Below are 71475 nucleotides of genomic sequence, written 5' to 3' on the forward strand. Positions count from 1 at the left end.
ATTACACCTTTCAAATATTTCAGCAGCAATTATGCTCATCTCTGGGCTCCGGTCAATGGTCTAATGAAATTATCAATATCCTTCGTTGAGGCCGCCGTTTCCCGGGTGAGTCATCGCTCTCTAAAGGCTCTCTCCCTGTGTGTGTGTGTGTGTGTGTGTGTGTAATCACCTACTGATGTAAATACAATATTTTCAATATAACCACTTAACGCTTAAATCCAGCCGAAACACACACTCCACACAGACAGCCCTTGTGCCAGGGGGTAGAAAACAGAAGAATTTTATCTGACTGGCCTGAGGCGAGGGTTGCCTGAAGAGTACAGATACAACCAGATTTTGGATAGTTTTGGGCTATATTAGGGGCATTGAAAACTCTACTTTCCTGTGGCTAAACCAAAGACTAGACCTTTCCGTCACTTTTCCTATTGATATCTCATTGGGTAACCCTCGTTCCTGGTTACGACTACAACGAGCCGCCCTTGTGAGGCGGTGGCGGCACCCAAGTGGCACGACCACCACAACAGTATCAATGCACAAACTGTACCCGTCACCAGTGCTGTCACCGTCACCGTCACACCGTTACACCGTCAATCGGTAAACTGTGTCTATTGAACGGCACACAGTCGGAGAGAGTCAGAGGGGGGGTCTGGCCGAGCGAGCAACCCCCAAAAAGTGCGGCCCGGCCACAATGAGGGTTCAAGATGCCGCGAGTGAACTGTCATATTTGCCGGGGGACCTGAGCCAGAGACCACTGACTGAATGACTGACTGAATGACTGACTGAATGACGAGACGAGAGCTGAGCCTGAAGAGCTCAGGGCTCAGGACTCAGGGCTGATGGTGGTTGCTGTTGACTTACCAACTGACCATCTGTCTCGGCATCTAGCCTCGGTTCCACCCTTTGTAAAGGGTATCGCGGCTTCGACTCGCCGGGCCCGGGCCCGCCTTTGAGTCGGCATTCAAATGACAGTAACTGTACTGTGCACAAGTGGCATACGCTTCGCCACAGAGCCACAGCCACAGCTTTGTACAAGTGATTGTTACTTTTCGGTTAGATTTCATTCCAACCCGACGAGTACTTGCTGTTTTTTTTTTTTTTTTTTCTGTTTGCAGACTTGAAAAATTTGCATAACTCGTAGCGACAGAGAAACACTTGAGAAATTCCTTTAGAATCTCTCCCCTTCGTGTCTCATTTTGTGTGTTTTTTGCGTTTTTTGCGTTTTTCGGTTTTGAGTCGAGTGTGTCGGCATTTCCCATAGCGAAGGCTGCGCTTAATTGTTTGGAAAGAATTCTTAAGCCCAGGCCATAGAAGGGGTTGCACATCAGGCGACCCTCCGGCGCCCGAGATGTTAGTTGGAAGAGCCTACCCGTCAGGGGAAGACCTCCTTGCTGCGGTCTCTTATTCATAATCATTCGGGCTCCCCCCATCACCTGATGTCCGCCGTCCGCCGTCCGCCGTCCGCCGTCCGGCCGGGGCCTGCTTAGCCCCTGTCGATGGCTAAGCAAAGCCACTAACTAACCGCAAAATCCCTTTTGTTCAAATGCCCTTGCTCTTGTCGACAATGATAGACGTACTAATTGGCAGAGTTCTCTTCGGTCTCCCAGTGGAGTTCTCCGATCTGGGCTCAATAAAGAAATCATTGATGTGGGTATGGGAGGGAGGGAGGGAGTACGGGGAAGTGCAACCACTGTCCACTGTTGCTGCCACTGCCAGTGCCACATCAATAGGCCGCTGGATGCATCAACACTTCAATGAGTGCGACGAGTATGGTCCAGCACAATGCGGCAGAGCACTTCGTCTTGCCACTGCCACTGTGGCACAGCCACTGCCACCACAATTATTTCCATTTGATTGTGCAAAGAAGAGTGCGTGGAGGAGCGCTGGGTTCTTTCTTCCTTATGGCCTCATTGTTTGGGGTGGCCGGGACCCCGGACCCCGGACCATCCTTTATGTGTGGTCATTGCTTGCCTGTGTTTATGGCTCTATATGCTTGAGTGCATTCGGATATGGCCTGGCTGATGATGCTGCTGATGCTGATGGTTGCCACTGAAGGAGCTTTCTTTTAGGGCCACGGCCCAAGGCAGAAATTTACATTTTCCGATGACTTAAAGAGACCTAATTGGAGCTGGAATGAAGTACACTCGTTAGAGCCATAGGAAAGTAGCATAGAAAGCGAACAATTGAATGCCCCTGCACACAGAGAGATACATCCAGCAATCCACTGGACAGATGGGAGGCTCCAAAGCACACAAGAAGCTCGAGAGCTGGGCCTCAAGGAGCCTCAGAAGATGTCCAGCATGCCTTCAGATAGCAGGTGGTCCTCCATTTATCGTTGCTCTATCGAACATGCTCCTTCCTGCTCAAAGTACAGTGCCACGCCAGGTGCTACGTCGCCAAAAAAGCTGAACCATGCGCCATTGACGTGGAACCGACCAAACAGAGTCCCAGCCGTTGTGAGATCTGAGCTTGTTTCATCCAAAACTCCGCTGAACACATCCCAGAACTGTACTGTAAGCTTTCTATCGACCATAAGACTAAGAACGTCTTCCATTGTGGCTGTTTTCGATCCAACATCCGTTAGAATTCAGTACAATTTGCTAGATGTTAAGCCAATCCGTTGGATATGCTGCTGGCGAAATGATCTTGTACTTTGCTAGCTCCTTTGGGAGGTTTTTCCCGGGGTTCAAGCTTGATATGTGGCCAGAACTTACCCAATCCGTCGAAAAATAGATGTGTGCACAAGTTTCCATCAGCTGCCCTTTAGATACCATCAATAATCAATCCATTTATCAGCTTAAACTGCTTACAAGTGGCTAAGACAGGCCTTGGCTTGCAGCCGCTGTCGACATCTTCGGCCTCAAGGCAATCCATAATGTTCTACCTAGAATCGTACATCAGAAGCTTATCATCTATACAATGGAATGCTTCAGTAATATTCGTATCTCTGATTGTGTTTTACCCACATTTACGTTTAATGCTGCCAAAAGTGTTGGCTACTCACGCCAGTCGATTCTTCGAGCTTCTTCTTTGGTTGGAGAAATGATCACATGTTTAGCATTGAATTCCGCGAGCCCTGGAGATACTGTCGGCCGACGCGCCCCTGCAACTGCCCCAAACGCCTGTCCACAGGTGTCCACAGGTGTCTTCTTTTTGGTTCACAACAACTTAAAATTGTAGTCTCTTATGCCAATTGTGTGTACATTTGATCTGCTTCTTTATTTACCGGCTTCTGTCTTCTTCTTCATCACTTAATGTAAACACTTAAATATCGACAGACTTAGGGAACTATCGATATGTAATTAATTCAATATCGTTACCACTTATTCTAAATATTTTCGTTTCTTCGTCTCACATTCGAGTGGGAGCATTATTTCGAATATTCCGCTCATCCAAGAGTACTGATTGGTGCCAAGGACAGCGAATGTGCCCATTGTCAGGCGCTCGAAGGCAAATAAGAGACAGAGGGTATGAGAAAACACCACCAAAACCATTGAACCAGAGGCCAGGCTGTGCATAAAGTCCACTGGAACATCCAAATCTTATCGAGGAACAAAAATTAGGCACAATAATCACTCACAATTATTTTTTAATGGCTTTAATATATTTCCACAATATTTACTAATATCATAATATTTTTATTAAACATCCAAACATTTTTTTCGAGTGAGTACTGAGCACAGTTTGTGTTTTTCGTAAGGAATTGGCTGTTTAGATGCTTAATAAATATATTATTATATTACTAAATATTAAAGATATATTTTAAAGCCTTTAAGAAATCTTTTGAAAATTCCCAACGTTCCCCCAATAAGCGGAATGCGGAATAAAGCACCAATAAGGGAACTTTTGTACTTCGTTTCGTTTCCACTGTTTCCAAACAAAATAAAAAATCCCCAGTACCAGTAATATTTTCTTATTGGTTTCATTCCATCAATGAAAATTAGACTAAAAAACAAAAAAAAGAACCCAACTTAGGGGAAATGAAACGCCCTTTGAGGTGCATAATTACTACCTTTTTAGCCAAATACCGCCAATACTTTTGCCTGCCACGGTGTGTGTTTGCATTTCTGCCCAATTAAACACGCTCTCGAGAATCGCATAGAATCCAATTAAATAAAATTGTCGCCAGCACACTCTTGGCTATGATAATAGCCTGTCTCTAAACTTGAATGGCCATACTTGGCCGGGTCTCAGACCCACTAACCCCTTCGGGTGCCATGCCCACCCGCATCCCGGGGCTGTCCCGACATTGGCGGAATTACGGCAAATAGTTTCGTGGATGGATGGTCACGGGCTTACCTTCAGACGTGCTTCCACCTGGTGCTTAGTCACCTTTAACCCCCTCTGCGGCATTCCACCAACGCGGTCCTTGGGAATTCCGCGGCGCAACGACAAAAACATTTTAACGGTCACTTTTGGTCAATTAAAAACAAGTTTTCTAAGAAAACAATCAGGATAAATGGGGAATAGAGGCCAATGTGGCCCTTGGTTATACGGAAATGGGAAATGTTAAATATATATGCCATAAATATTATTATATAATAATAATTAAAGCCCGAATAAAGCTTAGAAAAACGTTATTTTAACGAAATATACTAGATTTTAAGGTTTAAGGCCTAAAAACCACTTTACACTATTTTTTTTTTTAGGTTTTTCTAAGCATTTTTTTTTTTTTTTTTTTTAATCCTATATTCAAAAATTAAAGTCAGCTAAAAATCAGGCTGCCTGAAAGCTCCACAATATTGGCTAAAACCGTTTTAGAATATGTTTTATAAACTAATAAAATAAATACTGGGTATAAAATTAATACATTTTAAGACCCGTCTAATAGGGGATTTTTCTAGGCGGCTGCCCTGCTTTCCCTCGACTTTTTCTATATTAAATATAATATTCCAGCATGTTTCGCTGCCTTTCCAGTATTAATCGGCTATTTATTTTGTTGATTAGCTGAAAAATTGTCCAACGATTGAAAAAAATACATGAATTTTGATTGTTTCGCTGAGAATATCATCTCTGATTCATTCTCATATCATTCTGATTTACGCCATAAATTTCCATCCAAAAGCCCCTTAATTTCTATTCGCAATTAATTTTGAGACCACACAAGACAAATCGGATTGGGTTTCACGAATACCCTTAGGCCAAAGCTAAGATAGCAAGCCTCCAAAAAGGGCGGCCATTTGCTTTTCTGTGAATCGGCGTGGCGTCACTGGCAGTCTGGCTTCTAGTTCGAAATAAAATGTCCGACAAGTTGAGTATTCTAGACGTATCCGTGGAGCTGATCAGCGAGATATTCGAGCACCTTGAGTCGGCGGAGGACCGTCTCGAAGTGGTCGCGGTCCATCCGAAGTTCGCCAAAGGCTTTGCCCGATTCGCGGCCACCGCCCACCGCACGCTCAAGTGCGGCCAACTGCCGCTTTCGTACTGCTCGAAGGTGCTGCAGCTGGCGGGGGACTCGGTGAAGAGCCTGTCGCTGCAGGACCCGGCCAATGTGGTGGCTCTGATGAAGCTGGCCTCCGATCACTGCCCCAATCTGGAGGAGATCTCAATTCCCGTGCGCACCGAGTACTGGGCCGTCATCCAGCCGCTTCTCTTGTCGATGCAAAAGCTGAAACGCATCGATCTGCGCAATGATTTTCGTCCGCTCGAGGTGATCGGTACTTTGCTGGAGTTTCCCCAGCTTGAGTTCCTGCTTCTGGTTGGATTCCGCAACGATAATCGTGAGTTTTTGCAGGTTATGTTCACAGCATTGCGGTTTTTTTTACGTTGCCCGTGGCTTTCCAGTGAGTCGCATCGATGAGCTGCAGGGCCTGACGTCCTTGCATGTCATCAACAATGAGCCGATCGATGTGTACTTGTTCTTCGCCCCCTTGAAGAACCTAACGGAGCTCGAAGTGAAGGTCGCCTACATGAATTGTCCGGTCCAGATTGCCGGCGACGAGTATTGGCCGAAAGTCAAGGAGCTGACCTTGACATTTGGCATTTTTCGCTCGGAAATGCCGTATCTGCCGAGCCTGTGGCATCTTTCCATCAGTCACGTGATGCCGGATAGGAAAATATCCCAATTGTTCGCCAGCTCGGTGTCCCAGTACGCCCACACCTTGGGCTCCATGGGCATGGTCTACGAGACTCAGACCGCGGGCACCGCCGACGCCAAGATCATTTCGGAGCTGAAGTCCCTGCGTGTCCTGTACATGCCGTATGTGAATAACGCCTTCATTGGCGCCCTCAAGTCGGACTCGCTGGAGCGGCTGTTCATCCGCGACTCGTGGAATCTGACCAATTCGGGGATCCTCCGTTTGCTGCGCGGCTGCAAGAACTTGCGTCTCATCGACTTCGGCGGCTGCAAGCGCATCACAAAGCACCTGGTGGAGCCGGCCCTCAAGATACTCAAGAAGAACGGCGTCCGGCCCGATAATCCAGTGGAGCTGAGAGTGAACGCCGAGTTCGGAGATCACGTAAGTGCCGGGCACCTTGGCAAACGGCATGAATTAAGCAAAATGCTTAATATTTCTTGTAGATCTCTCACATGGACCTTACATTAATGGTCATCAGCAGGGGCACAGCTGATGGGAAGCCTGACTGGATCGGAGACAACTTGCCGAGGACATCCGAGGACAACTGATCTCAAGTTCCTCAAGAAATACTCTCAAATAAATGGAGCACTGTCGCCTATAGATCGTCTTTTTGTGCGGCTTTCCCCCTTGGGCATCTCTCAGCTGCCAATTGGCTTTCTGACCCTTTTTGGCACCTCTTTCCGGGGCCTGTCGAAGATTACGTGGCTCGCATCTCTCATTATCTGCCGGCTCCGTCGCCTTTCACCTTCGCCCGCCTGACAATTGCCAATCACAGCAGGCCAAAACTCCACTCCATTCGTGCCACACAAAAATCCACAAGAATTACCATTTTGACCGCAGACAAATTAGTGTTATTAACACTTTTTTTCCTCCTTCTTCTTGTTGTTGTTGTTGTTGTGGCTCTCTGTCTCCATTTTTGTTGTGTTTATGGTTTGCAGAAACATTTTTCACGCTTTTGGCCACGCGCAGACACACCCAGACCTGGTAACAGAGCTGGTAACAGAGCTGGTCCCCGACCTGACCGCAGGTTTTAATATTGCAAAATGCCGAGGCTCCTCTCCTCTGGCGCTGTTTGTTCGGTTTTCGGGGCCTCGCCTGGCCTGGCCGGGCTCCTGTGAAAACAAACAACAATAATACCCACATTATGTCTGTGGTGGAGAGGGGGGGGGACCTCTGCCCTCCCCCTCTGCACCACTCATGTCATCAGCTTCGTAATTCGTGAACAAAAAAATCCATTAAGAATGCATTGCGATTTTTATTCAACATTTTTTCATGGCATTGTGGCAAGGTGTTGACTGCGTTTCACTTCTGAACTTGCCCCAAGAGGGTGGACCGAGGAGTTTTGAAGGGGATTTTCGTTTTGATTTTGGCAAAGAAACTCAAAGGAGTTTCTGTTCGGTGAAGGACCCCAAAATTTCAGAGAATAAAGTTCTCTGCCAACAATTTCCAAGTTTCAAGCTCCCAAGTATCTAGTGTCCAATAAAGAAGCTTCAATGAATCATGAAATAATGGAAATAAAGTGACATCGTCTCCAGTTTGGGATTCAAAATATCCACTTTCTGGGACCTCTCGAAGCTGCTTTCACTGCGAAAATCTATTCCTAGTGTAAAAAGAAGCCTCTTCCGATTCTTCCAAGTGGATCCGTACCCCCGAAAACCCTCCGCTGAAACAAATTTCAGGCGCTCCTCAAGGAAATTCCTCTCGTAACTCTGGTAGATCCCATTCGCGATGGCAGCACCTTTCCCCGCCTTTCTTTGACGGCACTCCATGCCACTGCCTGTCCTTCCATTTGCAGTCATCTTCCATTTCTGGGGTAATCCCGACCTCTGGGGATACCCTGCCACTCGCTGCAGTCCCCCAATTGTGGGGTATATTCTTCAGGCAGCCCTCGCCTGCCCCAGCCCCTGCCCCTGCCCCTGCCCCTCTTTCCCTGCCAAATACTCCTTCCTTGATGCATTAACCAGTAGCCGCTGCTGCTGTTCGAGTGATTTCTTTTCGGCAGCCAGCAAATTGCTCGTAATGATGCTGCACTGCATATTGCCGCATTGCTTGGCAAATTATCAAGCAAATTAGCTTAATAAGTTTATTTTAAAGAGCGGAATGCCCTCCGTGTTACGTACATGAATATGAATCAGTCCAGACCTTCGCCGGTGCTGCCTCCTGTTTGCTTTTCCCATCAAAAAATGAGCAGGCAACCAGGAACTGATCTTCGTAGAGGATTCTATGGCAGGGGTCTTGGGCTGTTCAATTTGCTTGAAATCGGTTTAAGGACATTAGCCGCCAGTCGCTTATCAATTCCCGTCTATAGAATTTCCATTTGAGGTCCATAAATCAAGGGGACGATGATATATGAACGTCACAGTTATTAACCGAAGGGACAGCCGTCTATGCCATATGCAAGTGGGTCAAGGGACCTGCCAAACCACTCGGCCAAGTGCCGCAATCCCCCCTTGACCAGAGGAAGGGTTACGCACGTCCCCCCGGTGTCCAGTCCCCTGGTCCCTGTCCCCTGGTCCCTGGCCCCTGGTCTGCGGTCATATTTCATTTCTTTGTCCAACTCGTTTTCGGTTTTTCGGTTTTTCGGGCGATTCTGGTCTTTGGGTCGACTTGCGGTTCGCCGGTACAAAAACAATGCCGAGAACCCGTCGTCTTCAAGTGCCATCCGATGGACATTTACATTTACATTTACATTTACATTTTTATTACAAACAAATTCGTTGCGGTTACAAATGCGTCAATGCAAATAACAATTTTTCTTTAAACAAAAAAAAAAGAGAGACTGGAAGGCTGTGGGGTGGTTGCCCTGGTGTCCTTCGTCCTGTCAGGGCCAGTACAAATTACTCACGGTCAATAAATCATGCCGCTTGTCAAAATAAATGCATAAATTTCCGAATAGTGAAAGCAGAAAGCAGAAAGACGAAAGCAGAAAGAGTTTATCCCGGGCTCTCTATCAATTGAATTGGTTAGCCAGTTCCCGGGGGAATTGGATTTGTTAAGGGCTTAAGCAGTTGGTCAAGTCAAGTCGATTGGGCTCTGGGCACGAGATATCCTTGCTCCAAGGAGCTGCAGGAAGAATCCCCATCAGGGAGGGGCGGGGGGTGGTGGCTTTGCCAAATGATGGTCAAATGGTCAATGCTTAGGCGTTTATAATTTTTCGATTTATAGTCACATTTATTTACCGTTCGCCCCCGATGTCCCAGGGAATCGGTCTGGCAAATGATTGATTGGCCGAGCAGTGAAGGAAGCCACCGCTCGCCCCCAAGGAGGCTCAGATCCAGCTGCAAACAGGACACGCACAGGCCACAGCAAATTTGTAACAATAAAGCGCTGGCTCTGGGCCACAGAAGGGTTGACGGGGGGAGCCAAGCCGGGGGGGAAGCCCCCTAAACGGGTTGCAGAATCGACGGCGGCCGGAGGAGGAGCGGCGTATAAATGATTGATACCAGGCCCAGAGTCACACAAAAATTACTCAATTAGTTAGGCATTAGCCCCGGCCCCGGTCCCCCCCCTTCCCCGCCACAGAGACCAGCGTAAGTCCAGTGGCCCCGCCGACAATTAGGGGAAAACCACAGAACCTCATTATAAACAATTTTCTTTATCATCGCCGAGAGCTGAGCCCGAAATGCATTACGAGGGAGAGACGGGGAGAGAGGAACGCCTTGAGAGCCCATAACATTAGAACCTTCTTAGACACTTTAGACCAAAGAAATTGCTGCAAATCACGGCAAGTAAATTAGACAAAATTGAGGCCCGGCCCGGCCCAGCCCGGCCTGGGAGATCTATTCGGTAAATTGAGAAAAGTACACCCCGGCCCGGAGTCTCGGAGCACCGGAGTCCCGCGGCACGATTAACCGCAGACAGCGGCAGTCGGGGGGAAGGCAGACGCAGACGCAGACACTCGATGTCGCCGACGTCTTCTCGATTCTGGGTTCGGTTTTCCATGGCAATTAACTGGCGCTACAACGCCATGGGTTTTGGGGCAGGCGCCGGGGAAGGGCAAGGGCAAGGGGTTCCAACTATCGGCCAACTACCTGATGGCCAAACGGTTCTCCGACCCATTGAAAAGCTGCTCGAGGAACAGATACATTAGCATTAACCTCTTCGTGCAATTAGTGTGAAATGAAAAGCACTTGAAGTGTTTCGGGGGCGCATCCTATTGTCATCATTTTCGGATATTGTTTGTCAAGGACCATCCCCCCCCCGCCCCCCCACCGCCGAGTGCCGGGCCAACAGATTGGCCTTGCCGCTGGCGCCGCCTCCTCTCCATCAGAACGGAAAACTTTGCCATTGACAGCCGAAAAACACTTGAGACAGACACAAAAAGCGGCAATTAGCAAAAGCAAACACGAGGCAGCCCCGGCGAAGGTCTGGACTGATTCATATTCATGTACGTAACACGGAGGGCATTCCGCTCTTTAAAATAAACTTATTAAGCTAATTTGCTTGATAATTTGCCAAGCAATGCGGCAATATGCAGTGCAGCATCATTACGAGCAATTTGCTGGCTGCCGAAAAGAAATCACTCGAACAGCAGCAGCGGCTACTGGTTAATGCATCAAGGAAGGAGTATTTGGCAGGGAAAGAGGGGCAGGGGCAGGGGCAGGGGCTGGGGCAGGCGAGGGCCGCCTGAAGAATATACCCCACAATTGGGGGACTGCAGCGAGTGGCAGGGTATCCCCAGAGGTCGGGCATACCCCAGAAATGGAAGATTATTGCAAATGGAAGGACAGGCAGTGGCATGGAAAGGCGGGGAAAGGTGCTGCCATCGCGGATCGGATCTACCAGAGTTACGAGAGGAATTTCCTTGAGGAGCGCCTGAAATTTGTGTCAGCGGAGGGTTTTCGGGGGTACGGATCCACTTGGAAGAATCGGAAGAGGCTTCTTTTTGCACTAGGAATAGATTTTCGAAGTAAGCCCGCAGTGAAAGCAGCTTCGAGAGGTACCTATTTCTAGGACCGGGAGTGTGTGAGTAAATACTATGGAAGAACATCCCTGATAGCGACAGCCCTCGAGTTCCCTGGAGATCTGTTGCATCTGCCCCGAAGAAAGCCCTGAAAACGCTGCTGGGGAGCATTTTCCACCCCAAATGGAGAGGCAAAGAAAAAAGCAATTCAAAGATCACCTTCTTCTGCCGTCTGCCCCGACGGCGCCTGAGGGGGGGGGGGGGGGGGGGGGGGGGGGGGGGGGGGTGCCCCTTTGTGCCGCCCCTGCACCAGCCTGCCACATGCTGAAGGTGACGCCTTTTTATTGCCCCATTTGTCGTTAAAAATAGAGCCAGAAAAAAGTGTGCATCTCCCCTCCAGGGGGGCAGAAGGTCCCCCTCCCCACCCACCCCGAGATGAGGTGTGAAAGCGAATGAATTATTCGAGAATTTCTATCTAGATTTGTAAATGAAATATGTTAATAATTAATTAGCTGGTGTTTGGTGGGGGGAAGGGGGATGACAGCGCAGGATCCACAAATAAATCGTTGGAGAAATAATCCCCAAAAGGAAATCTAAAACAAAAAAACAAAAAAAAGGAGGAATTTCAAGTGAAAACAAATCAAGGCTAATGCCAGATTTATTTATATGCCTTCTAATGGGCAAACCGCACCCATTTAATTGCAACAACAACGAACAAAAAAACAAAAAAAAATGGGCAATAAATTAAGAACCGCCCACGAAAACTATCAAAGACCACTTAATAAACAAATTTTCACATAGAAATGCTGAAACAATGAGGAGAAAAAGGGAGAGAGAGACGAGGAGTGGATATAAAATACAGTCGGTGAAATTTATGTGCAGGAGTGGACCGAGGACTCGTCAGAGGGGGGGAGTGGTGGCACGGTGGCACACACATAAGAACCCAAGATAAACTGCCTTGGGAACAGGCCCAAAAGGTGGCCGGCCTTGGGGGTAATAATTATATTTTTATGGGACATTTATTGCCCTCTCCACCCACCAAGAGGAAGGGAAACATTTTAATCAAATCATTGAGAGAATGGAAGACGAAACTTTGCATTCATTCACCGACCGAAACTAATTTATAATCTCCTTGGAACAAAACAAAGAATGTTTATTGAACAACCATCGGCCAGGCCACATTCCTTCCGCAGCTCGAATCAAATGTAATTCAATATAGCGCCGAGCATCAATCGCATCCGCCAGGCAGCCGGCCGGCCGGGCCAATAACGAGACAGTCACTTCGGGACAGGCCCTAAACCCACAGAGCCAGAGTAAATAAATAAATCGGGCCGCTAATTAAAGGCGAAAGAAAGGCCCCACCAGACGCTGTCGGCGGCATAGGTGTTTGAAGCACTAACCGAAAAATAAGAGCACATCAGAGCACCCTGCGACTACAGCCGGAGAGCGAGTGCGTGCCGAGGAGGAGGCAACGAAAATAAAGGAAAGAATTCAATTGAAAGAAAGCGACACACAGAAATGACACGACACAACAGGAAGGGCACCCACAGACGGGGAGGGGGCTAAGGGCAAGGCGGGTAATGGAATCTCGGATGCCCTTTCCCGATGGTTGGAATATTTGGTAGAAACTTGAGGGCTCACGGAATCGGTAAGGATTGAATGGCATGAAGCTCAAATTCGTCATACTTTTTTTTTCATAAAAATTTAAATAGTTTAATAAAAATACGAATTTATTTTTAAATCGTGAAATATTTATCAAATTGTACAATTATATTTTTTTAAATATTAATTTCTATTAGAGTAAATTAAGTAAGTTCGTGAATATTTATTAATACTTTTATTATATGTATGTTGATTACACTTATATATTATGATTAAAAATTTAAATAGTTAAAAAAAAATACTACTATATTTTGAAATATTTATCAACTTGGAAAACTATATTTTTTAAATTTAATTTCTATTAAATTAAGTTGATTTTTTTTTCTTGAGTTAATTTGTCTTGTTTTTATTTGTGCTGTTTTTCTTTTTCCGTTTTTTTTTATTTGTCTTTTTTTTTTTGTGTATTGGTTTTTTTATTTGTCTTGTTTTTTATTTTATTTAGTCTTAAAAACTTGTATATTTAATAAAATCGAATTATTTGATTGAAAAAGAATATTAATAATAATATATTTGGTCTAAATAATTTATTTTTGAAACATTTTTTGTACAAAATAATTTATAAAAAAATATGAAAATATTATTTGATTTATTATATAAGTTGTAATATTTTTTGTATCTATAATGGCATCAATTTTTATCCCAAATTTAATTCAAATATTTATTAGGTTGAATCCTTTGCTAATCCTTTTTATATGGAGTACAATTTTCATAGGAAATTATTTGTTCGATCCAAAGGGAGCCCAATATTCCACTGAACTCTCTTGTGTTTCAGGGCATGCCCCAAACAGTGGAGCTAGCACGGAGCATAGCAGAGCATAGAACCGAATCGGACGGGACCCCCTGGTGCGTTTTTATATAGAAAAAGTATTTCTTTGATGTACATCTGTATGCTGTGGCTCCGTGCGCCGTCAGTCAGCCAGCTCGGGTGGATAGGGGGGTTTTTCTTCTTTCTTTTTTTTTTGTTTTCGGATGCATTGGATGTTGCATGTTTCAGTTACACGCCACATTGAAGGCGGTGGCTGGGACTGGGCGGAGCCCCTGGGAGACGGCAAGTGTTAAACTGCATTTGTTTGACTTTTCCAAATGATGGCAGTGGGGGGTGTGGGGGTGGTGCGACTTTGACTAGAAATTACATCCGACTCTCCCACCGAGCGAGTGCGAGGCAGACACAATCAGGTGCTGACAGGAGCAGCAACGACAAGCGACGAGCAACGAGCGACGACGACGACCTTCTCGAGTGGATATTACCTTACACACAAGCCTCTGACAGTCGGAATATGCTCAGGAGGCATCACTGACATCTGACAGATGCAATCGGAACAGCGGAGCACATCTCTCTCTCTCTCTCTCTCTCTCGTCATATGCTGCTCGTCTGCAAAATTGCATTATGTCAAAGCATTTTTGTGGCTATCTGCGCGAACACAAAGAAATCCGTAACCCCTTGAAATGAATTGCCTCGAATAAGCATTGACAGCCTTGTCAATATGTAAATTGTTCTGTTTGTCGTTGTCGCTGACGCTGACGCAGTTATACGCACGATTTGGCAAAGAATCTCTTTCTCGGCGGAGGTTGGAGGGGGTCTGGGGCTGGGGCTGGGGCTGGGGCTGGGGGCTGGTGCTTGGGTCGTCTGTCATCTGTCGCCGAAGCTCAAGTTCAAGTGGATCTGTTGTTGTCTCTCTTTGATTGGCTTTTTATTTTCCGTTGGTTGTAATGTCTTTTATGAGATTGTCTTGTTGCCCGAGCGGCACTTTAAGCCTTTCAATGGGAATTTATGGGCGCCAAAAACTTTATGGCAAACATTTTTTGGCACTTGAAAATATCCACAAATCTCGCGGCAGAGCTCCAAAGAATGTCAATGCCAAAGCCAATGTCAAATGCATTTGGGCTTTACAAAAATCATCAATTAAAGTGGCTTTTTCGGTGGCTAATTGAGGCATTGATGGGAAATTGCTTCATAATTCAATGGAACATGGCATAAAAAGGGGGAAATATTAAAAAAAAAAAAAAATACGGCAATAGAGAGTGAGAGGGGGAACTGCAAAAATACATTAAATTTAAATTTAATTTAATAATAAAATGATAATAATAATGATATATTAATAAGAATAATATATTAAAAATAATAATAATAATTCAATAAATTTAAATATTTAAAATAAATAAAGGAAAAGAAAAAATTTAAATACATATTTCAAATAAATATATTTAATATTTTCATCCATACATTAAATATATTTATTATTTCAAAATAAATACAGTAAATTCTAATAATAAATAATATAAAAAATAATTATAATTTAAACATATTCCAAATAAATATATTTAATATTTTCATCATTAGATTAATATTTAGATTCCACAGAATTATTTATATTTTATTATTAATATTTAAATATTTAATATTTTCATCTATACATTAAATATATTTATTATTTATAAATAAATGCAGTAAATTCTAATTATAAATTATTTAACAAATTAATATATACATATATAATTCAAAATAAATATATATTATATCAAAAATAAAAATATGTAATATTTTAAATACATATTTTGATTATTTTGATATTTAGATTAATATTTCGATTATATTTTTTTAATATTTAATAATTTCATCTTTAGATTAAATATATTTATTATTTCAACATAGTTCAAGTAAATTCTATTTAATTTTCCAATTTTTGTATTTAAACCCCGAATAATTAATTCAAAAATGTAATTTAATACAAAATGAAATTCATTTATGCCAGGAATGAGGTCCTTGAGAGCCCCTAAAGACCACTTTTGACCATATCATTGGTCGGTAAAATGCTTGTATCACTGAAGCGATGGAGATGGCTGTACCCGCCAGCCATGACAGGAATCAATGAGAAGAACAACCACATTATCCACACACATATCTTCCGCTAGGCTTAACCCTTTGATCCACAAGAATGGAGAGTCCTCCCGTCCGGCTGAAGAAGCTCATGAATAGTGAGATCATGTCTCACAAAAATTAATCAAAGCAAATTGCGCATAAAAAGCAACCAAACAAGAACTGACGAACTGAAGGATTAATCATCCTAATGCCTGAGAGCTAAACAAAAACTTGAAATTCGTCTTGGCACTTCACACACACATGGACCCACGAAAAAGATACAAGATACAAGATACAAGCTATACTCAGTGGCAGACAGAGCGTCGCCGCCCTTTGGCCGGGTTGGTCAAGGTGTTGACTGAACACCTTTTTGTTTTGTTTTTTTTTTGGGCTGAGAAATGAGACTGTGACGGAGGATGATGGGGAGTGGAGGATGGGGAGGGGGGAAGGGGCTACAAAATGGCAATTAATTGAAACATGAATTATTAACGCCACCCATTGTCCATTGTCTGTGCGATGACCAAGGTAAATTTTCAACGGATGCTGCAGACCCGACTTGACTGACGGATTGACGGATTGACGGACTCCCCGACCGGCGACTGTCTTCGTCTGAGTGATGTGCCTGAAATCTTTTGATGCTTCGGTCTTCGGTGGCTTTTGTTTAGTGCCTCATAAAACATCATTAATCTTGCTGAATTGAATTTTTGGGTGTTTTCCCCCCCTTTTTAAGTAAAAGCGCAGCACCGAGCACCGAATGCACGGTGAAAACTTGTACAAGTTTCAAGTTTTTCGTTTTACATGATTAATTAATAAATTATTCATTGCAGAATGCAAGATGGAAGATGGATCGTGAGAAATAATGGCCTTTTTAGGGAAAACTTTAGCCAAAAAGTTGAGATCTTCCGCGGCCATAGGACTCTCAGATCACCCTACCAATCCATGACCCCCCCCCTCCCCGCCGGAAACAGACATCGTCATAAATCATACGCTCCATGTGGATCCTGATCGGTACATTATGGCCTGTCGGGGGCAGGAATCAATGCGGATTGTCTGGCTGCTGATTGGAATTAGTAAAGTCACAAGACCATGGCTGACACTTAATTATGGGCTGCAGGCGGCGAAGCGTGCCCCACGGACCAGAGCCCCCCCCCCCCCCCCCCCTCCAGCCATAAATCTCGACAAAAGTGTGCGGCCCCCAAATCAATGGCAACTCCTAAAGGTCGTTCCTGGGGCGTTCATGTCACTGAAAAATTGCTCTAAATGTTGGCACAACTATTCAAATTAATTGATTTAATGCCCAGTTGTCTCCCCTCTCGCGGGATTATTAATGAAGATTTGAGAGAAGTTTCCAATTAGACAAGATGCAGAGAGTTCCTCCCCCTCCCCCCCCATCGCACCATTTTCTTTTGACATTAAAATTTCAATTTTTCATGCGACAAATTTAGAAACCAAGAATCCCGGAACATTTGGAACATTCCACTGCCACTGCCACTGCCACTCCCACTGAATATTGTGGATTTTAATAATCTACCTGATGCACTCCCTCACGTTTTATTTAACGACACACCTGCCGCAGTCAAGAGTTAAAGGAATTTCATTTTCATTGCAATTTTCTTTGCTGGCAATTAAGTTAAAGCGCATTAAAGCAAATTTATGACAGCTTAATTTCATATATTAAGATTTTACGACTGCGATACTGGGTGGATGGGTGGACGCTCCGCCCGCTCATAAAACTATCTCCCCCACTCGGTGGAGGGACGGTTGCGGATTAGCCGGCGGATAATCAACGCCGCATCCTGCCCCCCCCGCACACGCCAATTCAGTCATTCAATCAGCGCCGACAGGTGGGGGAGGCAGTCATCGGTTGGGCTGGGGGCCAAGTCATCCATTCACCCACTCAATGACGGACGATTTTATCTTGGGAACTTGGCCAAGAACTTGGCCCCGGCGAGGGAAGTTTCTGGGGTCTGCCAAAGGCACACCCATGCTCGGTGGTCCCTAGAGCCGCGATCTCTCTCCAGCCAAGAGAGCGGGGGCAGGAACAAGGAAACAAAGAGAGTAAACTTGGCTCTAATGTGGCACCACCTTCCCAGGAAGTTGTGGAACTTCCCTGCCTGTTGCTAGGGTCTGGGGGGGGGGCTCCTGTTTTGCTCTGGGCAGCCAGCCAGTTTCTTTTATGTGGCCCTACTGGTTGCTGGCTGTCGTTGGCAGTGTTGACAGCCAGTGAAAAATGCAACTTGCCCGCGGGGCAATCGGAATGTGTCTCGAGATGATGATGACGATGACGATGACGCTACAGAAGCGGGGGCCATTAGCAAGCAATTGCGCATAAAAGTCACGGAGAAACGAGACGAGAGACGGTAAAAACCATGACACTGACAGCGGACTGCGGACAGCAGATCAGCCAATACTCGTATTAAATAATGTTGTAAAATTCGAAACATTGAACCGAATCGAAACGAATCGAATCGAACTGGCGGGGGAATCGTTTTTGGCTGTCATGGCTAAATAAATAAATAAATAAAATGAAATTAGGTTCGTCTGCATTCGAATTCCCCAGCGACAAAAGGTGAAATGAACATCGAACGACAAATGCAATAAAAAATTGCAGCTCATTTGAGCGTTTTTCCGATTTCTTTGCAGCTTTTGTCTCCGCGGCTCCGCGTCTCCATCGCGTGCTGGCATTGGCATTGGATCGAGTTAATTTATTGATGACAGACGCACGATAAAAACCAAAATGTGAATTGTCATTAGAAGTCATAAGGTTGATTGACAGTCGCCACATAGCCACACAGTCCCAGAGCTCCAGAGCTCCATAGCTCCACAGCCCCTTCAGCCCCACAGCCCCTTCAGCCCCTTCAGCCCCACAGCCCCACGATTAGGCAGCCGCTTGCGGGTATAATGAACTTTTTCCACTATCGTTGGGCTTTGCTTTTGTGCTGGGGGGGGACTCCCTAATCCTTTGGCAAAAAACCAAGGCCAGGTGGCCAAGTACAGACCCATTTATTCCAACTCATTTAGCACCGAAGAGCGCCGCTCTTCAACTTAATTAAATCAAAACTCAGCCATAAAATTACAATTAATGAACCAAAAATAACACCGAAAACCGCAAAGAAAAAAATAAAATGCCAAAAGGCAATAAATTATTCAAAGTGAAACGCAAAAATTTAACCCTAAAAAAACCAAAAAAAAAATGAAGCCATGTAGATTTTCTGGAATAAATCTTAAGCATGGCATCCGCAAACAAGAATACGTTTATTCGGGGATCCTGGAAAAGAGCAAGTCCGAGTATACATTAAATTAAATTGCTCAACAGTTTGTAATGCGGGACATTAGTGTCAAGCGGTGACAAGGACGAGGACGAGGACGAGGACAGCCCAAAGGGTTAGACATTAACACGTTTGCGCCGGGATACAGTGGGAACGAGGCCGGGGAATTTAAATTTGAAAATTTATAGGCACGACACGCTGGTCCAGCAGCCAGATGCTGATGACCCACCACCGGGACATCTGATGGGACAGTTTGGCCAAGGATTTTTCCCCGAAGATTTATCCGAACGCTCTTTGAATGAGCATAATTAGTGGCGGCGATTTCAGATCGGGTGGCAGGGAAAAAACTCAATTTACATGCAATTTGTTGCGTTTAAATGCTTTTTATATGCAAATGCCCCATATATCCTGGTCAGGCATGGTCAGGACCGGATGCAAGACACTCTGAAACCGAATTCCGTTCTACGGTTTTTAATGAGCCCGTTTTTCGTGCCATGATTGATGCGGCAACGGCATCAGCAACACTTGGGATGTGATGCGATGCCCTGCTTTATTTTTTTTCTTGGGTGTGAAATTTGAATATTTATGACCAACGGTCACATTTATATGGTGCGGAAATTTTTATGATCTTGTTGCTTGAAATTATTTATTTGTCTTTAATTTTTTGGTTCTATGGCAAGGAAAGGAAACTTGTTTCCCAAGGCGGAAAATTTCTTGAATTATGTATGAGAGTTTTCACAGACATAATTATGTGCTGGATTTCTTGCCAGAGCTGAGAAGTTATGTAAATGTCTTTTGCTTTTTATTGTCATTTATAGGGTTTTGGGTGGGCTTTGGTCAGGGGCGAAGCTCTTAGGATTTTGGGGTGGTGGTGGGGGGGCGAAGGGGAACTTCCTTGAATAACAGCGTATAACAGCGTTTTATTCGATAAATAAATTGAGTCATTAAAAAACTATAACTTTTGATAGTCTGAATTTTTTTTTAAATTATTAATAATATTGTATATTAAAATGCTAAATTTTTTTAATATAATAAAAAAAGGGGCAATATCGGAAAATATTAATAAAAACTTTAAAATTCAACTTTTAATAATATTATATTATATGCTAAAATTTGTATTAAATTAAAAAAATTTTAAATTATAATATTCATAAATTAATAAATACAAAATTCATTGGTATTAAAATTTGTTGTTTAAATAAAATCTATTTATCTAAGCATAATACAATTTATTAGTATATTATTATTATTATTATTATTATTATTATTAGACATGTTCATTTCAGTTCAAATGCCCGTAGAATCTTTAAAAATGCATCAATCCTAGTAATTTTGTTTCCATATATTCTTTAATTTAGTGAGCAAGAAAAAATACAATAATTTCAATTCAAAGAAATCGGTTTACTTTTTTTTTTTTTAGTTTTTTAAAAAAAAAGTCCATGTATCCACTCTTGCATGTTTCTAATTTTTTACTTTAATAATTTTTTTATAATATTTTTTCCAAAGGGCCTTAGCTTTTATCACATTCCGAATAGGTTTTGGCATAGTCTCGACTAAATTTAGTCCGCTCCGACATTGCACTCCCAAAAACTCATCCAATCCCTTTGGTGCAGACTCGTAATTTACCAAAGTTTTTTAAACAGAGCCCATGGATGTTCGATGTGATTCAGATCTGGGCTATTGAGTAGGGCACTGGATTAAGTGAAAACTCGAGTTATTGGGACGATGTTCGGGTTACTGTCTTGCCACAAAGTAAATCTTGGATATGGGGTAGACACATTTGACAAACCGGCTTCCCAAATATGAAGATAATATTCTTTCCTTATTGCTCCATCGATTTTACCACCTTTTCCGCGTCTTTGAGCCAGAGTCCACCTATTTGCTGATTAAATTACTTTCTCTTCGAGGCTTCCTTTGCTTATGAAAAATTCTTTTTGTCCAAACATTTATTAATATGACACACACACACACACACACACACAGTACAGTAGCTGGCAAGCTCCCAATCGATTAATCAAATTAGCCACACTTCCTTCGGAAAGCCGAAACGCACTGAGGCATAAGACGACGCCTCACTGTCAGATCATCAAATTGCATTAGATGCCAAGGAAGTGGGGAAAAAACTAATTAGAAACATTTTTATCAGGGGCAACGGCGACGGCAACGGCAGCCCACAACAACAATCCTTTTGACTTCTCGGTCTCTGCTAATCACAGAAACGTGACGTCATTCGCCACGCCTCCATTATGATTTTTATTAATGATCCTATGCATACCAAACCATACATATGTATATATACCAATTTGTCGGAGAGACGACAAAGTGCCAAAACGTCGTCTTAGTCCCATTTTCAGTGTTTTAATCCGCGCGTTTAATTGAAATTGGCTGCGAAGCGGCCTGGATGCGGGTTCCACGGTTCCGCAAGTCGAAAGTGGTGGAAGATCCCCGGTAGCCCTGGCTCTCGTCAAATCTTATAGATATTAATGATGTTTGGACCCACAACCGAATTACGAGGCAATTAATTATACGATTTCGCGTGACTTTTGTGCCCTGCGATGGGGTTAAGTTTAACCCAACTGTTTATCTACCCGCATAAGTCGCTGAGGGATTACACAACAGTTTTTTTGTTGTATTTTTTGTACCTTATTGCTGTTATCTGAACTGTAACAATTCTATTTTCTTGTTTTAATTATGAATTATTGTTCAAACTTTGAGTTGAATTTATTATGAAACAGAAGTAAATTTAGTTTATATAATTTATATATTCTTATAAATAATAATAATTTTAATATTTTGTATATTTTACTTGCAGGTAATTTGAAAAATATACAACTGTAAGCGAGCCTGAATGCTATTTGGTGACCCCGAATTAGACATTTCTGCATATTAGGTGACCCCGATCAAACTGTCAAATTTTTGGCGATTTTGGCGCTATGAAACCATAAGAAGCGGATCCAGAAAAAAATATCTAAGTTAGTACATAATTATATTTGGTGACCCCGATGAGCGGATTCATATTTACACCTCTCTGCTTCCTTGGTGACCCCGATCAAACTGTCAAATTTGTGGCGATTTCAGCGCCATGAAACCATTAGAAGCGGATCCAGCAGAAAATACCCCGATCGAACTAGCTATTTCGCCTCCTTGAAACCACAAAAAGCAGATCCATTTCCCTGTCACAAGTAGAGAATCTAGAGGAAGATAACTCCCGCAAAAGAAATCATATATTTTGTACGTGAGTTACAAAAAGTGGCAGGATTTTCATTTGATTTGCAACCCCCAAAAAAAGATATTTTTGTATGGCATTCATCTCTCGCGTATATTTTTTTATTGCCCGCTGCGTTTGCCCCCATAATTCAGGGGTTTATCTGGGGAAAACAATCTGAAACCAATAATTCTTACGCCCTGACATAATGTACCTCAAATGTTTTATTCGTGTTTATCGGCTGGCACTTTTCCACAAAACTTTGTTTTCGCTTGCATTTTCTTTTTTCTTTCTTGTGTTTTTTGTTTTTTAGCAATTTAGAAAATATGGCATAATATGAGAGGCCACTTATTGGCCTTAATGGGCATCTTGATAGGAGGCCAAAAGGAATATAAGAAATATTTGATATATGGCCCAGAGAGAGCGGGAGAGCGGGAGAGCGGAAGAGCGGCAGAGAGTTTTCCCAGCGGTTCGGATTTTCCACTAATTAAAAGTGCGGAAAAGATTCCCGGTCCAGGATCATTAATAAGGATATCTGTGTTCTTTGTGCTTTCTCCTGTCTATTTTCTATTTTCTTTTTTTGTGTTCATTTATTGCGTTGCAGATCTCTCCGTTCTCATGGATTGGCGGCAATGCAAATATTTATATAAGACACAAAACTTCTGTCGGGGGGGTACGGCGAACAAAAGGGTTAATGAGTTCAAGCAGCTACTTAGAAGGCCTGATTAATGATTCCAGCCAACACGTATGCAAAATATCAGCAGGCATCATTAATTAAACTAGAGGATCTGCCAAAGAGAGCGAAAAAATATGTAAATTTTACAAAAATGGAAACGAAAAAAAAAACACATACAAAATAGTAAGCAAAAAAAAAAAAAGAATCACATAATTTCCAATTATATATTCATTGAAATGACATTTGGGCCTGGCAGAGGAGATCTCTCACCTTGACTCAACACCCCATCATCAGTCAGAACGGATCTCACCCTGTCAGTGGAATTAATGGTTGTACTGTACCCCCCAAAAGCCACCCAAAAAAAGGGAAAAGGGTTACCGAAATCATAGTTCAAGAATACTACAATAAATGTTTGTTTGCTTCCACCAATGCCCAGCGACACTCACACTCAATTAACCCTGTTGTCAATCACATGCAAATATTGTGGTTCCTTCGGAAAGAGAAAAAAAACCCTTCCATCAATCCCGAATCCGAATCCGAGTCCCGATCCACAACCAATGCAATTTGTTTGCCCCTGCCGTTGTTGTGGTTCATTAGAATTGCTCAATTATTCCATCAATATGCATTTGTTGCTAATCGAATTCCGGCTGTGGTTCGCCCTGCGCCCCTGCATATTTAAGTGGGTTCGGTGAAAGCCGAAAAACGTGGAAAACAGTTTGCTCAAATGTTTGTAAATTTTCCTGGGAAAGTTTAGTCTGCGTGACGCGTCTTCCAAGGCAGCAATATTTGCATACGGAAGCACTTTAAAGGGATTTCGATTGATTGGCTAAAGGATTTGCTTGGTGTTTACCCAAGGACACCCATGGGATATTTTTGTATAGGTATGTAAATCTAACAAAGAATTAAGATTAAAGTTCGAAGAAAATATATTGAAAAATATATAATACAAAAATTAATTTAATAAATTAGCCGTAGTCCTCCGAAGCCAGTGCAGTATTAAATAAATAAATAAATAATTTAATAAATTTAATAATAAATCTAAGAAAAAATATGGAATAAAGTTCCAAGAAAATATTAAATTTGTGTAAAAAAAAAACAAAATAAATAATAAACAAATTAATTTAATAAATTTAGCCTCTAAAGCCAGTGTAGTATTAAACAAATAAATAAATAATTTAATAATAAATTTAACAAAAAATATGAATTAATGTTTCAAGAAAATAATAATATGTGTTTAAAAAAACAAAACAAAAAATGTATAACACAAAAATTAATTTAATAAATTAAGCCGCAGTCCTCCGAAGCTTAAGAACGAGTTTATCACTATTAAATAAATACATAAATAATTTAATAAATATAGCCCCTCCTTCAGGGCAGACCTCGAGTGTCTGCCTTTGCTCAGCGTTAACCAATTTACGAAAGTGTCGGAACAAGCTTTAAACAAACTCTGAGCAGAGTCCAACATCAGAATGAGAATTCCCTTCCCGTTCCATCAATTGAAATTCCTCCGCTTCGCGGCGTTCCACCATACCCTCCCCTCCCTCCGCTCGCCGGCAGGATGATCAATCAAAATCTGAATTTTAATGTTATGCGGTGCATGAAACCCTAACAACAGGAACAGGAATAACCATATCCTGTGTGTCTAACAACAGCGACGAAAAAAAAAGAAAGAAAGACAAAAGTGTAAAAGAATTTCCAGTGCGACCCAGGGGTGCGCTCTGCTGGCATTTTTCAAACCCTTTTTTTGGGAAATTAAAAAAAGAGAGAGAGTGAATAGAAAGGAGCGAAAGGAGCGACGACTGGTAACCAGTAGCGACTGTCGACTGCCGACTGTCGACTGCCGCCAGGAAAATAGTAAAAATTGTAAAAATCCTATTAAGCGTTTCCCGGACGGGGAGTTCTGCTCCTGACACTTCTCTCTGGCTCCCCACCTTCGATGGGGTGCGGGTGGGGGTGGGGGTGGAGAGAGAGTGTTGGCTTAAATGTCTAATTTAAATGCATGCGCTTTTATGAGTAGAGACAGAGATTGATGATGGTTGGCTTTCTTCTTTTTTTTTTTGCCTATACAAATAATTGCTTACAAATTTGCGGCAGAGATTTGTCCCCACCTACCCCACCCCTCATTACAAGCAGGTGCAGTTATTCCCTGAAGAAATCTACCCCCCAAAAACATATCGAACTCCTTCACATGTGAATGTTTTGCAGGGGGCAACACAAAGGGCACTCGCACTCGCACTCCACACATATGATGTCATCTAATCTATTTTCATGTTGGACAATTTATGATCTCTAACAAATCCAGTTGGCCATGCTCACTTAACGGCAGAATGAAAAACTTCTTTGTTCCCATTGTGAGGTGTATAGAATTTTTAAAGCATTTATCGTAAATTTTGATCGCTTCGCGGCGGAAGGGCCAACCCTTAACCACACACAAGGCTCTAACACACACACACACACATGCCGCCCCGATTAGGAAATGAAAAACAATAAATGGACTTCTACTGTCTGGCTGCCTGCCTCGCAACGGATGTCATTAGGCCTCGTTTAAAGAGTGGCCTTTGGTCAGGGATATATGGATATGTGATAAGGATTTTTCGAGTGCCCGTAAACACCACAAAGAGCCAACAATTGGTTGCGCCTCTGGAAAAGGGTCGTCGGTTCAAATAAATATGTCAAAATCGAATGGAAAATCAACGCCAACGCAGCAGCGGCAGCAGCACAGCTTCGGCGATCATCCAAGAAATTAGTTCCACCCAATTGAGTTTCGCAAAATGCAATTTCTCTTTGAAAGTCGGTGGCATGCAGCACATTGCAAGCCGCACGCCTATTAGTTCAGGTAGGGGCAGGGCGGCCGGATACGCCAGTAGGTCGGGGTCACACCTAAAGGGTTACAAATGTGCTATGCCGTTTAGTAAAGGTTCATAAAGTAGCGCCTGGCAGTAGCGCCTGAATGAAATATTTGATTGGAAGGGCGATTCAATATACAACATAATATAGTATATAAAATATTAAATATTATTTTTGTTGGAGTTTTTATAGTTTATTTTTGAAAGAAAAAAGATTAACCGTGGACATTTTGCATATAAAATTACAAAAAAAATGTAGTAAATATATTTAACGTTTAATTTATAATCGTCCATACTGCATTCTCCAGAGGTAGCCACGCCCTTGTTCACTTTTTGTCTTTGTTTTTGTAGGCAAAACGGAGCTTTGCTTTGGTGCCAGTCACTGATCGACACGTGTGTACGTGAGCGGCAGCGCAGCAACAGCGCAGTTTGCAAATCTCTGCAGATTTAACAGCGAGCTAACAGCACAGAGGCATGTTGATGTTAACAACAGCGAATGAAAGCGAGAGTGAGAGTGAGAGAGGCCCTGACCTACATTAACTCTGTGATCTAGAAAGCTACATGCTTATGCTTTTGCTCGGCCGCACATTTTCGCTTTCGGTCTTTGCTGTGGGAAGTGGGGAGGGAGACGAGGAGAAACGAAGACCGATCTGCAAACCGAGCTTTGGCTAGCTTACGCTGCTCTGCTGCGCTCCTCTGTCTTTGGCTACGCTGCTCTGCTGCGCTGCTCTTTCTTACGCTACGCTCCTCTGCTGCGCTCCTCTGTCTTAAGCTGCGCTCCTCTGCTGCGCTCCTCTGTCTTCCGCTACGCTGCTCTGCTGCGCTTCTCTATCTCAAACGAAGTTACCGAAAAGAAATCGCATAGCGAGAGCGTGCCCATAATTTCATCATGTTCTTGGTCATTCGCTCTCGTTTTCGACGAAGCTCCGAGCCGCCCGCGCCGCTGCACTCTTATCTCTGCTTCCAGTCCTCCCCCCCCCTTCCCACTTCTAAAGCGTGTGGTGTGCCGAATTTCATAATTTATTCAGCAGGCGGCTGGCCAATTTGATCGTGTACATAAATGCAAATAATATTCCATTATGACGACCGGAAAGTTTTTCCGTTTTGCTTCACTTCTTAAGTGTTTTTCTTTGATTTCCTCCAATATTTTGCTTAGTTTTTTATGGGAAAATAAACCGCATAAATCCTACCGTTTCAGCTTGTATCTTTAGAGTTTTTAAGAATATTCTCAGCTTCGTTTCCCTGGCAGGCTTGCAGCTGTTCTGTGGGAAAGTTCTCACAATAAAAGAATTTTGTATACCTTTTTTTTATGGTTTTTGGCGATTTTTCGATTTTATTAATTGCTGCAAATTTACTGCAAATTGAATGCATCACAACATTCCCACTCGAATCAATCAAATCTCGAAGAAAAACCATAAAGAGCAAAAAGTCATAAATATTTTGAAAGGAGCCGCTCACAACATCCCCTCTCTCTCTCTCTCTCTCTCTCTCTCTCTCTCTCTCTCTCTCTCTCTCTCTATAAAATGCAGTGTGAATTTAAGGAGAAAAAAAGTGCAATAGGCAACAAAATTTCACACAGTAAAAAACCCAAAATTAACCAAAAGAAAAAGCAAAAAAAAAAGTGCAGAGGGACCAACACCAACCCTCTGGTGGCCCAGCCCGAGAGAGGGAGAGGGAGAGGGAGGGAGAGGCAACCGTAACTGTTCTCGCTGCAGTTTTGAAAACAGTTTAAATTTGATTTGGGTGCGAATTGAAAACGCTGGAGACGGAGGAATAGCATAGCATAACCCTTTTTTCCTTTGGGTCATTGAAGCGTTGCGTCTGTCCGAGCGCTAAATAAATCACTTCTCTTCGATTAATTCCCTTGCTGACATGTGCGCGAGGAGGGTGCACACACACACACACACACGCACACCAACACACACATGTCCCGGCTAAAGGGTTTATTTTCGTAGGGGATCTGAAGAAGGGGTTACGTTACACACACACACACACACATGTACAATGATTATGGTTTATGCAACCGACCGCCACTCATGTCAAATTTTGGCTTTTTGCTCTGCTTTGTAGTGGCATGGAAAATTGTCCATGGGCATAGAGGTCATAAGTTATAAATTAGTGAAGTACTTTAAAGTCCCGGAGAGGGAGGGTTTTTTTTTTTTAAAAAGGGTTTCGTTGCCTTGCGTTTCCCTCCCCGCAACACACCTTTCCACGTCATTGAGTTTGCTTCTTTATTTTTGTTTTTCACTTTTAAGTGCATTGATTAATTTTTATTTTGATAGCTACGAAATCAATATTGTTTGCAAATTTCTTGCAAGCAGTTGGTGTGTGTAATTTGCCGTCGGCCAATTTGCAACGCCCAACGATGCTCCCCCCCCCCTTGATGTGTTGCCACTTAGCCAAAGGGTTCTTCGTGTCGTTTTGAAGGGAATTTATGAAGTGGAAGGGCGCCGGAATCGACTTTAAACTCCGTGAGAAAGATGCCAGGACTCTCCAGTGTGAGATCCTATATGGATCTATGGAGCTCAACTCGTGTTTCATACAAATATTTGAAATAAAGAAAATATTAAATATTCTTTATCAAACAAAAAAAAAAAAATATATATATATACATATATAAATCCTCCAAACATACTAAATTTCAAAATAGTCCCTTTTAATATTCTTTATCAAAAAAAAATAAATATATATATATATAAAAATCCTCTAAATATATTAAATTTAAAAATAGTTCCTTTTAATATTCTTTATAAAAAAAAAATTATAAAAATTCTCCAATTAAATTAAATTTAAAAATATTAAATTCTATTTAAATTCCATTTTTTGAGAATTTATTTTCCTAAAATCAAAATGTTTTCAGTTAAGAAAAATGATCACTTCCAACATTTTCATTGGAATAAAATTCAAAATTACATAATAGTCTTATACCTACTCTAAAGACTGTGAAAACCTTCAATAATATTACCCAAATATTGTCTAGGGCCGACTTCATACATAAAAAATGTTTTAAAAATGCTTTGCGATTCGTATGATTTTTATTTGGGTTTTCGAAAAATCAATTAGAGAGTTCTTTTAACGATTATTGGTGTATTTTTTAAGGAAAGAATTTCGGTTCCGTTTCGGAACACACTTTGAGGTAAGACTGACTAGCCCAATCCTTGTCATACTTGATCTGCCCATTCCACATCTCTCCGGCTGTCAGTTGGAGGTTCTTCGAGGCAGAGAGAACTCGAATCCGATGCGGGGATAAATGTTCCCAGGCTAAGCAGACAGCCATTGACATTCGACTAAGTGGCAGCCATTGACCTATGTCCAAGCACATTTATTGAATTTGTTTTTGTTTGATTTGCATAGGGATATGGTATGGGGATGGGGATGGGATGAGACCGAACCATCCCTCCCCCTCTGTAGAATTTTCCTCACTTTGATCTGTTGGCGGCGCGTGTCCGGAATTGGTCACAGCCTTCAGATGTCGAACGATATCGATATGGAGACGAGCGACAAATCGATTTGCATGGAATCGGGCGGAGAGAAAGGAGAAATTAATAACTTTCGCCCAAAAAGAGTGACATAATTAAGCGATGACCAGTCGACCAGTCGACGAGTAGTCTGACCAGCCCGCCCGACCATTCCATTGTCCTTGATGGCACTCCGGGGTCATAACTCATAATAATGAAGTGTAAATCGCCTACGGGCCCGACCCTGGCCATAATCGGCTTTCGATACAAGACAAAGGTCTGGCCGGTCCGGGCCGGGCTCTGTCACGTGCCTGCCCTCTAATCCGTGTCCGTGTATCCCTCGCTTAGTGAAAGTATCACAGGGTCTCTGCGTGCCCGGCAAATTTGTAACGCTTTGATTTCTCTCCGACCGTCCGCACGTCCTTCCTTCCGAAGTGAAAGGCAATCGCGTAAACTCTGATCCCTTTTTGGTCTCCTTTCTTCTTTATTGTCTTGCCTGGACATTTGCCTGCTACCTACTTGAAGTCACATGCCCTTGATTAAATCCCATGTCCTTGGGTACGAAGCGAGCCATTCTCGTGCCGCCTCTTCCTCTCTCTCTCTCTCTCTCTACCCTGGATTGAGTTGTTGGCTGGGAAAAAGGGTTATTGGAGAGCACTTACACAATTCATGAACCTTCAAATACGTTTAAGATATATTTATTAATTAATTATTTGTTATTATTCTTTTTTTTGCTTGATTTTTGTTTAGAATTAGAAGCTCGCTTTCTCTGCTCCACATCACCCATGGAGCGTAAAGCCTCCCATGGAGCTACCAAAATAGGTGGCACTGATTTAATGGGAGGTCGCTGGTCGGTCGCTGGTCGGTCCTCTGCCTTCTACCTTCTTTCAATTTTGTTAATGACCCAAAAGTGGCGTACAGCAATTTATACCGTCTCTCACACACACACACACACACACACACAAGACAAATAATAGCGCAGCAGGACATTGACAACAACACCCGATCTATGGATAGCCAGAGGAGTGGGTTTGGGCCTGGGTTTGGGCCTGGGTATGGGCCTGGGTTTGAGCCTGGTCATGGGATAAAAACAGAGAAAAACGAGTCTGTCGACTGCCCGGTAATTGACTGCCGTTCGATGGTCGTTCGGTTCGGATAATGAAGCGCAATTGTTGCAGCTCTGGTCAAACAAATTCCCAATGTATCATTAATCATATTCGCCTTCAATCTGTCCGTAGGAATCGAAGGAGTTACCTCTCCGAATGACTTCTTTTCCACTAATTTAAGGTGTTGCCGTACTCTTGTCTGTTCAAATCATTTCATTTCTCAAAGGTTCTTTCTTTTTTTTTTTTTGAAAAAATTCCCCTGCATTCCACCGACCACCTGCGGTTTTGTGGGTGTTGACACACGTTCTTTATTTTTTTGATTTTAGTTTAGGTTTTTCCACTCCTGGCCAAGATTAATGAAACCCATAGTAAATGTCAATACCACAATCTGAAGAAGGCTTTGCCTTTGCCACGGTCTTAAACATCAAACAATTAACTGGCTGGCAAAGCTCTCGCTCTGCCCCTCAGTGTCGGGCACTTTGATATTTGATTTGGCGCTTCCTCGACACAAGCCACTTGTGGGCGGGATATCTGTATCTTTAAGGGAGCTCCGTTTGTGGCCATATTGCGTTTCACTTGTGTCCCACTTTTCTAGAATTTCGCATTCGTAGGCGTTGTTTGTCCGACCCTTTTCCGGCTAGTGGGTGGAAAGTGGGTCAGCAAATGTTGGTTGTGTGCCCGGCCGAGGGTTGTGTGTGTGTGTGTGTGTGTTCTTTCATGGGTTAGTGTACTTTACTGCTAAAATCAATAGACTCGGGCTCGGGCCCGGGCTAGGGCTCTGGCTAACTGTAATTAGCTTTGACTTAAAGTGCATGCCACAAGAAGTTCAGGTTCTGTGAGGGCTTTCACGAGGGGTTAATGGCTTTGCTCAGCTTTTTGCAGTTGAAATGATAGCTCTGTGTGCCGTTGGTGACCCCGATGTATATAAATTTCCTCAAGACAATTTTCTATTTGCCTATTTTGTATTTTTTAGCAGCAAATTTCGATTTACATGGATTCTGAATTGAATTTAGTTAGAGAAGTTTGGTGTGTGGCTTTGAGTGGCTTTTGGTGACCCCGATGGCATTTTAGAGAGTTTTTCGGTGACAATTAAGAGGTTTCCTTCAATCTAGATTGATTTGCCAGACATATTGAACGAGGGAAGATAGCCACCGGCAGACGGTGCCCCCGGCATCGGCATCTCGCAGGGATAGCTCGCATAGCTGAAAGACCAGGCCGGATATAGTGAGGAAATCCTCTACAAAATATACTATAATATCTCACCTCATTTGACTGAGGGGATAGGCTGAGTTGTTGCCCACATCCATGCCCATGCCCATGCCCATGCCCATGCCATAGAGCTGGCTGCACATCTCAGGCGGGACACCGGCACCAGGTCCCGGTACAGGGCCCACGGAGCCGTAGGCCGGACAGGAATCGGCTGGCAAGCCAATGTCTATGCCGTTGGGAAAGTGATTGAAATTATTGCCCTGTGCCGCAAAGGGCTTGTAGTCCGTCGAGTACACCGTTTGGGTCTGCAGAGAATCGTTGAAGGCGCCGCCCGCAGAGAGCCCTTGCGAGCCGTAGTAGGCACTGCTGCTGCTGCTACTGCTGCTGCTGCTGCTGGCTGAATTCATGCCATAGAGGGCTGTGGGCTGCAAGGACGGCATCCCCATCGACATGGCATTGGGGAAGTATTGTGGAGGGCCCATCGAGCTATTGCCGAAGCCCTCCTGAAGGCCCGGATAATATGGCTGAGCTCCCATAGCGCCTGCGGTGGCAAGGCCTGGCGGCATACCTGGCTGGAGATTGTTGAACACCTGTGGATTGGCGTGCTGGGCCTGGGCCTGGGCCTGGGCCAAGGACTGCTGAGCGTTCTGCTCGGCCGTGGCCAAAAACTGCTGAATACTCTGGTTATACTTTTGCACATAATCGTAGGCGGCAGCAGCATCAGGGCCCTGCGAGTTCTGGTCGGCGCCGGGTCCAGCCATGGACGGATGGTAGGCCCCGGGCATTACCGGATAGCTACCCATCGGGGCTGAAGGCTGAGCAGCATTGCCTGACATGCCCGAGTAGCCACTCGGCGAGGCTCCAGCGTTGTTGTAGCTGCTGTTGACCTCGGAATTGCTTGGCGCCTGGCCCGCCGCACCACGTCCTGCCACTGCGTCCTGATCCATGCCCATGGCTGCTGTCGGTGCTGCTGCTGCTGCTGGCAGGGCATACATCCCATTCGCTGAGGCAGGCATGGCGTACATCCCATTCGCTGAGGCTGGCATGGCGTACATCCCACCTGCAGGCCCGCCGTTTCCTGGGCAAAACATGGGCATGCCCATGGGCATGAACGGAAAGGGCGCAAAGGTCATGGGACCCGGCGACGCCAGCTCCTGTCCGGGGCCAATCGGCTCCGGCATTCGACAGCAACAGCAAGAGCCCATGCACGAGCACTGGGCCGAGATGTCCGACTGCTCCTCGCCGCCTGATGTGCCGCACACGCCCGGACGATTGACAATGGTGTCGTCCGATCGCGAGCCGCTTTCGGGCAGTGGCCGGCTGTTGCCTCCGGCCTCGCCGGCCCAGAAGCAGCTCTCGCTCTGCGACATGTAGGAGTCGTTCTCGATCTGTGCACACGAGCTGTTTCTGCAGATGGGATCTAGTTTGGAGGGAATACGATGCGGTTAGGGGCTATCTTTCCCTGCGATACGGATAAGAGGGTCTCACATTCACTGAAGCTATAGCCCTGATGGGCCATGACGGTGCTCTGCTGCTGCTGCTGCTGCCCCTGCCCCGAAGCAATGCGATAATTTAGGCTACAAGTCCGGAGAACTCGATATTACAATACAATGTTGAATACAACAGACAGACAACGAATGTGCCACTTACAAATGCCTACTCGTGCGCTTCGATTTGTCCGAACGTTCCTTCGATGCGTTTGCATACGGACAAGACTGGATCGGTCCTATATTTGCACTATTTTCATTTTCTTCGGCGTCCTTCGGCCTGTATGTCTTGTATTGGTCTTCAAAGCTGTCAATTGATTTCAGTATCTGACGGTTTTCATCGTTTAAGTCGTCCTCGATCTCGTCGCTGCTATCGTCCGAACTGCTGGCCATTGCTGCTCGGAGACCCTCTGCTTCCAAGGTGCTCTAAGATGTTAAAAGTTCTCGTGTCGAAAAATTCCTACCTCATTTTCCAATTTCAAATCAAAGCACACTATAACGTAAATATCAGAGTCTACTCAGTTGTATAAATATTCTTAAAATATAGTAGTAAATATAGCACAAATATGCTTTAAACTCGGAAAAAGAAACTTGGATTTTAGTGTGAAATATACGTAATACATCTAACGGGTAGGTAAAAAATTGTATCTAATCGAAGAATATTTTATTTACGAGTCCCTATGAAATGTATTTATTTTACATCCACTTCTTTTCTTTGTCTCGAATTCGAGCACGAGCCGATATCTGGCTAAGTCTGAATATTTCGCCCATTCGAAAGTGCTGATTGGTTGCGCTTTGGGAAGTGAATATTCCTATTGGTAGATGGTCAGATATCATCGTTCGGAGCAAGAGAAACAGTTCATGATATTGCAATTTTTAATAATAAATATTTTTTTATTTTATTTATTTATTATTATTATTTTTTTTATATATTTATTATTATTATTTTTTTTGTTTTATTCTTTATTTATTATATTATTTTTATTTTATATTTTTATTTATTTATTAATTTTTTTTATTTATGTTTTTTTTTATTATTTATTTTTTTTTTTTTTAATTATTACTTTTTTTTATTTAATTTATATTTGATTATGAAATATTATCACAAATACAATTATGTATTTGTTTGCTGTTACTGTTAGAGCCTATAACGGTCAAAAATATTTTAAATATAAATTCGATTTATTTAATACTCGAATCAAATATTTTCGTATGTGAGTAAAAACATTTTTTTTCTCACAATTTCTCTGTGCAAATTTAGTAAAAAACCATTCGATTATTATGTCTTTTTTCTTTGGCTAAAACTCTACAGTTGCATGCCGTGCAACAACCTGTGCCCCACCGCCCAACATATGCGCTACTAATTTAACTAAATTAACTACAAATATGTTATCATAAACTGTGTCTCTGTCGGGGCAGGCGCTAAAAAGAATTCGTGTACAAAAGGCAGCAGCCTAGCGGACACGCGACCGACCCGACACCCAAGTAAGAGCATTTGCATACCCTATAATTTAGGCCTCGCTTATCGTTGCCAAAAAATCAAGCACGCAAAAAAAAGGAAAAGGACGAGGACGAGGTTCCCCCGAGCGAGCCTTGTGGAAAGTACCCTAATTTCCAGGGTCGCTTATTGTCATGTCACGACAATTAAACAATATTTTTTTTTTGTATGTGTTTCACTGCGCTTTTGAGCGCGATTTAAATTAAGATAGGCGGCAAATTAGCGGCCCGAAAGGTTTGCATAATTATTATTTGACTGGCGCGAACGTATCTGGCGCCGCAGATCGTTTCCTTCCACAGATGTTACACTTTTTTGTTTTTTGTTGTCTGCTGCTGGGGTTAAATGGGTTCTCGGGGGGTGTACGACTACGACCACGACCACGACCCCGATGACTCGCGGTATTTTGCGACCAAGACTCTGATCTGCGGTTAAGCGTAACCCGTTTAACCCTTTTGCTTGGGGAGTGTGCCTGGCGAGGCCTGGCATGACACAACGGGAAAGTGCTCTGTGTTTTTCCCCTTAAAGGTGACATATTGGTTTTCACGATTAAGATCGCTAAATGTTTGCTTTCGCTGGATGGCTGGTTGGATGAATGAATCGTTTGTTCGCCGCCCCAAAGGGTTGTGGGAAAAATATGGTCTTCCTTTTGAAACAAGTAAAAAAGTCCTGTAGTCGGATGTTTTATTTTACAAATTGCACATAAAAATATGTATTTCTGTTCATTTTATACAGGAAATTTTCAATTGTAAAAAACCGAAAATAATAAGATTATAAAATAACCATCGAAAGAAGAAAAAACTTGTTCTTATCGGAATTCTGTGCAAAATATATGCCTTTGATTATTAATACCTCTTTGTAATTATTAATTTAATACTTAATATTATTATTTCAGATAGAAATAAGTTCAGACTAAGCCTGTTAAGGATTCTTTGATTCCGTTGCCGAATAATGAATAAATAAATAATAATATTTTCTATGCCAGAAAATTGCAGCCTGAGTTACAGAAATCTCTCTCTCGAAGGAAAAGAAAGGTCCATTTCATGCCCCTGCTGATTGCTTCAGAAAAACCTCTCCAGACACCTGAAATGCAATATTTAAGCTCCGAATAAAATCCACCAGTACCAGCTCTTCTTTCCCACAATCACAATCAACAAACTATAGGAAAAAATTGATTTTTAGGCCATATTCTGCCTAGAATATATTCAGAAATGTACTCGCCAAATCACCACAAAAGTATTCACTGCCTTTGAATATTTTCAATCACTTTTTGGACTAATTTCAAACTCGCTGCTGAACAAAATATATGACAAATCGCTGAATTTTTTGAATTCCAAGTGCTTTTTCGTGGCAAGATTTCAAGAGGGTCTTTAAATATATTCCATCAAGTTTCCCCAATATTTTACACTTTAAAAAAATGCCAAACTCTCAATGGACACTGAAAATTTAAGTTTTCACGGAATACCTGTAAAAAAGAATTGTTCCCCATTTAATTAAAATAAAATAAATGGTGGAAATTTTTTTTTTTATAAAATTGTATTTAATTTAAGTTTTTTTTCATATAAAAATTGTGGTGTTTAAATGTTAATTTATACATTCGATTAATTTTTTGTATAATGATTTAATTTTCAATGCCAAAAATGGAAATAATAATATTTTGAATTTCGCTAAAATCAATAATAATTTTCAAATATTTTCTTGTTGTTTTGTGTTAATTGTATCAAAATTGCTTAAAAATTCTCTCTTCTCTTTTGTTGTTGTTGTGTTTGTAATTTGTTCTTCCCGGGGGGGGAGGGTTTCCTCAGCTTTTTGGCTTTCTTCTGTTCTCGGCGGTTCTCTCTTGCAAATAGTTTATTGACATTTAGTTTTGTTATATTCATTCATTATTTGTAGTATTTTGTTTTTGTATACATATAAAAATTGTTAAAGTCTGCTTAAGTCTATTTTGTACAATTGATTTGTTGTCCTTTTGTTGTCTGTTGCATCTTTATCTGCTGTTTGGTTCCGTATTGTATGGTAGATCTGTACTCTATAGTTTATAGTTTTCTTCTGTTTGTTGTTGTTTTATATTCGCTATATTTATGGTATTTTGTAAGTAGTTGAAATGCAAAAATTTGACAATAGTTTTTATAGTTGAATACGATATTTGTGTGTGTGTGTGGGGGTGTGTGGGGGGCAGGGGGGGGCCTTATACGAGTATACAATATTCCTTATTTTTTTTTTGTAGACACTGATTAATGATTTATGAGTAATTACTGCTTGGTAAAAAAAAAAAATTGTTTGAGAATTGTTTTTGAACCAAAAGCCCGGAAACCGTTGCCTTAAAATTAATTCCCAAAAATTGAAAACCGAAAATTTGACACCCAAAAAAAGTAACCAACAATCAAATATCACTTTCAGCAAATCGATGACAAATTTTGAATTTTCCTCTCTCTTCCTCTCTCTCTCTTAATTAATTTTCCTTCTCAAAAATAGTTAAAAAAATTTGTATTTTCAAATCTTTTAATTTTTTTGGAAATATCCAATTTTTTCTTTTTCTTTTTTTTTTTTTACAAAACTCCACCATCGTCGCGTGTCCTGTCCAATTCCCAAAAAAAAAAAAAAAATCACAATGCGCTTTGATTGAGCCTGCCGCCACCGAAACTAAAGAGAATCTCGCTTTAGTGTTCCACCGTCCCGTTCTCGTTCCCGTTGCCAGGCGTTCAGTTGCCCTTGCCTGTGGCATCAGTCGCATCCGCCTGGTGCTCCTCCTGCTGCTGCTCCTCCTGGCCGCCACTCCTGATCTCGAAGGAGATCTGAATGACCGTGGGCCGGCGCTGGCTGGAGTTGTAGCTGTAGATTCTGAGGGCATAGCAGAAGATCTGGGCCAGAAGGTCCCAGCAGCCGAACTCGGACATGCTCATGGCTCCCTGCTGCCGGCCCAGAGGCACGGATATGTTGGCACGGAACTGGGGACGTTGCTGTCGCTGCTGACTCGTCTGCGGCTGCTCTGCCTGTTGTCCTGCCTGCTGTTGTCCTGCCTGTTGTCCTGGCTGCTGGGGCACGGCTCCTGTTGAGGCGGCGGCCTGTTGAGCACTTTGCTGATTGCTTCTGGCCAGCAGTTGGGCCTGGTCGGGTATGAAATATGCAATGGCCATTGTTTATTGAATATATTTCGGATTTTTCTCTCTCGCTTCACTTGATGCACTTTTGGTCTGTTTTTGTTTTGTTGTTTCCAAAAAAAAAATATGTATATATAGAAGTGTCACATTTGGCGGGAAAACTTGTACGCTTTTCGACGAAACTTTCTGCTCGTGGAAATTCGCTTCCGGGTGCACTGGGCTGTTGCCTTGTCGAGGGTTTAGCGTGGACTGAATGTCGACATCCTGACGGCACTCGCATTTATAAAATAGCTGAGCTGCGGCTCGCTCCTTGCCCGCCCTCTGTGCAGCGCGCGCGCTCTCTCTCTCTCTGTCGCTCTGTCGCTCTCTGTGGCAAATGGTAAATGTCACCCACCCCCCGGGCGCATTGTTTATGCCAACAGCCAACCAATTGAACCACCAACCACAGACCCTCACACCACCAGCGGGCCCAACCACCCCGACACCCAGACAGTCGGCCTGCCCGCCACCCCAAAGCGGAAAGTCGCGTTACCTTTGCTCTGTCGCGGCGGAGAGGAGAGCGGGCGGGCAGCGGGGGGCACCTAGGAAGCGAGAGAGCGCTGAGAGAGAGAGAGAGCCTTACGTCAAACGTAACGTAAGGCTGAGCAACGCCTGCGTGAAGTCCAAAGTCGAACTCGAAAGAGGGGTTTACTGCGGGCGCACTCTGGCGGGGAAGTTCGAAATTCGAGTCGCTTGCTTGAATCAACAATTGTTTGGAAGTTCCTAGCTTTACTGTTGATATTTCTTTGAAATATACGAGTATCCGTGTTCAGTTTCCTTAGTCAAACCTTTAAGACAGGCCTTTTTGTGCTCTAGAACTCATTCTCTCTCTCTCTTTCACATTTTTCGACGTACAGTGTGCGGAAAAGAAGGAGAGCCGCGGCCCTTGCCGCTACGATTTTAATCTGGAATACTTTCTTCAATAAATACTGCTGCAGAACCTCCTTCAACCCAGAATTCCCTTCGAGAGCCAAACCTCCTTCAACTTCAACCTTTTCCAAAGAGGGAGCCCCAATGCTTAAGCAATGCATTTCCCAAGTCCAAGCCCAACCCAAGTCCAGGCCCAACCTTCAACTTGACCCACCCCAAGGGATACCCTAATGGGGTTGACCTTCAAACTAAATCAGAATCAGAATCAGCTCCAGCTGCGACCTTGGAGTGTGTTTGGTGTCTCCCCCAAGTGGCTCTGAGAACTGCAGCTCATCCATTAGGATAAGCATTTCCTGGATAGTTTTTGCCACAGAGGCAGGGGTGTAGCTAACCGAAGGGGGGGCCCAACCAAGGGGCAGACCATTGTATCTATAGGAGCTGTAGATGGGACGCGTATTATTCTCCCTTGGACCCCCTAGACCTCCTTAGACCTCCCTAGACCTCCCTAGACCTCCCTAGACCTCCCTAGACCCCCCTTGGAAGCTACACCCCTGGCGGATCCCTGGGTCCCCTACATAAATGCCATTCAAGTTGTTACATTTTAGAAAAAGATTCCGAGGGAGCAGAACCGAAATGCCAATCGAGCCCCATCCGCCACCCCCAACGAGTTTTTCCACTTCCTTGTTGCTAGGGGCATCGTCGCTTCAAGGCCATGGCCAAGGCCGTGTGTGCTCCTACCCGGGCAAAGCTTTGCCAAGGCCATGCCGGCCGGCATTCCCTGCTTCTTGCGGGTCTTGTGGGTGGGTGGGTGGCTTTTTGTGCGTGCGACCTTGACAATGGAATTCGTTTAGGGAGCAGCGGCAACAGTCTCCTCCTCGGCAATGGGGGCGGAACTTGACACAGTTGACAGCACGTGCTCGTTATGTCCCAGGCAGAGCTTTAGTCAAGGTCGTTGGCTATCGATTTGGCCAACGGGGAGGCATGCGGCGTGCGTGCCATGATTGTTGTGCCAGCAAATGAGGTGGAAAGTCTTTGGAAATCGAAATTTAAGAAGATATTTATTAAGGGATAAGATAGGGATAGGCTAAAGCATACACCTAGATATCTTTCGTCTCTGACAAAAGCATCCTCTGGCTCTCGGGCATCGCTGCCTTGAGCTCTGCTGAGTCGGTCCCCAGAATCTAGAAGTCTACGAAAGCTTCCAATTTTCATTATATTTTCGATACTACGGAATGAAATGGTAGACCCAAACACCTACCCACCAGAAGGGGGGGGCTCCACCTTTCCACACCTGCCCCCGTTCAGCCCGTCCCCCCGTTCTCCCCGTTCTCCTCGTTTCCTAAGCGAATTTACTCTACCATTTTCCGCAATTAAACACAAACAACTTGGCTTCCTAATGCTAAAAGCTGGTGGCGTCTTCCGCCATTCTCATTCCCCCCTCTCTCCACCCCCCTGAATAAAATCCACACCGTCTAATTAAACAAAAGCAGCGAAAAGTCGAGGTGTAACCACCATAAATGAACATTAACTTGAAAATAATAAAACTGAAGTAGGAAGGAGGAGGATGGAGGAAGGAGGAAGGTGGAAGGTGGAAAAGGAGTACCAGAAGGAAGGACTCCCTGAAACCCGTTGCTTTAGCTCAAATTTCATGGCATAATAAATGGCTCGCAGACCGATGCAGGGAGAAAGTTTTCCCTCGCTCGCTTTTCCTCTTCTGCCGAGTGATGGAGTAATGAAAGCGCTGAAAGAAAAATTACAATTCACGAGCGTAGCGCAGTTATGAACTTTTCCACGGTGCTAAATAATGCACACGAAAGTGCTCCAGCCAGTCGGGTGGGGGGGGAGGGGCCACCCTATATACCTGCTCTTCATTAACTCGCAGTGCCAGATGATGATGATGAATTTTGTATAAAATGCTTAAATACCTGCAATTTAACTTTTGTTACGTGTCGTCCAACTCCCCAAGGTCCCTACCACAGGCCCCCCGCCCCCCCAGTCGAGAGGGACATTTCAATATGCAGCTCCGCGTGTTTCTTTTAATTTAAATTGACTTCTCTGGGGTACGTCTCGGGGCCGGGAAAGTCGTCCCAGTGGGTATCTTTCGGGTCAGAAACTAATCAAAAAGCTATAAAAAGTTTTCCCCTTACCGGCCAAGACACTGTGGGGGTATATTTTTGGCAGAACTAGGGGAAGGGTGGATCTGGGTTCCCTTGATTTGAGATTGATGGCTAAAGGCAGCGTGGAGGCAATTAGATCTATTGGAAGGCTTGGGAATGGAACGATTGCATCAAGGAGAACATTTTCGATGTCTTCTCATATTTTTGAATATTTCCAGGAGCGTTTCTGGCTAAGACTGTGAAGGTGGGTCTATATATTGATGGGAATACCTGGGATCAGCTGGAGACTTATTGGTAGAGACAATTAGATCAATTGGAATGCTTGGGAATGGAACGATTGCATCAAGGAGAACATTTTCGATGTCTTCTCATATTTTTGAATATTTCCAGGAGCGTTTCTGGCTAAGACTGTGAAGGTGGGTCTATATATTGATGGGAATACCTGGGATCAGCTGGAGACTTATTGGTAGAGACAATTAGATCAATTGGAATGCTTAGGAATGGAAGGATTGCATCAAAGAGAACATTTTCGATGTCTTCTCTCTTGGTTTAAGATTTCCAGGAGCGTTTCTGGCTAAGACTGTGAAGGTAGCTTTATATTTTGATGGGAATACCTGGGATCAGCTGGAGACTTATTGGTAGAGACAATTAGATCAATTGGAATGCTTGGGAATGGAACGCTTGCATCAAAGGGCACATTTTGGATGTCTTCTGCGATTCTGCGAAGGCCTCGGGGGTTTACCTGGCCTGGGATTACCTCGAATCAGTTGATTAGAGACTTATGGGCAATGGGTAAGGGGAAAGCAGATCAATTCTAAGGCTTGGGAATGCAATGCCAACACCTGAGACATCTTAGGCCCTCATTCTGTTTGTTAAATTAAATTATTGCAAGAGAAACGATGACCAATTAGTCGAAAATTGAAACTAAAGTAAATAACTGTCTTCTGCCTGGATAAACCCTACTAATTCTCTCATCCATCATCCAATCAAAGCCATTTTTGCATTAACTGTAACTGTACTTCCAGCGGAAGGAAATCTTTCGCAATGATCCAACAACAGAGTGCCGGTCTTTAAGGTTAATGTGATTTGTGCGAGAGAAAGAGAGCTGCACTTTACAGGCACTGTCATTGCAATGGTTGCTGCATACACATAATTAATTAAGGACCTGACATATACCGCCCCGGGGCCACCCCAGCCCCTGCACAGTTTTCTTCGCTCAGTCATCACTCTTGTGTCCTTACGTACTCCGGACTCCAGCCGCTCCATCCGCTCCATCCGCTGCCCATTTGACTAACAGAAATGTCAAAAATGCAAGTGACAAGTGTGAAAAAAGGACGAGCAGAAGAAAAACAAAAGCCAAAGGAGGACACGACACATGCGGAGGGTTGGGCTTTGAATGGGGGGTGGGTGGGGGGTTGTGTGGGGGTGGGGGGGGGGGGCTTTGGCAGCGGCATTGTCTGCCTGAAGACGCTGCGCGTTCGTGCAGAGCAAAATAAATTGAAATTTTAAAATGTATGAAATTAATTTTTGGCGTCCCCAACGCCCGACTCGTGCTGATGATATCACATGATTATTTATCTTTCACGCGCACTTAGCCACATATGCAAAGGATGTGCGTGCCCGGGTCTGGGCCCTGGTCTGGGCCTGACACTTGCCAACACACACTTTGTCAACGTTTTTAGTATGTTGTCAGCTTTCTCTCTCTCCCCCCTCTCTCCCTTCTATGCTTTTTTGTCTTAGCCCTTTTAAGCCATTTGTCAAACACTTTGCCTGACGTCATGGCTGGGTGTTCCCGGACAGAGATCTTCCAAGGTATTTACCACTTCGATTTCGGTTACTGCGAAACTGTTGGGCTGCAAAATTTACATATAGATTAGCAAAAGCAGAGGAGAGGACAGTGCCGGCACTTGATGTAAGCCTTGAATGCACTTTGGCCAGCGGCACAGGCCCACTTTTGGTGGAGAGGGACTGCTGATGATGATGTCTGCGATGCATAAGTGGAAATCATTAAGTGGCCCAGGCGCATCTTGTAAACTGGTGCGTAATCCTGCAGACCCACACAACCCCCCCATTCCTGGTCAATTGTTTACAATGCGAACAGAAGCAGACCTCAGCAGAAACCGAGGAGCATTGTTGCCATTTCCGTACTCGCTCTGGCCACTCCGGTGCTCTCATTGTGTGCGTGTGTGTGTCTGTGTGAGGCTGGGAGTATTTCGAAATCCCCTGACAACACTAGTCGCATGTGAAAAAAAAAAAATTTCTGCGAACAATCCTTGAACAATGCACGAAATAATTGCACTGAACGGACAGCAACAGCCCACAGAGAGAAATGTCTGTGTGTGTGTGTGTGTGGAGGCCCTTACAGGGGCACGGACACGGACACGGACACGGACAGAAGACCTCGATCTGGGCATAATGACGAGCCACTGGATATTGGCCAACGATGATGGGCATTAAAACGCGTATGATGAGGCTTAAGTAGTCACACACACACACACACAGCACAATTGGGACTCTTTTGGCATATCCTTTTGGTATGTATCGTGCATGTCCTGGCCGGGCTTGGGGGCTTAAGTGATGCTAACATATTGTGCTTGCCCTTCGTGCTGGGTTAGGGGAGAGTTTTCTCCGGCATAATATTTCTTCACGATGATTATTGCTTAATGAAAATACACGTACTGTATCGGAAATTATCAATGTTGCTATGGTTTAGGGGTGGGGGCTATCGAGCCAGGTGAATGCGAAATTAATGTATTAACATCTGTCGCAAAAACCTGCAAGAGAAAGCCAAACGATTAGATGGGGCATCAATCACGATGCTACATGATTTTGCTGTAATTATTGGAGAGGAGCTCATGAGAAGAGAGGAGAGGAGTTCAGGATAGGAGTGCAGGATAGGAGTAAGGCGAGGAGCCCCAGAGCATCGAGTTTAAGCTCAAAATATTAAACAAATAAAATCAATAAAATAAGAAAACATGTTAAATTAATATAATATTCGGCGGTTGCACTGCATTTACAATTCATGCATAAAATTACTTACTTAAATTTTGTATTAATACAATTTATTTGTATTCTCTATCCTAGCTTATTTTATTGGGCTATCTTATAAATTATTTATTTATTAGAATTATTTATTTTAAATATCATTCAACATTTTTAGAGAAACTTACATTATTCTTATAATTGTAATTTAACATTATTTTTTACTGGTTTATTATTTCTTTTAATTTTATGTCTTTTTTTATTTTAATTTTATTTTTTTAAGTGGTATTTTTAATTTAAATTTATTGATTTCTTAATTAATTACAATTTAAAGTTTTTTTTAAAATTAATTTAATCATTTATTTTAATTTTATTATTATAATTATTATTATTTTTAATTTATTTTTAAATGTATATATATTTTTTTAATATTTTTTTTAAGTTTGCATTTAATGATATTGCGGGCTTAAAATATTCTAACAATTTGAGCATCGGTTCAATGCTCATTGTAAATGTTTCTTTCTTGTTTCTTTTTTTTGTGTAATTTGTATTTAAATATATTAAATATTATTACGTACGTTATGATAAATAATATATATATTTTTTTTAATGAATTTTGCATTTTCCCATTGTCGGACTTAGATCTTCAATATTTACGATTGGAGTGGCCGTTGAAGAGACACATTTAGTCCATTCACACTTTCAACATCCATTAACAGAGGCAATGCCAAACAGACAGAGAAAGAGGCAGAGGCAGAGAAAGAGACAGCGACAGAGGAAGAGGCCATAACAGACAGAGGCAACAACGTGACAACCGAAAAAGAACTGTGACATAAACATAAAATTTTATGTTAATGGCCGGCCGATGATGAAAAGTCCAACAATGCAGTCACCGGCCCCAGCATCGGCCCCAGCACCGGCTGTGGCAAATAAATAATTACCATAAACAGCAGGCACACGATGGGGGCCGAGCGAAGCCTCCCTGGGATGGCTGGGATTGCTCGGATTGTGGGGGATTCACAGGTTTATGCAGTTAATGTCATTGAGTATTTATCAAATGAATCTATCTGCCGGCCCCCGCCTTTGTTGGCCTCCGGGCTCCTGCGTAGGCCTGTGCAATAATTGGCCCCCGAATCCGACTCCAACGCCGACTCCGAACCGATGTTAATTCAAATTTACGTTAATGGAAAATCATTACGCACAAATGTGTAAAGTGCACTTTGGTCTGTTGCCCGGATGCCAGTTACGTTTTTAATGCGTTTTCCTTGATTCGCATACGGCCAAATGAGACTGAAGTTTTGCTTTCCGGCGGGCACACACGGTTTTTTAATGAGCTGCAAGTGCAATCTGCTCCTCCGACAGGCACTGACAGGCGCCGATAAGCAGCAGAAGGCCGAAGGACTTAAAGGGGGCGGGGTCTTTGCCTCCGCCTCCGATGAAGATGGCTGGCTATCCATTCAGATATCATCTTGAGCCAGGGATCTCCTGGGGCTTTCACTAACTCCCGGACTCACGTAGCTAGCGAGCAAATGAAAAAGCGGAAAACCACCGAAATAGTTAACTTATAAAATTTTACAACACCAAAGCGTTTCCCGTGAGGTCTTAAAGGTTTTACTGGCTAAGCCACCCGAGAGAGGATTTGGCCTTCCTGCTGGCTGCACCTTGCCATTCCTTTGCCTTTTAGCTGGCATTTCTTGTGGCTTATGCCATTTAATATGCATTTTGTGTTATATTTAATATGCAGACACACCAGGAGACGGAGACCGAGGCGGTGTCGGAGACGGAGACGAGCTGGTAGAAGCTCCAAGTCAAATTGCAGCTCTCTTTGCCAGTCGCCTTAATGGGCCCCAGTTGCTTTTGGGAATAGCAGACGAAGGACGAGAGACGAAAGACGTCCAAGTCCGTGTCGGAGATGTGTCGATGGTGTCGATGGAGTCGCTCCATTTTGGCATTTCACTTTGGGGCATTGTTACATGGGAATTTCTGTCTGTTTTTGGGCTCATTAGGCAGCCAGCCGGCACCAGGTTGGCACATCAAAATTGCTCGCAAATTGCCTGGAAATTGGTCCCCCCAGCACGGAGTGCCCTACCGACAGACCGACTTTAATGAAGCAATCGAAGTGGGACTGTCCCTGCCCCGGCCCCGGCCCCGTCCCCGACCCTCCTGCTAACCCTTCTTTAAGATGGCAAAACGCCCTTAATCAGCACAGCGGGCAGTTTGGCATAAGAATCGGAAAGGAACTACCCCAAGCATAACTCTATTGTCCTAGGTCATTCAACCTCAGTGGCGCGTAACCTCAAACCTCGAAACCTCAACCACGGAACCGTCGAAACGCAGTCGCAATCTCGAAAACGCATGCGAAATGCCATTTTCTGCGTTTCTTTCTATTTTTATGCGCGGTACATTGATGGTTCATCGGGGTATATGGGTTTCACCAACGCTTAGATGCAGCGATGAGTGGTGTGCCCCAAGTACGGGGTATCCCTTCGTCCTTGTAGCCACCGTTAGTGTGTGCTTTTTTTATATTCGGAACGCGATGCAGCATAAAATGAGCAGAAGAAATACGGGTAAGAGGATGCTTTTCCACTGGCAGCATAAAATCAAATGTTGGTGGAGACGCAGGACCTGAAGTGCCGGCAGAGCGAGTTGTGGCGTAAGCATAAAATATATTTTTATGTCACGTTTTTAATGACATTTGTTGCAGTTTGCACTTGGACCAGGGGTGGTAACCCTGGCCAGCTCTCACTCGCTCTCACTCGCCCTCTGCGTAGGCGTCTGACCGTATGTGGATAGAGCAAATTAAGCGCCTGGTCTCGTGGGTTGGGGGAGGCAAGAAAAAGTTGCCACTTCTAAGCTGTGAAAAGGCAGGCCTGCGGCAGCAGCAGACTCGAGCAACAGGCTGTCAGTTTGACAGGCACTCGTTGATTGCAAAAGCGCCACTGACAGCTGTCATTTGCACGGACCCGGCCACGCTTTTAGCCGGAACAAAGAAAGCCCAACACACACTGACAGCAAGGTGCAATGGCACGGCCCGACAGCTCCTAATAGGCTTCTCCGTAAAGGGTTGGCGTCGTTGGGGAAAATGGGGAAAGCTCAAGAGCGTTTGCCCGTTGCAGGAAAAGCGTAACGAATGGATATGGAATTGACTTGTTCGTTAATTAGTCAAGACAACAAACAGTTGTAGAACCACGTCTTTAAGGAGCTTGCGAGATGCCTTAAATTTCAGCAGAAAAGGGGAATTCTTCAAAAGGGCATCCTGCCCATCATCCGTCATTAACTGACCCACGCCCGGGGCTGACAAGTTGTCAATAGTTTGGGGAATGGCCATGGCCCCGGCTAATTAGCAGCAATTGAAAAATCAAATCCAGTGTCTGTCCGTCTGTCGGTCTTGGCGACGCCTACGAAAATGGCTTTACGCCTCAGTGGGTTTCTTAAGGCCCAGGGATTGCCGCAGGACCATTGTCCGGTCCGGCACTTGAGTTGTGCTTTCTGCTCTATTGGCTGCCATTTGTGGCACGCTCCGATGCATACGGGCTGCGACCGCAGCCGACATGGAGGACAGGACTGTGATTTCCATGAAGGACTTCGGTCTGCGACTGGGACTGCGACTGGGGTCCGTGATGTAATTAGGTTTGAAAATTTGCTGATTGTTGAGTATTTGCGGTACGGCAAACACCAATTATATGCGCCAATTGTCAGTTTTGGTTACTCCTCGTTACCTTATTTGATTATGGGCTAATTTTGTCCACAAAAGGTCTGGGGGGGACGGGGGGCTGGGACTCGAAAAATATATCCTTTCGTCACGGCGAAAAATTCAATTTAAGAGCAACGATTTGGCGAGGCGAATATCTTAGGAAAATCTAAAGCTAAATAAGCAAAAGTAATTTAACTTTTCCCATTTTCTGCAAGTTCAACTCGCTCTCTTATCGACTGGGGACCGGCCAGGACCCCGCAGGAGCCCCCAGGAGTCCTGGCCAGGAACGATTTGATGAAGTGCACACCGAAATGCACACACACATGTGTGTGTGTCCGCATATTGACAGACTCCAAAACGAAAACTATGCAAATAAGGAAGGATACGTCTGACAAGTCCAGGGTCCTCCCCCCCCTACCATCCTTTGCATCGCTCTCCGGCTCGAGCCGAGTTTGGGTTTCTCTTCATTTATCTTGGCTTATTAAATTGAATATATTGCTGAAAGTATATGCACATTTGTGTGTGTGTGTGTGCATCCTGGCATCATTGTTGTGGCGTCCCTTTCGGTCCTTTTAAATGCAAATTAGCTTTTTGACTTTTTGATGCGCCCATCGCCCAGACTCGATTTAGATTTATGCGGCTTGATAAATTGTGGCTACACTTAATGTGCGCATACGGTGTGACATGTCCTTTTCATGTCACTCGCCGAAAAAGTTGCCAAACTCCCGACTGCCCCCCGACTGCCCCCCGTCTCGGCGTTTCCATTCGAGTTGACATGTCGAGTGGTTTTGTTGGGTTCTCCTTTTGGGGTCTGCTCTGGCTGGTGTGTGTGTGTGGCTGCCTTTTACTTGCTGACATTTTTGCACGCTTGACAAAAACAGCGTAACCATTTTTCTGACTGCCACAGCCATTGCCATTGCCACTGCCACTGCCACTGGCTCTGACTTTGACTCTGTTTTGCTGGTAACGATGCTTTTTGTGGTCCGGCTTTGTAATTAGTTTTGCTCGCCGAGGTGAGTCCTTGAGTCGGTGAGTCGGGCACACCAGCGTTTGATGAGGGGAAATGTCTTCAAAATACAACTCAATATGAAAATTTAATGCCACACGGGAGTATGGGAGTCCTTTAAAAGCAGTGCCTCGCTTCGAATATGGATTTCAGCGGATACTCCCTTGTCCATATAAAATCGGGTTACAATAAGGAACTGTAGGCAATCGCAGAAGTCGCAGCTGATCCTTTGCTTCCCTGGCGATCAGTGGTCATTTCAGCAGGATATTGCAGCATTTCATGGTTTCCGGGCCCCAAAAAACCGTTGATGAAGCGGGCGGCAATGAGTCTGGACTTAAATCCCATTGAGAATCTGTGGCGCTTCCTGGCAGCAAAACTTCGATACCTTGAAGGACTCAAAAGGTATTGGGACAATATTGAGGCATTAAATCTACAAAACTTGGCAGGTTCCATGCCCCATAGGCTGCAGTAGCTTCATGAGCTTAAAGGCCACTCCATTAATTATTAATAGAGTTAATTTCCCTTAAAACTTTTTCCTTGGCACTGTTTTTCCATCAAAAATATGCATTCCAAGTAGCTTATTGAAAACTATCCAAAAAAATATTTAATAAAAATCAAGTAAATCAAAGCTATCAAAGCAACTATTTTACTAAGGTATTCCAGGCTAAAAGCTGCTTTCATTTTCATAACCATTTCAATATCAAGGCAAAGGCCTTTGAGGCCTACAAATCTTTCGTATAATCAGGAATCTGATCCCCTAAAATACATTTATGAACCCAGACTGTCAATTATTGACGGCATAAACCATTTCGAACTTTAAATTTTCTTTACATATGAGAAATATTTTTCCAATCGGCTCTAATTTTGACGATATTGTATATCCCAAGTAGAAAGAAGTCGAACTTTTTGCTTGAAATATTCACACAGCCAATTAGACATTGATGGGGCACTGGGATACCCTGACAATGATGTTCTCAACCCTTGAAAATGTAGTGCTTTTTTGTGGTTCGAAAAACGAGAAAAATGCCATCGTTTTAGACACTAAAAAATGTGTCCAAAAGGGGTATTTTTTTATATTTAAAACAAGTGGAAATTAAGTGGCAAGGCGTGAGACACCCATTGATGATATATGGATCAAATCTGAAAAAAAAAACAAATATTCTTAAACGCATAAATGGCTTGGAATTAAATTTCCTGGAAAAAAGTATCAAAATATTAAATTCCGAATATATTTTCCAACAAGATCTAAGCGTATGGCAAGAGTTTCCCTCATTCCAAATGGACTCAAATGTTCTTAAATAATAATCAGAGTCAGATAAATGGGTTCTCATTGGGTTTTATTTAGTTATAGACAAAGTTCAAGCGAATATGCATAATTACTGACTGAAAAATCAAAATTAAGGAACAAATACCACAAGAGAAGCGCCTTCATTGGTGGAGAAAAAACAAATGCCAAAATGCCAAATGAAAAGTCAGGCATTTTCTTAGTTAAAATATGAATTAGTTATGGAAAATAATTAGATTAGTTTCTTCTAAGGAGATTGTGATCGAAAAAGCTGTTTCTTATGGTGGGAAACGCGTAGATCTTGTTGGAAAATATATTTTGATATAAAAAAAAAAATAAAAAAAATATATAGTTCCCAGCCTTTTATGCATTTAAGAATATATACATATATTTTTTAAATCAGATTTAAATCCATTTAAAATCAATGGGTATCTCACGCGTCGCCACTTGATTGCCATTTGTTTTAAATATAAATTTGCACACTTTGAAAAGATTTTCCCCTGGTAGGGGGGGGGTATGGCATACATAATTCTCTTTTAATTTGATACGCATGTCTATAAGTCACCTCCGTACTCCTCTCCTCCCCCCTCGAACGGTGCAGGCAATCTACATTAACAAAGCAAACAAAACTACTCAAGCGTCAACAAAAATATGTCATTTAGAAAATTATGAAATATCAACAGAGAGCACAGAGAGGCGGCCCACAAGAAACACTTAGCAGTAAATGAAAAATTATATGCTGAGGATGAGTATGAGGCCTGAGACCGGAGGGTAGGAAAACCCACAAAACAATACTTGTATGGGAAAGAAACACATGAGCAGGCCATAAATTAGCCCGCATTCTGGCATCAGGTGGAAGGCGGCCGGCAGGGCCATGATTGAGGCACGAGCATCGTCAGTGGGTTTGGGTAAAAAACGTTCAGGGGGGATGTGCAGGATGCGTCAGCTGTAGAGCAAGAAACTAGAAACGAAACTAGTTAAGGGAGTGGGGAGTGGGAGGGGGGGAGGTTGAGGAGTGGCGATGAGGTGGCTTGTTGTCAGGCCATAAAACAAAGTGCGCTGTCTACAAATAATTTGACTTATTCGTGCAGAACAAATCGTACGTCATTTGTTGGGATACTAAAAAGTTCCGTATGGAATCCCCCCCCCCCCCCCCCCACTCACCCGCTCACCCGCTGTCTCTGCGCAATTAATGTGCGTGACTGTCGTCGTTGCAGCCAGACAAGACGGAGACACCGGAGACACTCTCTCTCTCTCTCTCTCTCTCTCTCGGCCACCTCGCGATATGGATAGAGCCATAAATGTTGATTTCAATTTCCAATTGTTTTTGACGACTCTACCAAAGGCATTTTACGGCCTTACACATGTGCTATCCTCGCCCCCCCACCCCCCATTTGACAGGCCGAATTTTATGAAGCTTTTGCCAAAATGAAATCATAAATTTCGTAATTAATTTGCATACATGGAGCCCAGTGGAAAGGGGGGTGCTTGGGGGTGCTGGTGGGGGGGGATATTTAATCATTTCAAATTGGCATCATGGCTCAATTTTAATGGGGAATTACATTTGTATAGGGGACCCCCAAAAACTAATGAGACATGAGACACACAAAGAGATTATACGAGAGAGAGGGAGAGAGAGAGAGGAGATCATTAAAACTTTGGCATCGGCATTTTAATGGCTGTGTTACTCCGTTTCCGTTTCCGTTTCCATTTCCATCTTTAAATTATGATGGCTTTAGCTGCAGTGTTTAAATCTCTAGACCTCCATGGACAGGACACGTCAAAAGTCACTTCAGACTACGTGGGGGGGTGGGGGAGGGGGTGCTGGGGGGCTGCTGGTTTTATTGTTATTCATTAATTTTAATGTTGGCCAAAAGCGAGACCTGCAGGTTGTGGGCGAGAATTGAATTGAATTTGAAGTGGTGCCGAAACAACCGAAAGAGCCAATGAGGCTAAGTGCGGTTATGAACCCTTTTCGCATTTGGGCAGCAGCAACACAACAAAGAAAGGACTCCGAAACATTTGCGTAATGAAAGGAGGATGGCTGGTGAAAGGTGGGAGTTCAATAAACCCGGGACAAGCACACATGATCGGGAATAGGACAATAATCCACCCAAAAGGAAAAAGGTACAGTCCCACCACCAATACCTGTATCAATGTCCTAGCCAGATACCCCCCGCCCCCCACGCCCCACGCCCCTCAGGATCAACCCAAGAACATATGTGCGTGAGGGCGTTAAACTTGTCGTGCGATCCCGATACCGATTCCAAACGCAGGCATGTAATTTGTTATCCAACAATTTATAATTGCATCAACAGACAGCAGACAGGCAACACCACCGCCACCACCACCACCACCACAGAGGAGGAGGAGTAGGAGATGACTTCGACTCGGAATTATTATGAAGCTAAACATGGGTATTTTTTTTCTCTTCTATATTTGGACAGACTCCCCTCGTCGTCGTGTCGTCGGTGTGGCAACTGTCCGATACAATTTTATGCTATGCTTAACATTTTGTACATTTTTCGGTTTTTCGGTTTTTCGGTTTCTGTGGTTCCGGTCGGAGCGACCTTCTCCTTGCCTCTAATTGAATTTCCCTTCGACGAAACGTAGGGGAAAGTTTTCAGTTGATTTATGAATTTTTAAATCAATTTGACAAGTTACTTGCCTCATATTCTTTTATATCAAAATATTGCTCTTATTTATCATTGTTAATGGTAAAAAAAAAAATACTGCACCCCATAGAAATCCACATTTCCGTTATCAAAAAATTATTTAAAAAATTTTTTTGGCGAAAAACAATTTTTGACAGCCATGGAAAATTGTTTATTAAAAGAAACAGCCACCGTCCACCGCCCTGCACTTCAACTAAGACGCTACTTAAAAACTGTTTGATGGCATAACAAAAAAATATAGAGAGATCAAAATACATGTATCAAAATGATTTCAAGGCGTGACGAAACATGTTGAAATGTAACAACTTGCTACCCGCCGCCGTCGACGTGGGTCTGATCGACAGCAACTTGTGCGGAAATCCCGGGAACAGGGACACGGACACGGCCACGGACGGGATGCGTGTGGTGGGGGGGGGGGGTGGTACGTACACACGTTTTCCTACTCGTCGGGCGTCGCTCTTTTGACAACTCAAGTGACGTATTACTCAATGGGTCTCGTCTCTCCCTGCCTTTGGCTTTGGCCATGCCTGACAGAAACTCCAACCCCCCCTCCCCCCCCTCCAGGCTCAATCAGCATCGGCCAGCACCCGCAATGGGGAATGGGAACGTCGTCATCAATCTCTGGAGAAAAAAGTGTGTGTTGGGTAAAAATCTCTGCTGCAGTTGCGGCAAGTTTAAAATGTCGAAAAATTGTTTACTTGATGGCGAACGTTGGTCAGGAATTTCATGGGAAAGTGTTATAATTTAAATGGGAAAGGCATGGTAATTGATTCATCTTGATTCGCTGTAAATATTGGATTTGTGTGTGTTTCTGGGAATCGCTAGAAATACACACACACACACGCACACATTTTATTTATTTTTATTTGAAAGAAAGGCATTTATTTTAAATATTTTTCTATGACTATTATAGAGTTTTTATAGGTTCTAAAAGGGAAGCAATCCTTGGCTTTTTTGGTCTGTCCAATCGTGCCTATTGTACATCTATTCGATTGCCAGAGAGACTTCGAATCCGTTTCCCAGAACAGCCATTGATCATTGCCTAAGTGGCACAGGAATATGGGATGACTCTTACCGCTTTCCAATACCAATAAAGTCCGCTGAAATGCACTAGAAAGTGTCTCTTCCTCTAATAAGGAGCGCAGAGATTCGGATAATACTTAAATGGAATTATTATAGGGACTTTGATCACCCCAATGAAGAAATATTGCACCTTTTACGATGACTGTACTTCCATCTCATGCAAACTTATTCCAAATCTTTGCAGGAAAAGCACTTTTTCTAACTTTTAAATCCTAAAACTAATTTCTACACAAATTTCAAGCTGCATTTAAGGACTTTTTTTCCCATGGCTTCTTGTTCTCATTTCTTTATGGAACGCAACCAGTCTGCATGAAGCCTTTTTCGGACTCGTTTCGAGGGTTTCGTGTAGATCCTAAGGGGCAAATCGATGGACTCAAGAGTGTATTAGATATCTGGCAAATAGAAACACGTACCATTCCTCGGCGGGCAGGTAGATGTTGCAGATGACGCCATTCAGCAAGTGAAGAATTCCGGCCAGAAGGCCGAATCCACCGGCTATAAAGAACTTGTACTGGTACTCGTTGCCGCAGTGATCGAGCATGGACAGGAGCAGGATTAGGCTGGTGAAAGTGCACAGGACGCCGCTGGCCAGATTGAAGACGATCGCCTGTAAAGCAGGCACACACATGTACACCACACCATTCAGTCGGTGGCCAGCGTATACCCACAATCGGATCGAGTCCAACGGTGAAGCAGCACACACGACACAGCACGAAGATCACGCTCTCGGCGGTGATGCCCGGCAGAAAGTAGACGTACATCAGCACGGAGCTGCGGAACTCGCCGGCCAGCACACAGTGCGCGTACAGCACCATCACCAGGTAGACCAGGGCCACCACCTCCGACACCTGGGGAAGAGGGGAGGGGCTCTGTGGTAAGCCGCAGAGCCGCAAGTGCCCGTCGGAGCTGTGTACGTTACCGCCGTGAGGAACTGCAGCACCAGGTTGACGATACGAACGGAACAATTCAGCATATTCACAGACAATTTGTACAGCTAGTTGACACAAAAAACAAACTATTTTGGATGCATATTCTCCTCCAACGTGGTAGGCCAAGGCGCATTCAAGCTCCAGGCTCCAGGCTGTCCTAATCGAAGGCAGGGGCCGGCCCCTGGTCGCCGTTTTACATAATTTCGGCTTTCAATCACACAAATCAGCTGTTCTCTAGACTCAATAGACGCCTAAGAAACGCGCGGCAGTGTGAAAAGGCTATACATTTAAGCTGTTTCTATATCTATCTCTTGCTATCCCACACACACATGAACATGTGCTCTTTCCGCAGAGAGCGAGAGCGAGAGAGAGAGAGAGTCGCCTCAGCATTGTTGCTGAGAGAGCAACAGCGAACGAAGGACAGAAAGAGAGAACGCGAATCGACCGAAGCTCGAAACTGATTCAAAGACTCAAATGCAGCCCTGGTCAAACATCGATACACAATATATCGCCGAGCTTTAAGAATTCCCATCTTTGATTTCTATGTACTTTTTCTGTGTTCTTTGTCATTGCCAAGACGTGTTTCTTTTTGTGTTTTTTGATTTTTGTTCTTTCTTGCTACTTTTGCTACAAAATGCTACTAAACTTACCTCTGGAGATCGTTGACAAACTGTTCGGTTACCTGGACGAGAAGGACCAACTGAATTTTGCCGACACACACCAAAAACTTGGAAGCGCACTTCTCTTCCATGCCTGCGGACGATACGCAGAACTTGACTGTTCCAAATTCACAGACGACGAACTGAAAGTCATTCTGGCAACGTGTGGCAACTCTGTAGTCCAAATTAACATTGATCTCCTTGTTGGGACGTCAGTTATAGAACTTGTGCCAAAGTATTGCTCTCAATTGGCACGCGCTCAATTGGGTGTATCAAATGGGAATATCACCGCAATCAAATCCATTTTAAGCATGAAAGACCTCGAATTCATTCACATTTGGAGTCCGGGACATGTGGAATCGGATATTCTTCTTGACATTAATACAGGCTGCAAAAGATTGGAAATATGCTGTATTTCGAATTCTGGGGGTAAGATTGTCCTATCCACGTTATTTAATATCGAATTATTCGACAATTACTTCGTTTACATGTGCTCTCGATGACTATGCTATAGTCAGCCACTTACAGAGATTGGAAAACCTGGAATATTTGACGATTTATTCGGACAGTAGCGCAAGCGTAAACCATATTCTTGAAGAATGCGTTCATCTGAAGAAACTTAAGACTTTATGTGTAATAACAGCAGAGGACAACACGACAGGTTCAGTGGATCATTATCATGATTTAGTGTATCCTCAAGTGGAAAGCCTTACATTTATGTTCTGCGTATTATGTGCAGTCTTGCCATCATGTCCGAAGCTCCGCTCGCTGACCCTGTTTTGCAACGAATATCGTAACGTTAGCATTGGACAAATCATCGCAAAATATGCACTCACATTGGAACGTCTGACAGTACAGTTAGAGGGGCCGCAAATCAACGGATTTCCTGCAGAGGTTTTTCTGGAAGTTCTTGGAGAATGCAAAAACTTGCAGTCTATTTCCATGGGGACCATTAATGCCATAACGGATGTGTTCAACGGACATCTAGACGCCCTCATGAACATTTTAATGGCGAATGGTTTCAATGTACACCGTCGTTTTTTAGTGACTACCGGGTCCTCGATTGCCCATGAACAGATGCTGAAATTGGTGATTGTTTGGATCAGAGATGAGACAAGAGACATGAGAGATAAAAGTGAACACTTTCTATTGCAGGAGACTGATTACATAAGCTCCGAAATATGGAATTTACTTGGTTTCCAACTGATTCTTCAATAGGTTAGACGAAAACCTTCTTGCATTAAAATTGGAACAACAACTTTTTATTTTTAAAGAATTAAAAAAAGTTGATATGCAAAAACCTTGGTTATTTAATTATTCTTCAAGTTTCGAAAAAGTAGAGAAATTTAGCAAAATAATGTTTTTTAAACAGTTTCTTAAAGCTGTGTTAAATAAGTTACTTTTTTTTCTTGGTCACTAAAACTAAATAATTTTTTAAAATCTGTAAATCCTGATACCGTTGTCTGGGAGTTTTCCTACGCAAAGAGCTTCCTTAATTGATTTTCGACAAATACTACAAGTAAATCCGAATAAATGGGCGACCTGGCAATTTTATATTAAAAAAAAAATGAAAAAAAAGTTGCTATAATGAAACATTATATTAATAACAAAATACCAGACACACACAGTCGAATAAATAATAAGTAAATTATGGATATGTGCGCATAACTCATAAAAGTTTTAACAAGCATAGAAAATGTGAGGCGACGCGGTGGCCATTAAAATCCATTTTAAAACAACGCTTCCAGGACATAGATCTCGTAGTACCGTTACCATGCCGGAAGGATAAAGCGCGCTTTACGCTTCGTTTGATTTATAGGCTAGGCGCAGGGTTAACGTGGCCTGAATAAAGGAAAGAATGGCCAGGGCAGAGCAGATCGGATCAGAGCGGGACAGGGGCTGTTGGGGGGGGGGCTTATGCATATGTGTCTTACACTTGTTATCGGGCGTATCACATCACATCCCACACCCAGGGACAGGACCCAGGGCCAGGACGCCGTGTCGGCGTTGCTCTTTATGTGTTTATTTTAATTTTCAATGTTTCGTCGGACCTCTTTTATGGCTCTCAATTTTTGCGCTTGTTTTACGAGCGCATTAAAATTAAGGCCAGACAGACAGAACAGGAACAAACTCAATTAGATAACGAGATGGTGGAATGGGGGGGCGTCTGTAAAATTCACTTGGCTTCACACACACTCGCAGCGTCATCTCAGAGGAGGAGGAGGAGGAGGAGGAGGAGATCCGATCCGATCCACCCACCGACCCCCCAATCCATTCCGCTGGCACACACATTTTTGGAAGCGTGTTAATTTCTTTTTAATTCCTGCTCTGCTCTGCTCTCGGGCCAGTGAAAGTCTTCCTCTGTGTCTGCTCCACTCATAAATTAACGTTTAGTTACGGTACATAAAAATCTGTCTGAAACAAGCAGCCCCAAGTCTGAAGTGGCGTCAATGTCAATGGGGGCTGGTTTGTTACTTTTGAAGAAGGTAGAAGGCAGGCCCACACTTTCGTTATGGAATTGACAGAGGTAGAGATCAGAATATCATTCAAATAAATCAATAATAACCCATAGAATAGTACATACAGATATTTGTTCTTTAACCGATTATTATTCTGCTTCTGATCGGATATATAGTGATGGAATGGCCCTCACTCCTCTGTAGTGGCCCAAGCCTAAGTACCATCGAAACACCGAAGAGATTTATGTGCTCTCTCTCTCTCTCTCTCTGTGGAATCATTAGCCCCCTTGGCAGCACTGTCTGTCAGTGGCATCATTAGTTTTATTTAATTATGCCTTTGATATTGATTGCTTTGTTAGAACATATTAAACCCCCCCCCTCGATGGGACTGGGACGGGGTCTGATTTCCACCGCCTATGGAAAGTTCAATTAAAGTATTCTCCCCACCCCCCTCCTCCCTCCCCTCCCCTAATGATGATTCCAGCTGTGATTGTGTTAACCGCAAAACCGAAAATCCAAATCCAAATCGAAAGAAAAGAAAAGAAATATATTTGATAATGAATAATGATGTTGATTTGACACTTGAATCGAAATCGTCACGCTTCGAGTGGAGGGCCAGTGCCCACAGGGGCTGGAGTCGCGCTGGTTCCGCGGCTACTTCGGAGGAGATCATTCAGGGATCAGCAGTTGGATTTTAATTTAATTAGATTTCCAGAACCAGAGATCATCGCCACATAGTACTCCTCCAATGAGTATTGTATGATAATTTAATGGAGCATGAAATGCCTGCCTTTGGTCTCGTTTTTTCACAGCGTTGCAAAGTGGCCGCCTAATGAAGGGAGTCCTGTGTGCACTGGGGGGTCAAATGGTATCCTAATGGCCGTGACAAAGGTCATTAGATCGGCCGAGTGCGTTTCTTTTGAGCCTCAACAAATAACCTTTGAACAGTGGGTCGCCAAAAGGTTGCCATGGATAAAATACAATCGATTAGAGCTTCGGAATGAAATCTCATTATCCACGAAACACACACATTTAATTATTTAGGGTACGCAGTGCTCCTCGGGCGCTTATCTTAAGTTGGGCATAATTTATAAACCTGTCTGCATCTCGTGTCGACATTCATCAAGTTTTTTTTGCTTGCTAGCAACTTCATTAAAATTAGCTCATAAAATTTGCAGCAAGTTCTCTGCGCCCGAAATCTTGTTTAGTTTTCATTTATGGCTCAATGCCCCAAACCGAACCCAACCCGAAACCGAGAAATCTTTGCCGGAGCGGGCCAGACGATGCATCCTCTTCAGGACCCTGACAGACGCACTTCAGCATAATTTGCTGTGACAGGCTTCAGCGTTTCCTGGGCGCTGGCTGCGCTTCCTTAATTCCACTTTACCGAATGACATTTAATATGCAAAGTTTTCAACTGAAACTGGAGCTAAAGTTGGAGCTGGAGGCTGGAGGCGCCTCGCCTCGCCTCGCCTCGTGCATATCTTTTGATGACTTTTGTTGATTTTATGCCAACACATTTTGCGGTAAGACACACGACACTCGGATGGATCTCTCTGCAGGAATCAGGAGCAGGAATATGTGTAGCAGAAGCAGAAGCAGAAGCAGGAGCTGCTGCTGTTGCATTTTTGGCACTTGGCGAAACAATGGACCATCCCCGAAACGGCAAACACCCAAAACAAGTGGCGGGCATTTGGCCCGGAATGTCTACGGGAATACCCTTTATTACAAAATAGCCTGGGCATAGCTTTGCATACTCGTGCTTTACGGCCGGGCACCCGGCACCCGCACAAAAAGATCGTAAACTTTAATGACGCCATTCTGAGGGGAGGGGGCGGGGGGAGGGCTTTGCGCCAGTCGCGCAAAGTTGTTGCCTTTTGAAATATGAATAGACCAATAGACAGCACTCCCTAATACCCGTCTTGTTAAGGAGATTAGTTCCAGCCTCTCTGGGGCTCGGGACGAGCCATCAATAAAATCGGTTTACTCAAGTTTTTGGCCACTTTTCAATCGGCATAATTGCCAATTGGGGGGAAGCCTGTCTCTCTGTCTTCGCAGCCAAAACACGTACACAAATTTAAGCTCGTAAAATTTAATATTTCTCGTCGAAAGTTTCGGGTGTTTTTTTTTTTGTTAGGTGAGAGCATTAGTAATTTATTACTGCAGGCTTAGGCTCCTGCATAATTTGTAAATATATATAAATCCTTGTAAAGAAATCATAAAATTTTACAACAGTTGAGTGGAACTTGCTTTTGTCGTTGGCCTTTTGTAATCACAAATTATGATGGGATTTTAGAGAAGGTTTTACTCCAAGGCTCGGACCTCAGAGGAGTGGGGTAAAATAGCATCTGCCACCGCATAAAGTATATATTTTATACAGCAAGAACTACTAAAGAAATACACACTGTTGAAGCTTAAATTACTTTTAATTCAATAGCAATTATTATTCCAATATTAAATAAAAAACAGAAAATAGATTAATATATTATTTCATTAATTTATATTAATAAATAATTATATTAATATTATTTCGTTTCAGCAATTTCCTTTTGGGGCATCGAAAAACAGCGTCACAGAAATTGGTGAGTGTGTGGAAGGACTTTTATTTTTAGTTTAAATTTGTATTAAATTAATTTTTCTTAATAACTTTATTTATTCACTTTTTAATCTAATTTTTAGTTCCAAAAATTTAATTAGAATTAACTTGATGCATTATGTTTCTTCTTAATTTTAATATAAATATTTTTGGGTTTAATTTTTTTTTAAATTTATTTTTTAATAAATAATATGTTCCAAAAAAAAATCTAGAACGAATTAATGTTCCAAAACTTACTCCATTGACCTCAATTAGCGTGCATAGATTTTGTGAGGTCGGGGTCACCAAGTCACAGTAGGAAAATCGGCATCTCTCTGTTTTTGAAGCTCCTTTCACGGACCCTAATATTTGATCCTCTAATATTTGTAGCCGCTTCGAATTTTCTTGTGCGGTAAACAAACTCCCTAAACAGAGCCCGCCTCATTTTCCCACAACAAAACACTGCGTTTTGTGTGCTCTTTGTGTGTCGGTTCTCAGACGGTGGTAAGTGCCAATCAAACCGAAAAATATTTGTAAATTTGACAAAAGAAAAAGTTTCCCAAGTTAAATTGCGTGCGAGCCGATCCAAAGATGATGGAGATGGTGGATGGTGGATGGAGGATGGGGGGATGAAGGTTTTACCTACCAGCATAAAAATGCTGACGATTTATGCCCAGGGGAGAGCCCAAGGTAGAGGCCTCAAAAGAGTTGAAAACAATCCATCAAACGAAACGCTGCGCTTTTGATAAGAACGCATCAATAAAGCAATAAAATGTCTACAAATCAAAACGATAAGAAAACGGAGTTTTGCCAAAGATTCGCCTCGGAAGAACGGGGCAGGGCACCCGGGGAAAAAGTCACGTACAGCACGCACTCCGTTCTGGGGCGGACTATTAATATTAATGGTTCGGGTCGGAGTCGGAGTCGGGGTCGGGGTCGGGGTCGGGTCTAACGCACTGGGCGTTGCACTTCGTCGTCTTTGGGGTGCTGTCTGTCAAGAAAGCTGTCTACTCTCTACCCCTGAGGAGCTGTTCTTTTCCACAAATTGACATGTGACACCGGGCGAGACCAGACCCCTGTCAAAGGGTTGCCCCCCCCTCTCTCTCTCTCTCTCTCTCTCTCTCCCTGTGTGTGTGCGGCATGACGAAAAATAACAATCGGATCGGATCGTTGCGGTTGTGATTGGGATAGGGATTGGGATTGGGTTTGTGATTGGAAATCATTAACATTTCTGATAACTGTCGGGCCACTGTGATCCATTAGTTATCGGCAACAACTCGCGGTAAGCTGTGAGGCCTTTAATTGATCTCGTGCTCCCTGGCTGTGCCTCTGCCCCTGCCCCTGTGGTTTTATGTTAATGAAGCATCATCTCCCAATCCGATTTCGATACGGTTTCAGTTTTGTTTTCCCATTTTTCATGCTTGCTTTTCAATTGGCTTTCCATTATGTTTGCCTGATTTCCTCGTCTGCTGTTTGGTGATTTTGTAATCATCAAATTAATTGTTAATTGATTTCGGTACCACCAATGGAAGAGCAGAATATTTCCTTCATTCTCTAGCATTTAGAAGCATCTTAAAGCCTGTTGACGTCGCAATAGACCTGGAGTCCAGTCGCACAGTCCTCTCCAAGGACAATACATAACTTGGCGAATCCTAATTTGTGGACGGAACCCCACTTTTGGACCCTCCCACCAATCAATTCGGACACATTTCCGTTCTGACCAAAATCTGTGTGCGGTGATTGACTTTGATTTTCCATTGGGGGTTGAATGTCGGCCCTTGGACAAGTGAAAATGAATTTTCCAACAACGCAAAAGAAGAAACAGGCCGCTGAAGAAGTAGGAAAATGTCTTATAAAAACTAACGATTGGCAATTGGTTTTTACTATTATTTGCCTGGCACTTCCGCTCTGGTTAGAACCGATGGGCGTGTCCCAGCCCCCAGTCCCCAGCCCCCACATCCACTCCCTCAATGTGAAATATGTTAAGCCGATGTTGAGTTTGTTGCTGCCTCCCCATTGTCTTTGGGATTAATTTCCTTCCAGTGCCGTGCACTTGCAGGAAAATCATAAAATTTTATTTGTACAACTTCCTCGGATTCGTTTCCTTTTGTATTTCGAATATTTTTTGTTTTTTCGCTATCCACGTGAACCGTGGGGGGTTCTCTGGGGTATGCTGGGACTCTGTGGTTGTTGGTGACAAGTAGCCGTTCTTTTCTAACCATTTGATCTCTGGTTTGTGTGGCGTCGGGGTCACCAAATAATAAATATCGTATTTATTTGGATTATTTTTAAGCGCAACTGGTAATGCTTATTTTTAAGTCAATAATTACAATATTATAATTTATTTTTTTAATATATTTGATTATAGAATTTATGTATGGAATATTTTTTTCAACTTTTTTATTTTAGATTTATTTTATATATAAAATAGGTCCTTTTTGTGTCCTTTTCTTGCAGGGTGTCTGGCCAGACCAGTCGCTCTCCTTTTTTCGTCCTTTTTTCATCCTCGGCCACTCAGTGGATCTTAATTATGTGCGTTTCCTGGTGCCACGACTCCTCCGCCTCCTCCTGCCCCACCATGCTGCATTAATTTTTAGTGTTGAGCGCTTGTCCGTGGCCGGAGAGGGGGGTACAATGTACAATACAAATATTTTGGTGGTCTGGTAGCCGCCCCTCCCCCCCCTTCTCCGCTCGGGATATTTGTTTGCCGAGGTAAATGCAACCAAAGCCCGGGCTGGCGGTGCGTTAAGGCAAATTTGTAGAGCGCAAATTGTTTGGCCAATGCAAAGACTTAACTCCATTCAACGTCCATTCAGGACTGGGAACGGAGGGCGGTGTGGCCAAGGGGGGGTGCGATGAGCCATACATTGTTTCAACTGCCTGACAATTTCTAATTTATTGCAATTATGTGACGCACGTCACACTCAACTGACCAGCGGACCAGCGGACTGACCATCGGCCGACACGTGACCAATGTGCCACTGGAGGACCCTTTTGGGTTTTCTCTGATTGGAAAACACTAAAACAGATATGCACTGACAGAAATTAGGCCAAGGCAAAGCCAAAGGGAATAGAAAATCAGAAAAATTACTAAACATTTTGTGGAGAAGGCTCTGGGGATTGCCTTGGTTTTAGGGGAATTTTACTTTTTTTTTTCCAGTGTATAAATGTATCTTTATAGACAGAGCGGATGATGGCCTCTGGGCCTCGACTGCCTTGACCATTCCATGGAGATTTATTTTACGCTGATAACACGCTTAAGTAAATGCTGTCCCTGCCACCCCCCTTGCTCTAAAGAGTGTGTGTGCCATCCCCCCCCCAATCCCAATTTAAATGGCGATTAAATCTGCTGGCATTGATGGATGTGTCCAAGGCGTACGTAGCCGAGGCCTGGTCCGGTCTGGCCTTTCCCTGTGCCTGGTTCAGTGCCTGGTCCTGTGTGTTCTGCGGTCAGAGTCTGTTCAGGATGCGGCACCGTGTTAACACTTTTGTACAATTGCCAATTTTTCGCCAGGCAATCCTTGATGAGCCGCCCCCCTCTCCCTCTGTGACAGTCTCTGGATCTCTCTCTCTCTCTGTCTGTGTGTGTGTGGGAGTGGCTTTTGTGGTGTTGTTGTGTGTGTGTGTGTGGGAGGCAGGAGTGGACCTGGCATGCGGCTGATGCACTTCAATATTCATTTGAACGCATAATTGATATTGACGAACAATGTTGCCACTACAACAATGTTGATGGTGAGTCGACGAGGGGTTGGCGCTCCCAAATGCACTGCCAGAAATCCAGTTCGGGTCTGGCTATGGTTTTATATATATTTTGTTGTGGTGCTTTGTGGTCAAATGTTAATGTATGAGGCTTAATTGTGTTGTGTTTTTGTTGCTAAATGTCCTTCACTTTAATCCTTTTTTACTTCCTGTCGCTATCATTCTCTATTAGAGACTCTCCTTCGATTTCTGGCTCTTCTCTATGCATATTCTTCCAAGCATCTTTTATTCCAAACAAGTTCATCCCCATCCCACACCTACCCGCTCTCTTTGTGCATCTCTCTTTCAGTGTGGCTTAGCAGTGCTCTCTTCCTGTGGGACTGGAAGCGCCACGTGGGCCTCGAACTCCTTTTTCGCATCGTTTTTGTTCTACTAATTCTGTCGTTTCTGCTCTGACGGTCTATCGGTATTTTTTATTGGTCTGATTTTTAATTTTATTTGATTTTATTTCCTTTTTATTTGCCTACCAGTTCTTTCTTCTGAATAGCCCCTATTTCTCTCAGTGTCGATTACTTTGTGGGCCTGGAAAAACGTCTCCGCCCCCGCCTCCCCCTGCCCCCCGCCTGCCCGTGTGCTGTGCCTACTTGGGGCAGTTAATTTTTATAAATTTCCATGTCAGGCCCCCAGTGTTCGATGTGGCATGCAACATGTTTGCCATTTCCATTTCCATTTGCACCGCCACACCCCACCTCCCTTCCCCTGCACACACACACACACACTCACACATATGTACTATATAGGATATCTGAGACTCAATTTTTGGGGGCTGCTGCTGAGTCGAGTTCTTGCTGCTCGTTTTCTATCCGTCAGTGTCATGTCACGTACGAGCCAAATGCATTCAATATGTCCAGGCCCGGGCCCAGGCCCAGGCCCAGGCCCAGAGCCATTGTTGCTGTCGCTGTCGCTGGATGTGGCTCTGGGTCTCGACATGGAAGCTGCAGGAGTGTAAATTTAATTTAGTTAATTGAAACAATTTGTTGCATGCGACAAGCAGCAACAGAAACAGCCAACTCCAAGCAGATTTTCCTGCTTTTTAACTGATTTTCGTTTGAGGATTTTCTTTTTGCATTTTTTGGTTGCAGGACAAGTAATGGGTGGTGGGTGGTGGGTGGTGGGTGGCCGGTTGTCGGCAGGTGACGGGTGGGAAAATTCCATATGAAATACAATATAAATTCGCCCTCTCCTCGCCCTGGCCCTCCCCCTGGCCCTCGCCCGCAAACATGTCAATTTGGGCTGGCATTCGTGTCGGTTTGCGTCTGGCAGCCCTCACAGCGGGAGATCTCTTTTCAATTTGATTGAAATTGCACTCAATACACTTTTGTATATTGATATATTAATTTGCTCTCCTTGTTTTTGTTTCCCGCTTTTCCCTGTCAGTGTTTTTTTTTTTCTTTTTTCTCTTTTTTTTTATAAAAATACTTTGGTTAATTTGCGTACAAATTGAGACAAAGGCCCTCGGAACAGTCAATGAATTTAATTAACATGGCTTGGCAGTCCATCGAGACCGACGAGCGCTTTAAGTACTCTGTAAAGTCGAGATACATCCTCGTAATCGGGTGAATTCCGCAAAAAAAACCGATACGAGCTCTATGGAAGTGGCTTTAAGCCCGCAAAGGTGATAAAACTGGACGACAGCCTGGGCAAGTGGTTGGAACATGAGAGAAGTCTCAAAGGAATCCTGTAGAATCTTCGAATCCCCTAGAAGCCTACACTCTGAGGGAAATGGCATAGGAAATGGAAATAATCTGTAGGAAAATTCAATAAAATTCACTGTAGAATTAAAACAATCATATTTCAAAAAAACTTTAGAAATATAATAATATTTTATATTCAACAACAAATTACAAATACAATACAAAATTTCATAACAATAAAAAAAAACTAAAAAAAAAATTCAAAAAAAGAATTTAAAAAAAATACTTGAAAGCAAGTTTTTAATACGACAAATATTTAAACTAAATATAATACCACCTTAAAAAAAAAATATAATGCATTAAATTTAATATAAATATAAAAATAAAATAACAATAAAAATATAAAAAAAATACTTGAAACCCAGTTCTTAATACGACACATATTTAAATTTAGTTTAAAAACAACCTTAAAATAAATATAAGCCAGTAAATTGGCAGGAAATATATTTTATATAAATAAATAAAATTAGGTAACAATAAAAAAAACTAAAAAAATAATGTTAAATAAACCTAAAAAAAAAACATATTTAAATTAAATTTAAAAACACCTTAAAATAAATATAAGCCATTAAATAATGTCTACGACACATATTTGAATCAAATATAAAACCACCTTAAAATAATTATAATATATTAAATTTTCAGGAAATATATTTAAAATAAATATGAAAATATTTAATTTAAATATGGAAAAATATTAAATTAAAATATGAATTATATTTAAAAAAAATTTTTATTTTTATGTGAAATGCAAGTGAAATTTCCTTTCCTTTATGCAATTTTCACTCTCGATGCAAGTAAATATTTGATTCTCCGGCCTCTTTTCTCCGAGTGTACCCAGAGCCGAATCTTTCTATAGGCCTCCCTGTTAGCCAAGACGTTGCACCGCTTCATTGGTTACTCCCAGCCCCTAGGATGTTCTCTTCAAAGTCTATACGAAATTATCCAGCATTGAAATTGGCCAAAGTCAATGACCAAATACAATACGAAATGCAATCGCAACAAAAAACGCATTTGAGCGTTAAAATGCAAATCAAAATAAATGGCATTTGCTCAAGACAAGCCCACCCCCTTCCGCACGCTGCCTCCCACCCGGCAGCCGGCGCATTTAACCCTCAGTATTCTGTGGGCAAACACTTGATAAATTTGCGTAAAATATCTCGTATTTACCTTGCACTTGATGCCAAAGCAAACTATAAGATACATGGCCGGGAACAGGACCTGTCCGGTGTTCGGTGCGAGGGAGCGAGGCGGCGAGGCAGCGGGGGATGGGGTGCGGAATGCAACTTCGTGCGTGGCTAAATAAACATGGAAATTTGTGGAAAATAGACTCGAGAGTGTGTGGCCCAGGACTTTCCCCGTTGCACATTTTGTGGCCGCATGAGGTGGTCTGTGGCAAGGGGCAGGGGGCAGGGGCAGGCATACTGCCTGTCACTTTGAATGACAGCCCAAGTCAAGTGTTGTTCGGCATTGTTCTTGCCTGTGGCCTGTGTGTTGTGTGTTGTGTGTGGCTGGCCAGAATGTCGTTATGGAAAATGCATAAAACCAGAGACAATGTTTGTCCTGTCCCCCCCTCCCCCCCCCCCATGCCTGTCCCCGTCTCTGGCCTTCTGTTTGGGTTTGGGGCTTACTTGTTTCCTAGGTGCTAAACTTTTATCACACGTCCTGGGGATGGGCCTCGTTTAATTTCGAATGCAAACCTTCGGAGAGCGTTGACTGCGAAATTGTCTTTTGGCCAAAGGGGGGAGGGCGGGGGACCCTGCCTTCTCAGGGTGCAATTTCGAGACGCATTACGCATGCATGGCTGCCTAAATAATGTTGATTTAACATTATCACGCGTCGTGCACTGGCAGGACCGCCGGGAGTGTGGCCTCTTACTCTCGTCTGTGTGCCCCACGATGGCGTCACTTAGGCGTAGGGTCAACATTGTCGCAATCCCTGGCTGTGGGCCGAAACAATCGATTGCTTCTGATGGGGCGTCTAATTGGAGGGAAACCATTATCGAAGCTCAGCATATAAGATGATTATAATGCTGCCCCCACACGGTGCAGGACTTCGGCAAACGATGGCAGCTCAAGATATTGCAATAATCGACCATCCATAAAGGGTACTCGTGTATTATGGAATCTGGGACTTTGTGGCAAAATCGCTTATTGTATCCCCTTTTATATCGATTATTTTACTTGTATTTCTGTGGTCTGTGCCTCGATTTTAGGTATCCTTTTGTAAATTTTAGAATCTAAAAATCTAGAAAATGTTGAGAAGTCGAAAAGCAACGTCGTGTATCTTCTATTTGTTCTATTACCCAAGGAAATGTTTTTTTTTAAGTACTAAACCTCCAAAGAAAATATACCGAGCATCCAGGGACTAATTTACTTTTGTGTTTCATTCAATTCTTTCTTCTTCGAACCCAGCCCTAAACCTAATCAGTGACCACGCCTCTTCTTTTCATACACACCTCAAAACACAGCGAGGATTTTTTGGGAACAATAGATCAACAAATCCCGAACACTCCTCCAGCAGTGACAACAACAAATCGGAAGACATGCCGACAAACGCGAGGACACGTGACCCGTGGCCGGCCACTCGACAACGAGAAAGAGAGATGCACGGAGAGAAGAGAAGAGAAATGTCACTTCCGCTGGCTTAACACGTTTAAGCCAGCCCGCCCGACCGCCCGACCGCTCGACCGCCTGCCAGCAGCCACTGTGGACCACTTTCACCCAAACACAGGATCATGGGGGGTGCACACCCACACACACCCACTCCCTTTCCTCTTTTGCAGAGGGCTACTTTCTAATTTATGTTCTGTCAATTCTTTTGTCATTTTTGGCGACAAAACAACAAAAGTGGAGGCGGTTGGTGGATGGTCCTGCGGTCCTGCGGTCCTCGAAGGCGTCGCGTCGGCTGGACGCGGTCGCACTTAATGAGTCTTAAGAAAAATTATTCGCAATTAATAATTATACTCATATTGTTTCTCGGCCTATCGGGTGGGTCCACTCAATTAGAAGAGGGTGGCCGAGAGCGCTGTCTGGGCGGGCTGGGCTGGGAGAGGGGAGAAAAACTGTTATTGCCGTTTATTTGATGTTTGTCATTTAATCATTTTGAAGTAGACTTATTTGTTGTCATTCAGAGCTGGAAACGGCATTAGCAATGGTCGGAGAAACGCTGCAAAAGTATGGGAAAATTCACGATTACTGACTGTGAAGGATTTCACAAGCTTCCGGCAGATTTTTTTCCATTCAGTTTGAGGAGAGACTTGGGTAAAGGTTTATAATATCAGAAAAAACCGAAAAAGAAACACTCCCAGGTTGAAAAAAATGTAATTTAATTTAAATTTCTATATAATTTGAATCAAAAATGTATAAAAAAGAGTTTTAAATTCGGCCCGTACTTTTTCGAAATATAAAACACTTAAAAATAAATGAAAATATTACATTTGTAGGAAATATATATTTAATATGAACCTACAAATATTTAATTTGAAAATATAATACATATATTTTATTTAAATATTAAATATTTTTATTCAAAAATATTAAACTTTTTTTTTTCTTAATTTAAATTAAAAAAATATTCAAAATTTGTAGGAAATATATATTTAATATAAACGTACAAATATTTAATTTGAGTATTAAATAAATTTTGAATGTTTTTTAATTCAAAATTAATAAATATATTAAATTTTTAGGAAATATATATTTACTATGAAACTGACAATATTTCATTTAAATATAAAATAATTTTTTTTTTTTTTATATATAAAATAAATAAAAATATTTAATTAGTAGGCAATAAATATAATATAACCCACAAATATATAATTTAAATTTGAAATAAATTTATTTAGAATATTTTCATATTAATGCTAAAATGTAAATGAAAACTTTCCTCTTAACCTCCCCTCCTCGACTTTCAGGCATTTTAGTCCCAAAAAACCCACAATTGATACACATTTTCTTGGAAAGTACTTCCGAAAAAACCAGAAAAAAACTGCAGGTGATTATAAAAGGAAGTCCTTACAAACTGCTTCCGATCGTAAAATAAATTTTTACAACCAAATTTTCGAGTAATTAAATAGCAAAAAATTTGTTTCGTTTCAAAATTAAAACACATAAAAAAGTGGGGCTTTATAGTGGGTTCCGAGCGGGTCCGAGCGACTTATGGCTTTTAAATCGGCTAATTAAAGGAACAGCTTGAAGCACCTTGCGTCCAGGCTCCGCAGCGGTCTATAAATCGTAAAAATCGCACCGAGGAACCAACTATTAAATAGCCGTAAACATTTTACATTTTTACAACTGACAAACACATATTTTTTTTGTTGTCGGTGGAACCCTAATGAACTTCCCCCTCGAAGTGGAAATTGAAATGTGAAAAATGCAAATTGAGTTGAAAGTTTTACGCCTATTTGGGTGCCTAAACACTTAATTATGGGATGGGAAAAGCAACCGGCTCACTGCCTCTGACACCTGACTGGCCATAAAGCGTTACTTAGGCGTTAAGAGGCCCGGGAAATTAGCATACTAACTGGCCACGGCCAAGACGCGGCCAGAGGGGGAGGGGCGCGAAGGAAATTAAAAAACATAAAATTTTCGTTATCAAAGATCGGCGGAATAAATTTCCCCCTTTTTGGAAGGCGTTGAGCTGCAAAACTATTCGGGACCAAAAAAAAAACAACAACAACAAAAATGCCCACACAAAACGGAGACATTAATGTCAGGAACTTTGACTAATTGCCGGACTCAGGGCGCTGCACTTCCCCCCTGCACTTCGGGGCTGGAAAGGAAGCGCGCTCGGGCCTTGGCCGATAAGATCCGAGAGACAGGCCGGGACAGACCAGGTAACAAGTGCGGTGCGGCCTCTGTGGTTGGTTCCCTCTCTTGATAAATTGTGTGCTAATGGAATGTCATGTCAGCGTTTGTTTTGGCCGACTTTCAGCCGAGGAGAATGCCCACAGCCAGTGATGGAACCTGTAACATTCGATAACAAAGCCGCAAATTGGCGTGGGCGTCGGCTTGGGCGTCCGCTTGGGCGTCGGCGTCAGGTGCAGCCAGGCGTAAATGTCCGAAAAAAAGTGAATTATGGCTCTGCCCTCGCCCCCATGTGTGTGTCCAACAAAAAACAAAACAAAAAAAAAAGAAAAGGATTCATTTGTGTCACGTTGTGATGTATTTGTCCGAGAGCCCCAGCCTAATGCACACTTCCGCCCTTCCGGGCAATCCTTGCTTTCCCAACCGATCTTTATCTTCGGGTTTGGTCGGTTCGGGAAATATTAGCAGGAAATATAGCAAAAGTTCAGCTCTGTATTTTCTGTTTTCTGTTTTCCATTATTAATTGCTCCACATTAGCGCCTATTGTTGGGCCTTGTTTTGTTTTGTTTTTTTCCTCTGGCTAAAAGGATGTGTTAATGGCGCCTAACTTTTGATCGGCTGCCAACTGATAGCTTGATGGGCATTTCCTGCGCTTTTTACACCCTATATTTTGTTACAAAAACTTCGATTTTTTGGAGACAATGATTTCAACCATTAAATAAATACAAGTGGAGACCTCAGGCTCAGGGACAGGCACAGAAATGTACGCCGCGAAGGCCCTAATATTATTTTCACACTCTAAGGAATTTTAATTTTTTAATAGGAATATTCTTTAAAGGAGATTAGGGAAAAAAGCACTCAAATTTCCGCTCTTCAAAGTTGCGACACTCACAAGGAAAATCCGTTTTTTATTGGCTAAAAACCCGCTATAAAATCCCTCGGAGGGCCCTAATTAAATCTTGAAAATATGTAAGAAAATTATTAGAGCTTCCTGTGGGCGTGTCTTCCATGAAAAACTAGTCAAATTTTGGTATGAAACCCGTGAAAGTCGGAAAAGTCGCGCTCTTAGCCCTTCTTTCGTCCATGGAAAATTTTGCTTAAATGTTCATCAAATGGTGTGTATTTTCGGAAGCTATTGTGTGGCCTCCGTGGATGTATTACTGCTGTGGTCTTATCAGCCTAAAGGAGGAGACACTCCATGGCCTTTTCCCAGTGCCTGATATGCTGGATTTTTTGTATCACAAACGGGAAAGGTATCCAGCTTGTGCTTGTCCTTGAATTGGTGTGTCACCAAAGGGTCCGATAGGGGCCAGCCAGGCAGACAGGGACCGCCTTCGCCGCGGTCCAGGCCAAGGGACGCCAGTCACAGATGAAATGAGTAGTCCAAAACGATCCTTTGGCGGTTTAAATGGATATGGATATAACAGCATAAGTTTTTCGTAAATCATTCTTGAAATTTTGATATTTTTTGAGCTTTGAATTTTAGT

The 71475-nt window shown here is 43.1% G+C and overlaps 5 protein-coding genes across 5 annotated transcripts; 2 read left to right on the forward strand and 3 right to left on the reverse strand.

Moving 5' to 3' along the window:
* Window positions 1–5196: 5196 nt before the first annotated feature.
* Window positions 5197–6622, forward strand: LOC6599020. The gene is made up of 3 exons (XM_026993161.1): window positions 5197–5717; window positions 5782–6455; window positions 6518–6622. The coding sequence occupies exons 1-3, from the start codon at window positions 5237–5239 to the stop codon at window positions 6620–6622; spliced, it is 1260 nt and encodes a 419-aa protein (XP_026848962.1). The 5' UTR covers window positions 5197–5236.
* A 24380-nt stretch (window positions 6623–31002) lies between these two features.
* On the reverse strand, window positions 31003–33148 carry LOC6599021. Its single transcript, XM_026993162.1, is given in 4 exon segments — window positions 31003–31261; window positions 31323–32688; window positions 32757–32861; window positions 32893–33148. Coding segments are annotated over 4 exon segments (1821 nt in total). The 3' UTR covers window positions 31003–31167.
* A 3721-nt stretch (window positions 33149–36869) lies between these two features.
* Window positions 36870–37422, reverse strand: LOC6599022 (cell death protein Grim). Its single transcript, XM_002024103.2, has one exon. The coding sequence runs from the start codon at window positions 37385–37387 to the stop codon at window positions 36953–36955; it is 435 nt and encodes a 144-aa protein (XP_002024139.2). The 5' UTR covers window positions 37388–37422; the 3' UTR covers window positions 36870–36952.
* Window positions 37423–53319: 15897 nt separating this feature from the next.
* LOC6599024 lies at window positions 53320–54075 on the reverse strand. Its single transcript, XM_002024105.2, has 4 exons — window positions 54022–54075; window positions 53771–53950; window positions 53516–53709; window positions 53320–53454 (listed from the first exon to the last, which is right to left on the reverse strand). Exons 1-4 carry the CDS (start codon window positions 54073–54075, stop codon window positions 53382–53384), a joined length of 501 nt encoding a protein of 166 aa, XP_002024141.1. The 3' UTR covers window positions 53320–53381.
* A 583-nt stretch (window positions 54076–54658) lies between these two features.
* LOC113566641 lies at window positions 54659–55913 on the forward strand. Its single transcript, XM_026993163.1, has 3 exons — window positions 54659–55119; window positions 55205–55483; window positions 55909–55913. The coding sequence occupies exons 1-3, from the start codon at window positions 54666–54668 to the stop codon at window positions 55911–55913; spliced, it is 738 nt and encodes a 245-aa protein (XP_026848964.1). The 5' UTR covers window positions 54659–54665.
* The last annotated feature ends 15562 nt before the right edge of the window (window positions 55914–71475 follow it).

This window comes from Drosophila persimilis, unplaced genomic scaffold (genome assembly GCF_003286085.1).
Source record: "Drosophila persimilis strain 14011-0111.01,24,50 unplaced genomic scaffold, DperRS2 tig00000808-arrow-arrow-pilon, whole genome shotgun sequence".
Lineage (NCBI taxonomy): Eukaryota > Metazoa > Arthropoda > Insecta > Diptera > Drosophilidae > Drosophila > Drosophila persimilis.

What these genes read in the sequence shown, in the direction of transcription:
- LOC113566641 (XM_026993163.1), top strand. Translation starts at nt 54,666, where the DNA reads ATGCTACTAAACTTACCTCTGGAGATCGTTGACAAACTGTTCGGTTAC. An exon ending in CTGTATTTCGAATTCTGGGG is followed by an intron (nt 55,120 to 55,204) that starts GTAAGATTGTCC and finishes ACTATGCTATAG; the next exon opens with TCAGCCACTTACAGAGATTG.
- LOC6599024 (XM_002024105.2), bottom strand. Translation starts at nt 54,075, where the DNA reads ATGCTGAATTGTTCCGTTCGTATCGTCAACCTGGTGCTGCAGTTCCTC. An exon ending in CCGTTGGACTCGATCCGATT is followed by an intron (nt 53,710 to 53,770) that starts GTGGGTATACGC and finishes CCTGCTTTACAG; the next exon opens with GCGATCGTCTTCAATCTGGC. An exon ending in TACCTGCCCGCCGAGGAATG is followed by an intron (nt 53,455 to 53,515) that starts GTACGTGTTTCT and finishes TTTGCCCCTTAG; the next exon opens with GATCTACACGAAACCCTCGA.
- LOC6599022 (XM_002024103.2), bottom strand. Translation starts at nt 37,387, where the DNA reads ATGGCCATTGCATATTTCATACCCGACCAGGCCCAACTGCTGGCCAGA.
- LOC6599020 (XM_026993161.1), top strand. Translation starts at nt 5,237, where the DNA reads ATGTCCGACAAGTTGAGTATTCTAGACGTATCCGTGGAGCTGATCAGC. An exon ending in TGGATTCCGCAACGATAATC is followed by an intron (nt 5,718 to 5,781) that starts GTGAGTTTTTGC and finishes GTGGCTTTCCAG; the next exon opens with TGAGTCGCATCGATGAGCTG. An exon ending in ACGCCGAGTTCGGAGATCAC is followed by an intron (nt 6,456 to 6,517) that starts GTAAGTGCCGGG and finishes TATTTCTTGTAG; the next exon opens with ATCTCTCACATGGACCTTAC.